The sequence below is a fragment of the Haliotis rubra genome, unplaced genomic scaffold (assembly GCF_003918875.1).
Source record: "Haliotis rubra isolate DU_JTF1 unplaced genomic scaffold, ASM391887v1 Scf1, whole genome shotgun sequence".
NCBI classification, from domain to species: Eukaryota; Metazoa; Mollusca; class Gastropoda; order Lepetellida; family Haliotidae; genus Haliotis; species Haliotis rubra.
The window spans coordinates 4457383-4521443 of NW_025764891.1; the positions used below are offsets into that span (position 1 = coordinate 4457383).

The 64061-nt window shown below is 41.4% G+C and overlaps 2 protein-coding genes across 2 annotated transcripts; one reads left to right on the forward strand and one right to left on the reverse strand.

Annotated features, from left to right (window-relative positions):
• Positions 1-4740: 4740 nt before the first annotated feature.
• Positions 4741-49897, reverse strand: LOC124273221 (kinase D-interacting substrate of 220 kDa B-like). Its single transcript, XM_046708466.1, has 24 exons — positions 49831-49897; positions 46083-46355; positions 45513-45611; positions 45171-45269; positions 42314-42412; positions 41288-41386; positions 39513-39611; positions 38798-38896; positions 33499-33597; positions 30275-30373; positions 29808-29906; positions 29288-29386; positions 24817-24994; positions 24245-24406; positions 18370-18549; positions 17745-17913; positions 16963-17111; positions 16282-16538; positions 14830-15267; positions 13844-14054; positions 9323-9485; positions 8725-8912; positions 7340-7662; positions 4741-6717 (listed from the first exon to the last, which is right to left on the reverse strand). Exons 2-24 carry the CDS (start codon positions 46191-46193, stop codon positions 5374-5376), a joined length of 4863 nt encoding a protein of 1620 aa, XP_046564422.1. The 5' UTR covers positions 46194-46355; positions 49831-49897; the 3' UTR covers positions 4741-5373.
• A 59-nt stretch (positions 49898-49956) lies between these two features.
• LOC124273447 (protein POLR1D-like) lies at positions 49957-54413 on the forward strand. The gene is made up of 3 exons (XM_046708749.1): positions 49957-50293; positions 52071-52145; positions 52733-54413. The coding sequence occupies exons 1-3, from the start codon at positions 50271-50273 to the stop codon at positions 53118-53120; spliced, it is 486 nt and encodes a 161-aa protein (XP_046564705.1). The 5' UTR covers positions 49957-50270; the 3' UTR covers positions 53121-54413.
• The last annotated feature ends 9648 nt before the right edge of the window (positions 54414-64061 follow it).

Below are 64061 nucleotides of genomic sequence, written 5' to 3' on the forward strand. Positions count from 1 at the left end.
GAAACAAAATTGAAAGTAGAACGTTCAGTTTTCAGTATGGCCAAAGTACAAAGGTTTAACTTGTATATCCCCCCCAAATATGGAACAAATGTTGATGCTTACTACCAACAACACATGAAGTGGGTCTAGGCCAAATCCCCGTCCCATCCTTTTCCCTCCAACATATTCCCCCCTGCCAAATGCCCCTGATGTTTATTGGTTAAATGGTTTCTGAGAGATGATGTTCACAGTTTACAGTGCAAAGAAATACATTGCTTCGTGAATGTCATCACATCCAACTTGCACAGGTAGATGATGTCAATCACTGGATAATCGGGTCCATACCTGAGTGTACATAGGACCATGCCATACCGGTAGCTGGAATATTACTCAATGCAGCATAAACAACTATTTCTGCTACCAGTAAAGACCATCCCCCACTTTCACAAAATGGCCTCCGCACTACAATGACCATAACTCCCATACTTGATCACTGGCTTCAAATAGTCATTACGCTAAATAAGATGGCTTTGTGCAAGTGGACCCATGTCCTGATCAATCTCGGGAGCTTTCAATCAAATTGGCAATGTCACAATACCTTATCTTATAATACTCACAAATCATAGAGCAATTGTAAGATGTTTTAGATTTGGTCTTACTACTAGAATTATTGTAAGCTACTTGCACACAATGATTGTAAGAAAAGGTCATTGTAATCAGTTAAGTTTACAATGAGTGTGGATCAATCTCAAGTCCTTACCGACTATTAAGATGGCATCAAGTGTGCTTTTGTGGCAGGTCTATTAGGAGATAATGTTATCTCCACCCCTGAAGTTTTCGATCATAGCGTAAGACCTTGTTTAGGGCAAGTGGGCCGATTACATCGCTAATAGCTGATAAAAATGGTAACATTAATGAATGACCAAGCAGATAGAGCAAACTGCACATCAATACTTTTTCAATGTCTCAATTGTACGTAACAACTCCAGATGAGAGAGTGAGTTTAGTTTTACGCCGCACTCCGCAATATTCCAGCTATATGGCGGCGGTCTGTAAATAATCGAGTCTGGACCAGTTGTGATCAACAGCATGAGCATCGATCTGTGCAAGTGGGAACCGATGACATGTCAACCAAGTCAGCGAGCCTGACCACCCGATCCCGTTAGTTGCCTCTTACGACAAGCATGGGTTACTTTCTAACCCAGACCTTCACAGGTTCCAGATGAGAGAAAAGTCCACAAATAGATGGTAGTAAAACCAACCAATACCTTTGCAATTAATATAGTACAGCTAGTCTTTACCGTAATGTACCAAATCCAAATCAAACAACAAAATACAAGGGAATGTTTTCACTTCTGTTTATTCATACATAGACAGTGACGGTTTTCTTGGTTAGCTCATGGATACTTCACATGGTCTAAAATAATGACCATTTCATCTGATTTGCTGTTTAAGTAGAGCAGCAATACTAACACTAAACACTGCAACTGGATACCAAGGATTAACTACTGTGGAATAACTATTCCGGAACAACCCATGGTGATTCTGGGTAGGAATCGGTCCCCAGCAACCTGTGCTGGTCAGTGAGGAGACTGAAGGCTTGGTGATTTTGTTCATGGCATGTCAGTTAACATGTGATTGTGTAACTTGGATATTGGTGCAGAAATACTGGAATGTCTTGACAAACGCATCAACAAAAATCATCATCAACAAATAAATTACCTCTCTTCACACTGTGCATCAGGAAGCTTCCTGGGGTTTCAAACATTTAGAAATACATTTGAGAAATATAGACCGTGAATCTGAGGCTGAAAATATCAAACAATATATTTGGGAGTTTGTCAGATCTCATTCCTTCAATGAACAGTTAAGAGCTATGCATGTGTTAGAATACTGTTCTGACTCAAAACAAATGCTAAGGGACCGTTCATAATATTTATTTATGGTGGGGGGGAGAAAGAGAAGGAAAGGAGAGATGTTCACCCATTTTGTTCTGGGGAGGTAGGGGGTCATCAATTTTGTACACTTGTTCTAGGGGTCATCAATTTTGTACATAATAAAAATATTTAAAAATTAGGCTTACAAAATATGGGAAGAGGGAGGGGTCATTGATTTTGTACATGACATGCAGAGGGGGTCATTGATTTTGTACATGACATGCAGAGGGGGTCACTTACTTTGTACATAAATTTTAGGGGGGGTCAGTCACATTGTACATGCTTCTCCATAAAAATCATCGTCACCCCCCCTAACCATATATTATGAATGGTCCCTAAGGGCGTGTTGACAAAGATGTCTCAGCAATCACATTGTCTTCAAGCTTCAGGGAGACAATTCTTACCTCAGTCTATTCCAGATGTCTTCATACAAAGATGCTTAAATTAACCACAGAGCAGGACCTGTCATAGAAATGTAGTTAAAGTGTAGTTAAAATGTACTGTCCCTGTTTTCAAAGTATACTATTCACACTTTGCTAAGGATCAAATCATGGATTCAACAGAAAACTATTATGTGGGGACAAATTTGGTTTAAATATCTAAGCTTATTGTAAGCATGGATCCTAGGTTTCAGTATGTCATTGCATCTTGTGGATCCCATACCTGCTATTGACAGGTGTTGTTTATTTGTCATTGTAAACCAAAAGTCACTGTGTTCTTTAATCTGATTGGTTGAAAATCATGACTGAATGGTATTCGATTCCTGGAAATTGCAAGACCATTCGCTGCATATTAATACGCATACAAACATCGCACACACCAGTGTATTGTTACGTCGTCAGTAGTGGTGCAGCATTCAAATCATATTGTGACGTTAAGTCCGAATGACGTCACAAATGAGCAGTTCCAGATGCTACCATGGGAGACAGCCGAAATGGCCGGCTGATGACATTAAAGTGGCTGTTTGCCTAAAGAGGGGTTACCATATTATTATTTATCCAGTTTTAAATGGAAACAATTTCAAATTATAAATTTACGTTAAGTAAAGTTGTGAATTCTTTTGATCCTTATTGAAGTGTGAGTAGTATATATTTAGTTGTAAAAGAGCTCTTAGCTTGGTGCTCTTAGCTTGGTTATAAAATGTAAAAACAAATTAAAGAATAGCTCTGATGATAGTCAAAATTATTTACGTAAAAACATTTGTGTTTTCGAAAGACAACTTTGTGAAGTCTTGTACGTCTAGAATGTGAGTACTGGCATAATTCCATGTTGAATTGTCCTATATTCCAGTGTACATCAGTCTTTCACATCCTGCATATATCCATGTCTGTATTTAACGAAGCTGGAGAACTAACGATACACAGTACCTGCCATAAGTTACAATTTCTGCATAAATAGAACTCTTGATCTGTAATTATGTACAATTAGCATAATTACTAAACTTGGTATACACATTTCCGTGATGTTGTAAAGTAGTACATTTGTACACACAAAAAAAGAGAAAGGAGATCAGAACAAAAAGTCAAGGATGACTTCCTACAAATATACATAATTTACCTTGAAATAAAAGTTCATGAATGAATAGAACAAAAGGTCATGCACATTCTTATACCAAAGAGCAATAACAACTTTATAAAATCATATTAGATGTACTTTACAAAATAGAAGGAAGGTCCATCTATAACTGGTTTGGACTCAAAAAGATCTTCAGTTATTTGATAGCATAAAAGGTAGTCTTCTACAGGTAGAATCATTTTAAGACAATGTTTTTTCTTTGTAAAGTTCCCTGGATATTTACTAAATGCTGAACACAGAGCAATCTATTGTTAAAAGGAAACAATGGACAACAAAGGGTAGAAAAACAACCATTTCAACAGCTCAATATGGATAAGTATAGGATAAAAAATCTAATTAAAATGGAATTCAAATGAAAAAGCACGAACAAAATGTATAAACATATAATAATGCTTGATGCAAATAAAACTGATGTCAATATATTACTAGGCATGATAGAGATAACAAGTGACTAACAAACAAAATCTCTTGAATTTTGACCGCCTCCGTGGTGTAGTGGTTAGAGCATCCGCCCGGAGAGCGGAAGGTCGCGGGTTCGATCCCCGACCGCGTAATACCAAAAGACGTTAAAATATGGTACTTGTTGGTCCCTGCCTGGCGCTCGGCATTAATGGGTACAACAAGGACTGGTCGGCTTGGAGTCAGTATAATGTGTCTGAGTGGGGTATTCATGCTTCACTGCGGCATGGTATCTCAGTGAGCTAGCACTATAAAACCAGCTTCAGTCTGGGCTAGTACAAGCAGCCGCACATACACATAAACACGCATGCCCGTCGTCATATGAGCAAAATATTCTCAAGCATGACATTAAACCCAATTTCACCTCACCTCACCTCTTTGAATTTTGAAACACAAAAACATTATGCAATAAAAATTTAAAACAATTTCATACAGTAACACAACTATTTAAACAAATGTTAAGAGAACTGAAATATGTTGAGATTGTATCAACTTTGACAGAAAAAAACGAACACATTTCATATGTTATTACCAGTAGTATACTGATACTTCATGTGTACCACTAACACTTTGTGTGTTCTCATTTTTATGGTTTGTGGGCAGAATAATATTAGAATAGACATAAAAACACTTTTGGGGTTGAGAATATAACTGATAAATTGTCTTTAGTGTAAGTTGGCCTAAAAAAAAGGCTAAAACTGTGAGCATTATTGTGTTATATTTGTAGTACAGCTGTTGCTGTAGTAGTGTTGATAGCTCTTAAGATTAAATAACAGAGGGATTTAGATGGTAAACACAGCAAGTAATTTTATGAAAAAACAAATTTGAAAAATATATTTTACAGCAGAATATTTCAGACTTCCACAGGAGACATTATATTGATGAGATCAAGCAATACAATGAAATTGCATCACAATCATTTGCAGACTGTTAGGACATCATCAGCATAATCAGTTACCATGACATTACAATGAAAGAATTTTCACTGAATGACATACTGGACCTGGTTAGAGGTACTGTTTATACTATAGACACTGTTCATTGCTGTTTACAAACTGAAATGTCGGAAGAAAGATTTTAGATGATCTTAGAATCTCATCCATGTGTCTTCCAAGCTTAAATACATAAAGACTTGTTGATAAATGTATACTCAAGATATTTGCAATTTGTAACAATTTAACTAAATTTCAAGCAAATCCTGTGTAAGGCAAAAACACTGAGACTTGAACTCAAAAGAATTGTAAGCACTAACATAATAAGATCTAGGATAGAAGTAAACATCTGGTTAATGTTCAAACAGAATACACAATACAGATCCTACAGAACCATGAAGGCACTGAATCCATTAAAGATACACAAGTCATGTTTCAGGAGATAATCATGATATTGGAAGTTGCCATAGGAACCTTTCCTACAGCTGTTCTCACACAAAGGATTCTTTGTCCTCGTCAGGCTTAATTCTGTCAGGATGAGAGACACTTTTAACAATACAAGATCCAGGAGACATCTCCACAGGTACTTCAGATGGGAGGGACTCCAAACTCTTCTTTGTTTTGACTTGTTCTGATGCTGGTGGTGAAGTACGGAAATACTGAATAACACTGTCCTCAAACGACCGTTTCCTGTGTTCTGGGCGACGGGATGGGGCTGTCGGACTTCCCATGGTGTTGTCTGAGGAATCCTCAGATTCGATGCAGAAAGTGGCAACGCGGGGCTCTGACAGGGTAGATTCTTCATGATCAGAATCAGACTTTGATTTGTGCTTTGAGGTATCACTTTGTAAGAGATGGCTCTCGAGTGGAGGACCTCCTTCAACCGACGATGACCAAGCTGTTGCTCCTTCAATATCATTATCTGTAGGTATGGGTATGAGAGGGACCCTGTCAGTTTCGGTACTGTAGCCCATAGGATGTTCCAAAACTTGAATGAATGGTTTTGCAAGCTTCTCCAAGCTGGAAGACAGTGTATGTACATGTTCGTGCTCATGGTTAGGTTGGTGGACATCATCTTTTTTGTCAGTCACTGGATACAACCTCTCACCACCCATGGCTCCCTCTACAGATCTGTCAATGGAAGATGGAGTCTCTATTGTAGCAGTGAAAGTCTGGGAGGTGTCTCTCCTGGAGTTGTCTATACTGTAACCAGCAGATTCCTCAGACATGGATCTGTTGTACTGAATTGGACAATCTTCCCCCTCATTTCTCTGGTCCATCTCTTCAACATCTGATGTCTCCTCTGTAAATTCTTCCAAAGCTTCTCTCAACATGGCTGTCTCATAGCTCAGTTGCTGTACAATACTGTCTGTACGTTTGAAGCGTCCCCTACGCATGATTTCTGCCTCTGAGTGAGCGTTACGATCTGGCATTGATGTGGAGCTATCTCTGCTTCTACTAGATGCTGCAAACTTTTTACTGGAATCCCCAAGGTTTGGTGCTGACTCTCTCCTGCCCGTGTACTTGCTGTTTAAAGAACTGCTGTCTACTCCACGGACATCGTTGCTGGTGTTGCTAGAAGCTACTGATGCTTCTGAATCTATCAAAGACAAGATGGCCACTTTGAAAAGCTGCCAGTCTCCAAACTTCATGCCCATGACTTTGCCCAACTCATCCATATCACAGTTGGCAAGAACTAGACCACTGATGTTGTTGTCGCGGATACTGTCGATGTATATCGGAAGCATCTGCTGGTTGACCCCTTGCAGCTTATGGAGCAGGTTGCACACAGAGTCTACGTCAAGGTGACTCAAACAAACATCTTTTGGAAGGTCCTGAAATACAATTGGTTTAATGTTGAGTTAACGCAGCTTTGAACAATATTTCAGTTACATCATGGCATTGACAGAATGATATCAGACAAAACTCTAAAGCTTGGTATTGTAAAGGCAAACTTAGAAAGTTTATCTGGGATTCAAACCCACAACCTTAGGTTTCATTCAAGGGATGCAACAGTTTGAGGGTCGGGGGGGTAATGGTACCACTTGGGCCACTTGCTGTTGCAATACTATTATACAGTTGAATGCAAGTGATGCAATATTATTGCAGTTTTGTCGTTAACCATATACCAGGGAACAAGATTTTTGGTTTACATATTCTTTAGTGAAGATACCTAGTCAGAAGGTTGGAAAAAGGATAAGAAGAGACATTTTTCTCTCCAAAATGTTGCAAAACAACTAAGCTTGTCTCAATAAACATGTTTTCTTGCAGTTGGCTTTGGCAGTGCTTATCATCAGTTTCTTTTATCTTCATATTTTGTTGGTTTTGCTGAATCTGTAAACCAATACAGAAAAGGTCCCCCTTCCCTGACTTGACAGTCCATCATCCTCAACTACGACCCCCTACCCCCTCATCACAATAACCAGTCCCGCTGCTGATGCACAGCACAATACTTACATGAAAGAAGACCTGTGGCTGTGATCTTGAGTTCTGCGCTGGAGGGTTCACCATGCCTTGATTCATCTGACTTGGATGGGCCATATACTGCATCGGCATCATACCCTGCATCCCCATTGGTCCATACTGCATCATGTGACCAGGCATCATACCAGTGAAGGAGGTAGCAGACGGAACTCTCTGCTGTAGACCAAGAAAGCTCCCTCTGGTGGGCAGAGTGGAGTCGCTATCTCGCACTCCCAGCAAGGGAGCAGATGAAGCAGGGGGATACACAGGACCCAGACCGAACTCTGTCCTCTGCATGTCGGCATTGTGTTGCATCTCTAAAGAGAAGGAGGTTTTTAGTATTAGTTCTATTGCTTGTTTGACTTTTTACAGTTTAACCCTGCTCTCAGGCAGATTTCAACTATATGATGGCAGCCTGTAAATAATTGAATCTGGACAAGTGAGTGAGTGAGTGAGTGAGTGAGTGAGTGAGTGAGTGAGTGAGTGAGTGAGTGAGTGAGTGAGTGAGTGAGTGAGTGAGTGAGTGAGTGAGTGAGTGAGTGAGTGAGTGAGTGAGTGAGTGAGTGAGTGAGTGAGTGAGTGAGTGAGTGAGTTTGGTTTTACACCGCTTTAAGCAATAATCCAGCAATATCACTGCGGGGGACACCAGAAATGAGCTTCACATATTGTACCCATGTGGGGAATCAAACCCAGGTCTTCGGCGTGACGAGCGGACACTTTAACCATCAGGCTACCCCACCGCCCCGAATCTGGGCGAGACCTGTGGTTGATATTGTGAGCAATGGTCCATGCCACTGGGGTACGTTAAGAAGCAATACAGAAGTCACCTTGCCTGACCACTTTATCCATTTAGGCACCTCTTAAGACAAGCATACGTTGTAGAGAATCAGTTCTAATCAGAAATCACCATGGGGTTCAATTTCATAATATATAGAATTCATAAATCATTAGCCCCTTTTCACTGGTAAATGAATTGAACCATTCTGACATGTGGTTCCCCAAACAGCATCAAACAGTATTGTTTATATAATTGTATTATATCATACCACTCACAACACTATGTAGGGCGGAATGACACAAAGCAACCCAGTTATCAAACCTGACCACACAGCTTATCGAGTCTTGCGAGAAGCATAGATTGTAAATGTGAAACCAATGGCCAAAATATAATTCACACTGTCATCTGTTATTAAACCCTCTGCACCACCTTATCAGACATCACCCGGGCTTCCTGTATACATATACATGTAGAGCACTGGTTGACTTGTTTCAAGTACTGGTAGCTTCAAAACAGTGTGAATAAGAAAGACGTAAGTTCAAACCCATATGTCTTGTGTTTCAACGAATCACTAACTTCCTAATGCCTATCAAAGACCTACCTCTAATGAGTTTTCGAAGGTAAGGGTCAAGGTTGATTGTACAGGGGAGAAACTTCCTCAGGTCACCAACGTTAAGAAGGGGTGTGTTTCCCGACTTGCTGGCTAAAAACGCTTCCAGCTTGCGAACATTTCTGTCTATCTCTACGAGAGGATCAATATCCTTTGAAGCAGGAACTCTTGGTGCAATTCTAAAAAATAAAATACGCTTGATACATGTGATGCACAGGAATCCCCAAAGTAATACAAATAACAGAATGGGGCTCTAGGAGCCTAGTCTACCTAATGAATCCCTCAAAGAGAAAAGCCTTGAGTGCTGAGTAACTATTCTGAAACAGAAAGTCTACAGATACAACAACTTGATACTGGGGACTTGTTCTGACCAAAATCTTAGGACTTGCAAGAGGTACTGCCAGTTTATTTTGTCCTGAATTCTCAACAAGGAGACAAGTACAGTGTATTCATGACACCTTAAGAGGAGACTAGCAATGTACATGGGATCTATATTGCATGGAAATATCCCTATGGGAGACAAGCAAATGGTACTCTGGACCTCTAACGGGCATGGACAAGAACTAGATGAAGGCTAGAGGACACTGACTTCTGGTAGACAGAGTGCAGGGACTGGGATCTGTCGAGACAGTCGCTCTCCTCGAAGTAGTAGATGATCCAGGAGACACGGTATGGCCACTGTTCAATGATGTTGATCCATGCCATCAGACGATGCCAGTTGAAGTCGATGTTGTATGCCCGCAGGAGTCGCGCTGGAGACAGAATGTAATTTTTATGATAAAATTATTATTTTTATACTTATCCTGACTCATGATTATTGCTTATCTCCCTTCTCCTTCGACGGTCAAGTGGAAACCTTGAATCCTATTCAAATTCACTGAAGCGTCCGTACAATCACTCACCCTGAGTTACCTCCCTTATTCCCGCCAAAACCGGTCCCACGTGACCTGAGACTAGCTCTTATCACTCACTCCGTAATATGCCCGCATTACAACTTACTATGATGCTGAGAATGGGGACGGTCGGGAGGGTGGTGGGTCAGCCACCTAACAGGATTCACTGTGGCTGTCTATATATAGTCCGAACGCTTGCCCCCTGTAAAATCCTGTTGTTGCCTTCCCTTGTGAATTCGTCATATAGGGGGACCACCTACTCTTAATTGATTAAGAGAAGTAAATCTTATAGATTTCCGTGGTTTTAGATAATCTAGTATTTTAGATATTCCAAACGATCCATATGTTAAGGTAAGGACTATTACCGAAACTGGTATCGCAACCAATAAGTTAAGTAAGGACTATTACTTAACAAGGTTTATATCACTCATGTTCTGACTTCTCAAGTAAGTCAGGTGGGCATGGACTCTCTGCTGGTGGCAATGGGACAGTTGCCTAGCGTCTACAAGTCAGCGTGATTTGGGTGAGTTCTCAATGTCTGGTTGGATTTGTGAGTTGTTGAGCCACTACTAGTGGTCCGAACTGGTGAATGCCTGATACATCCTCTGTCGCAATATCTCATTGATAGTGATTAGCAAACACCGTGTCAGACCTCCAAAAACAGCCTTCCATGATTGATGATAACGAGCAATTCCCATGTAGTGCGAGTGTTGATGCTAATGCTTTTATTTCGTGTGGATTGCATGCTGTAGGCAGCGGTAATCCTGCTGTTTTGTAGGCTCTCAAAATAACTGCTCTAATCCAAAAGGATATTGTGGTTCATGAGACCTCAATCGATGTAGCAGGTGATAATGGGATGAAGAGACGTTTAAACTTTCTCCTTCTTATCGTAGTTCGTTGTAAGTAGATTCTTAAAGCTCTTACTGGACATAAGGATAAATCCTCTCTGTCTTGATGTCCAAGGACTGACATCAGTGCTGGTACATGAAATTGACGATCTGGTTGACGAGGAAGTTGATTTTTTGCTATGAAATCCCATCTCAGTCCTAAATGGACTGCTGCATGCTCTCCTGTGTCGAACCTCGTTCGTGCGAAGTCAAGAGCATGTATTTCCAACATTCTAGCTGCTGTAGCTAAGGCAAGGAGAAATATCGTTTTTTGAGTGAATAACTCAAAAGTTGCGTCTTGTAAAGGCTCATAATCCTCACTTGTGAGATGTTGTAGCACTATATTGAGGTCCCATGCTGGAGCTCTAAATTTCCGTTGTTGATCCTCTAGTTTAAACGATCTCAATAATGCTACTAGTTCAGGAACTTTGGCGAGTTTAACTCCCGAGTTCATGGTAATCACAGAACTGATTGCTGCTAAGTATGTTGAAAGTGTTGATCCTTTCAAATGTTTGGTTGATCTGAGATGGCAGAGATATTCTGCAACTTGCGGATGTGTTGCTTCTGCTGCCGTGGATCGTTTGCTTGTAGCAAATTGATCAAAATTCCTCCATTTATCATCATACAGATTACGGGTTGAACGTCTTAAGGCCAGTGTAACTGCCTTAGCAGCTCTCGTGGAATAACCTCTTTTCTTCAAACAGTGCGTGATACGCTCCATATGTGTAGTCTGAGATTTGCAGGATTGCCATGCAGTTGTTTTGTGTGATGATGAATCAGTAGGTTTGGCCAATCTGGAAGTTTTGTATTCGCTCCCCTAATAAGCTTATTAGGTCTGGAAACCATGTTCTCGCTGGCCAGTAAGACGCGACCAAAATCAGTTGTAGGATTTTGGTCTGAGCAATCTTGTGTAGAACCTGTGGTAGTAGTATCGGTGGAGAAAATGCGTACGCATTTAGACCTTCCCATGATATGGTGAGGGCGTCTGTCGCCCATGCTTGTGGATCTGGTACGAGACAAACGTTACAATCTGATGATTGAATCGTGTTGCAAAGAGGTCTATGAGAGGGCAACCGTGTTCTCTCGTTATCAGTAGAAATGCTTCCGGGTGTAATTTCCATTCTGTAGGTGATGGTCTCATCGGTCTGGATAAGGCGTCTGCTAGGACGTTTTTCACTCCTGGAATGTGACAAGCTCTTATCCACAGATTGAAGTTGTCTACTACATTGAATAGTTGAAATGTTAGTCTTAGTAGAGGAGCTGACTTTGTTGATCCTTGTAGGTTTAAATAAAACGCTACTGTTAAGTTGTCTGTGTGTATCATGAGATAACTGCCTTGCATTCTAGTTGATTTATGTGTAATTTCTTTTCGATTGGTGACCAAACTCCTGAGGCTACTCTGTCGTTGAAGTGCGCACCCCATCCTTGTAGGGATGCATCTACATACAGATGTAGTCTGTATACCGGCTCTTTCAAATAAGTTCCGTTGCAAACGTTCAACTTGTTAATCCACCACATTAGGTATTCCTTCAAGTGTTGAGGAATGCTTATGGGTTGTAGATTTTCCAGATGTGGTGTTAAGAACCGCTGAATTGGACGTAGTTGTAACCTTCCTCTGTGAGTTAGGGATTGAGCTGACGTTAGGAGGCCCAATAATTTCTGCCACTCTCTTATCAAGGCGGTGTGTAGACATTTCTGTATATTCTCCCATCGTTCCTGTGGGAGTACAAAACTACAAAATCCAGATCTACCGGTGTATTCGTTGAACCAGTCAGGTTCGCGAAAGGTTGATTTATATCTCTCTGCTGATGCATTGAAACTCTCTGTTGTTGAGTGTTCGCGAACCCTCCACCCGACTGAGGGTTTGCGAACCCTACATTTTGATGTTGAGGGTTCGTGAACCCTCCATTTTGATGAGGATTCGCGTCAGATGAAAAATCTCTTTCTGTCTGTACTGCAACAGTTGTCTGATTTGATACACTTTTCGTAGTTCTCTTAGAAGTTAAATGATCAGTAGACGTAGTCTGTGATGTTTGAGACGATCTATTCTGATTGTCTGTAGAAGGGTTCATGAACCCTGATGTCGTAGAAGGGTTTATAACCCCTGACGATGTGCTGGGAGGGTAGTATTCGATGATCTACGCTGGGATGAATGTTTCTTCCTCGACAACAATGATGATTTTGACGTATGTTGTTGCGAACCTGAGTTCGCTAACTCTCTCGGAGTACTAGTAGATGTAGTCTGAGATGAAGTCAAGATGATCTGCGGTTCTAAAACCGGTGGTGATCTGTTGAGTCGAGATATGGCATTTTCAAATGTCATAGGTGTATCTGATGATCTAGTAGATATAGACCATGTAGATCTCGTATTTTTTGAGTTTGCAGACAATCTAGACGATCGTTTCTTCCTCGCTAGGCATTGTAGTTCAGTCTCCTCTGTCGTAGGTGATTTTTTCTTGGAAGTAGACTGCGTAGCTGTTGCTGAAAGCGTGACAGAAACGGGAGAAATCCCTGGGAAATTCTCCTTATTGTGTTGGGACATTTTAGTACCAGTTGTAAGAGAACTACCCCTTACCGCTGACTTGTTTACAAGATGTTGTTTATCTATAGTCCTGCGTAAGCAGGCTGATAAATATTTAGTAAATAATTGTGTTGATAAATTAATGCAATATTGGCACCGTGAATCAAAAGAACAAGTATGAAGGCAACAAGAGGAGCAAACAGGATGTGGATCGAACGCAGATAGTCTCAATCTGCATTGCTGACATGCCACCATTGAACAACACCTCACCTGCAACGAAGTGAAATACGTCACTTTAGTAGAATTTTACATAATAATATACATATGGATACAACTAATATGGATCTAAATACAATCTGCGGCCACAATTTATTATATAAGGCCGAAATGAAAGGATATCTGCCGCAAATAGGATCCGTAAGGACCGCCCGACCGTCGGCGAGGGCGATGAAGGAGAGAGTGATAAGAGCTAGTCTCAGGTCACGTGGGATGGGTTTTGGCGGAATAAGGGAGGTAACTCAGGGTGAGTGATTGTATGGACGCTTCAGTGAATTTGAATAGGATTCAAGGTTTCCACTTGACAGTCAAAGGAGAAGGGAGATAAGCAATAATCATGAGTCAGGATAAGGAAAAATAATTATTACTGTTACTGAATAACATCTCTACACTCAGCACATGTTACCATGGTTACCAGAGGAAATCATAATGCTGAGATAACTGAGAGCATTCACATAAAGCCCCAGTATTTCAATTCATGAACACTTTAAGTTTGTTCAGATGCTGTTCTTCCAATGCTAATACTTCCATACCTGTGACAGCAACTATGTTCATCAGTCTCCTCATACTTCGAGGATTGATGTCGCTGAAGTAGTCATTCTTCACCACCTGAGAGGAAAGGTCGAAGGATGACGTGTTGACCCCTCCTTGGGACCCGGTCAGACTCCCGAACTTGGCAGATTTGCTTCTCTTCCTGGGATACTTGGAAGACTCACTTGATGTGGACAAAATGGACTCCTGGTGCTGAAACAGACCCAACATTATGCAGCATGTGTTCACACCATGTCTGCTGAAAGGAGGCATAAGATTTACAATTAATGCACTTAAACAATAATGTGCCTGTAGATATGTGTGTTGCTGCCTCTGCTTGTCTGGACTCGATTTGATAGAGTTGGCCCCCTGAGATACCAAGCCAAAGTTAAACACAGATACCTACTCAGACACTAGCTACTCCTGCTAATGCAAGCTAACAACAAGTACCATCTTTGAACATAAGTATCACGTGGCCATGTGATCGTACCACTGACCTCTCACTCTCTAGGCACCATGGGGCTGGATTAGTGAGCCAAGAAAGTACATTGGATGATGTGCCCTGGATTGTGTCTTAGTTCAACAAAAAGTCATTACCATGGACTTACTTTGACCTACCAAGAACCTGGCTAGCTATTCTGGAAACGTTAATAGCGCTACAAACTTCTTAAGTCCATTCTTAACACACACACTGACTGACTGACTGACTGAGTTTGGTTTTACGCCGCTTTTAGCAATATTCCAGCAACATCACGGCGGGGGACACCAGAAATGGGCTTCACACATTGTACGAATGTGGGGATTCGAACCCGGGTCTATGGCGTGACGAGCCAACGCTTTAACCACTAGGCTACCCCGCTTTAACCACTGACTACAATCAAAGTTAAGAATTCTTAGGACTACGAACATTTCGAGAGAGGGCCCTGACACTTAGCCCTAAGTTTTCAGTAAGAATTCTAGGCTACCACTGTAGTCAAACGCTACCCACCTTGTACAGTTTGCCTGGTGACTCTGCTTGATTCTCTTGAGAAGAACTACTTGGCCCAACTGATTCCTGTCTCTGAACTCTCACACCCTGACTCTGAAGGTAAAACGGCAGGTGTACCACATTCCGCAGGTAATCAAACCCATTGACGTTGGTGTCCAGGAACGTTGACCTCAGATTCTGCTCAATGCCCTTGATGATGATATGTGGATCCACAGCCAGGATGGTGATGAACGGAGCATTGTCATCAGAGAACAGCGCTTTGACAATGTCGAGGACCTGTAGAACCTTATCCTGCTCACAGCTGTCCAGACCATCAACAATGACCACCAGACGGGTCTGCCGCTTGGTAAAGTTGTCCATGCAGTTGACCATGCGAGACATCAGGTCCACCTCCAGCTTCAGCTGCTGCATGAAGCCGTCCATCTTCAGTATCTCCAGCTACACAGAGAAAGTTATCATTTCTGATCCTAGAATTGAGTTTAAAGTTCTTGTCCTCGCATACCAGTGCCTTAGTGATGTTGCGCCATCCTATTTGTGTGAACTTGTGAGCCAGTATAATCCAACCAGAACTCTCAGATCCCAGTCCCAAATTCTGTGCACAGTGCCCAGATACAGACTAAAATGATTTGGATTCAGATCATTTGCCTACCAATCAGCTGTTCTATGGAATTCTCTGCCTGAAGATCTCAAAACAGCCCCAAGCCTGCACTCCTTCAAAACTCTCCTCAAAACGTTTTTATTTAAGAAGTACTTTGTCTAGACTCTCACCCAAATAACTTTACTTGTAGCGCCATGAGCATACCAGCTGGCGTGGAGATTGGCGCATTACAAATTCACTCATTATTATTATTATTATTATCCAGTAGTTGTTTGACTAGCATTCTAGGTGTTGGTAACTCAATAAGGTATGTATGCTTTCATTGTATTTGACAGATATATTCATCCATCTGTATCTGATTATGGTTATTGTGGTCATTTGTGCAATAAATCTTGTGAACACTATTGATATCTTACAATATAACTGATAATACTTAATTTTAAGTTGTTCTAACGTTATAGTTCAGTGAACACTGTTTTATGCTGCAGTCAGCAACATGCACAAAATGGCTGAGAGCATGGGCAATAATCAGAAACATCCAATTCAACAGCTGATCACATGAGACACACAATCAGCCATGCATTGTAATAACTTGCATGTTGGACCAGTACCAAATGATAACATTATATGGATGACCAGCTTCTTTATTACAGTGAGAGCAATGTTTCGGTGTAGCTTGATTAATGTGTTAGAACCTACACCGAAATGTCACTCTCAATTTCATAAAGAAGCTGTTTATCCATATATTGTTACTCTTCCTAAGTTATGACCAGCAGGAGTTGCTGAGGACCTATTCTGACCTGAAATTCCAACAGGGGCAACAAAAACAGAAGATCACAACGAAACATCCTTACATTATCAGCTGCTTTGAGGACCCGCTTCTTCTGGGAGATGAGCAGGGCCATCGTAGCCTGGGCAATGGTGTAGATGTTGCTGATGAGGGTGAGCCCAATGATTGACACAATCGAAATGAGAACAGCATTGACAGCTGTGTTGTTGGAGATCTTGTAGACAACAATCATTGCTATACCCACTGCCACCACCAGCAGGAAGATGATGACAAAGATGAAGTTTGGGATACAACAGATGGACTTGAACCTGCCCTTGGAAGCTGCACAGGACAGAGTTTGTGTGAACTTTAGAAATAAAAATGTCTGTTATGTGTTATTCGATTAATGACCCCATCTGCAACTAGTCATAACGACACAATGATCAGATGCTACATTTTTGCATAAAATCAAAACAATGGAAAATGGCTTGAAATAGCCTAGCACTCAGCATAACCAGGAATCTTAGATGTATTAGATCTGAGAAATACTTTTAACAATGGCATGTATTGATAGTCAAAAGTACTTTTGGAAAGATGTCAGTCCATCTTCTCAGGTTCACTCTTTGATTAATGCAATGTTTCCACAACTCGCATTTGCAGTGAGTAATTATGTAATTATTATGACAATCAAAAAATCAAATCCATATAACCATCACGTGCAAGTAACTAAAGACTCAGAATGGGTGACTATGAGTAATTCACTTACGATCAGTCCGAGGTTTGAAGACACGGAAAAGTCGGGCCACCAGGATACCATACTCGTTCTCTACAGCCTCACACAGAGTTGCTATCATGGCCGCCAGGGACTTCTCTCCTCCCACACTTGTCAGTCGGGTGCATTCCGAAAACAGAAACCTGTGTGATGGAAGAAAATTGATCATTTAGCAAAGAGTTCCCCATACAGTGCTTACATTAACCCACAAGGTACAGACACATAAAGATCTAGGTTAGAATTGGTCTTCAGCACCCCATGCTTGTCTAAAGAGGCAACTTACAAGATTAGGTGGTCAGACTCACTAACTTGGTTGATGCACGTCATTGTATCATAAGGGACCATTCATTAGTTATGGTAAGGGGGTTGTGATTTTTATGGAGAAGCATGCACAATGTGAATGACTCCCCCTAAAATTTATGTACAAAGTAAGTGACCCCCACCCCATGCATGTCATGTACAAAATCAATGACCCTCCCCCTCCCATAATTATTAAGCATAATTTTTAAAGTACAAAATTACTGACACCCCCCTTGTACACTTGTACAAAATTTATGACATCACACCCCCCAGAACAAAATGGGTGCTCACCCCTAAAATCCTCATCACTCCCCCTGGTCATAAATTATGAATGGTCCCTCATTATGTCGTTTTCTGCTCATGATGTCAATCACTGAATTGCCTGGTCCAGACTTGATTATTTACAGACTGTCATCATATAGCTGCAGCATTAAACAAACAAACAAACAAATAAAAGGTAAAGCCATCAATTTAACCTGACAGAGTAGACAGAGGCAGCCATCTTGTCCGTGGAGGAGCGTCTCTTTTGGTTACAGAACAGCATCTTAATCAGCAGCGTGATGAGGTGCTGCTTCTCCCCCAGGGCCTGACTCAGACTTACAGCAAGGTTCATGTCGTACCTCTGGGCACAGATGTTCAAGATACCTGAGGGACAAAATACACACTTTTCATGACTATCATACTCTGAAGGGTTAGGGAAACTGTGCTTCTTATATGTCCTCCACCATCACAGGCTTTACAGTAGGTAATTATAATGTGGCTGCAGTGGTCCTTAGAAATACAAGGCTGGAAAAAATATAAACAAGAAGACAGTGTCATGGCCCACCTGAATATGCAGGTAGCAGTTTAAATTGTCAGACATTGAACAAAGCTTTCAGAGAAGTTTGTAGAGGCAAATATGCATTTTGAGAGAACTGAAAGGTCAAAGCAAGGCCAAAATTTAAAAAAAAAGTAAAGGGTCCAACATAACTTATGTGCTGAGACCCATTAGCTACTACAGAGATCAGGTTTAGATAAGTGCAGGTGCATCTTTCCGCAGCACATTTTGAGATTTCACAGACAACAGAGACCATGCTGATGAAGATATTCAGCAGCACTCACCCAGAAATCCATACTCCAGTGGGAAGAGTCCAAGCCCCACTCCAAGGCCAACCTCGAACCTCACTGCCAGACCTAACACTTCCCCAATGGTGGCGTTGATCAGGAACAGTATGATGAATAAAACCCAGTTGAATGTGAAAGGCTCCTGGACATTCTGCATCGTGAATGACTTCATCTCACCTAAAAATAGTTAAATCATGTGGAGAACTGTTTTCATTCTGAAAATTCTGGAAGGTTAGTGATAAACATGACAAAAGTGATGGTTAAAAACAAAGAAAATTAAAAAACAAAACAACGTAAGATAACAAACTGACCAAATACTTAGAAAATATCTCCTGGTGCTTTGTTTCAATGCTACCTAAAACAAGATTTTGATCAGCACACCATTTTGAATTGCAATCAAATACTGCACAAAAATTTGAAAATTTTAACTATAAATTGTATATTTATATACTTATCCTATCTCATGGTATGCACTTCTCTCTCTTGATTCGACACTGAGTGGAACGATGTAACTTTTTTTTTCCCTAGGCCTCTCTTGTCCATCCGCCCAAGCACTCCATGCTACCCTCATTATAAGACAGCTTCCTAGCTCTCATGCAAGGCATGCGGCATGTTACACTAGCTGCCCACATGACTATCTCTGAATCATCATTCTCATTCTTGGAGCCACTGGATAATATCCCACTTGGAGAATCTGCATAGCGGGGAGGATGGGCAGGAATCCGTCGCGGGCGATACGATAAGTATATAAATATACAATTTATATTTAAAATTTCCAAATTTTTAAACTTATCCTATCTCACAGTATGCACTTATCCCAAGATCGGACGGCAGGACGCAGATACCCTATGTCTTGACAGTGCGAACAGTAGAACTGTGTACACTGGAAACAACCGTAGATAGCAATGCACAAGGGAGGCCTGTTACGACTAGTGCAACTCCTATGCTTGTGACGAGTTCCCCTGAACTCCTTGGCTTACTAAGCACAACGGCTCCCAGGGAGATGGGTGCTCCGAGCGATGTGGTGTTCGGCCGCAACCTCTGAAGAAGGACGCAGCTCAGCGAGAAAGTATGTCACTTTGCCACAATTTTCAAGGTACCCCCATAAATTAAAGTCATAGACAATAATCGGGCCAGCCCCTGCTTTGAGAAGACCCCCACAGACACCGACCAGAGGCGGGTGAAAGAGAAGCACAACTCGGAAAACTCGCAGTTTGAACGTTCAGTTCCAGTCAACATCAAATTGACCCTCACTCCTTTACATAAGCTTAGTCAAAGGATGAGCCTGGCAACTTCGGAGTTTCCACGGGAATTCGGGAGTGACACATTTCACTGACGTAATTGCTTCGAAAAGTAGAGGTCAGGAAATGTGAAATGTCAAACCATTCCACATCGTGATACAGAATCGTGCTCCAGATTCGTCCAACCACGGTAGTATCTCCGTGTCTTAGTATAAAATCAGACAATCAGTTCAGACTTATATTCCGGAAAATACAGGGAAGCAGCAACCGCATGGGACTGTCTCCTATCTGCGTCGTTAGGCCGTAGACAGCTGTTGTGCGAGAACAAGGGGTCCAAACTGGCACAGGCCGTGGACGTCCTTGACTGAGAGGTCCCGAAGGTAGTGGGAGGAGAAGACAGAGTCAGATCGCCAAAAGCATACTTCCATAATGGCATGGAGAGAACAGTTACTATGCAGAGCCATAGTAGACGCTAACGCCCGTGTCTCATGTGGATTGGAAGCTGTCGGGGGCAAAGGTGTAAGCCCGTAGGATGGTGGCCCTCATCCAGAAAGACAATGTGGTGCGAGACACTTCCGTCCTGGATGTTGAGGACAACAGTATGAAGAGACGATTGCGGAGATGGCGGCGATCATTAGCAGCAGCAAGGAAAATCTTCAAAGCTCTAACAGGGCAAAGCTGCAGGTCTTCATTGTCATGCGGCCCAAGGATCGTGGACAACGGTGGGATGGTAAAGGTACGATCAGGTTGTCTGATTCTTCGCTACGAAATCCCAACGGAGTCCGAGGAAGACTTTGCCATGCTTCTTCTGTTCGAACTGGACTCTGTTAACATCCAAAGCATGGAGTTCAGAAATCCGAGCAGCTGTAGCCAAAGCCACAAGGAAGAAAGTCTTCAAGGAGATCTTCTCAAAGTCCTTGTGAGCTAGGGGTTCATAGTCCGTCAAGGCCAAATGACGCAGCACCACACATAAATCCCATGCAGGTCTAAATTTCGTCAATTTCGTAGACTGATCAGCCAACTTGAAGGACCGGAGCAAATACTGAAGCTCAGGAACCGTAGAAACTTTAGAGCCTGTGGTGGTAGCCAGGACCGAGTTGATTGCAGCAAGGTTAGTGACTGAAGTGGAACCTTAAGCTTCTTAAATGACCATAAATACTGCAGGAATTCAGCGACGATTTGAGGTGACGTAGAAATTGGAGATGTAATGCCTCTGGACTTGCAATATCCCACAAAAAACTTCCACTTCTCATCATAAAATGAGCGGGTGGAAGTCCGGTGAGCAGAAGTGATGGCCATAGCCACTCTCCGTGAATACCCCTTGGCGATTAAGGACTTCTGCAGATGCGCCAAATGTGCAGAGACATGGTGCGAAGAGATACATGCCGTCAATCCGAGTGAGGTTGTAACAGAAGGGTCGTCACGAATGGGAAGAAGAACTGGGTTTAGGTCTGTGAGCTCTGCGAGATCGACACACCAACTCCTGACTGGCCAGTAAGGCGCGACTAAAAGGAAGAACCGAAACGCCAGCTGAAGAAGGTTCGCCGAACCCGTCCACCCGAGATGGTTGATATACCAGACGACGGTTGATGTACCAATGCCGAAAGGCGAGAAGAACCACCAAGAACTCGAGTTTGTTGATGTGCAATCCCTGTTCTGCGGACGACCACAGCCCGGACGTCTGATGATGAAGAAAGTGAGCCCCCCCAACTTTGAGCGACGCGTCGACGAACAAGTGGTGTGTTGGAATGAACGGCAATCAAACAAACTCCGGCGCAAACTTTCTGTTCTACAAGCCACCACTGAAGAAGAGGATGTAAGGGTTCGAGAAGACGAATCAACTCCTTGGGATTCTCTGAGACGAGATATGGCCGTAGGAAGCGTTGCAACGGACGTAGTTGCAATTGTCCCTGTTGTGTCAATGCCTGTGCCGATGTCAAGAGGCCCAAAAGTTCCTGCCACTGCCATAAGGTCCTGGCCTGCGACAGTGCTAACAGAACTAGATGTTGAATTTTCAGCCATCTGTCTTAGGGAATGAAAATCAGGCCCTGATGTGTGTCGAAAGTTGCCCCGATGAATTGAAGGGACTGGGTCGGTGTTAGTTTAACAGCCAACCTGGCTGCTTGAGAAGTTTCATACTGAACTCCAACTGATGTAGAAGAACGACTGGGTCTCTCTGTGCCTGAATGCAGTCGTGCCTTTTGAACACGACCCCGAGGAAATGAAGAAACATGGTGATCGGCTTGGTGATCCTTGTAAGTAGCCACGGGGACGTAGAAATTCCAAAAGGCAGGACGGTCCATTGATAATGGATCCCTCGGAACACGAACTGGAGGAATTTCCGAGAAGCTGGATGAATGGGTGCATGAAGATATGCAGGTCTAGGCTGACAAGAAAATCCCCTTTCTTCAGGATGCTGCGAAGGAAGATGATCAATACCCTCCTGAAGTGAGGCGGCCGCTGGAGACTGGACTGCACATTTTGCTATGAGCGTACCTATGGTGGAGCGAAGAAACTGGATCTGGTCCACCGGGTAACTGTTATGTACCGGATGCACTGTCAGAGGCGGATGTCCGATGACTGGAAGTTGATAGCCTTTGGAGAGGAGGTCGGTCACAAAGGGATCGTCAAGGATGGTCCAATTATAGAAGAATAATAGGAGACTGGTCCAAATGACTCGGTGAAAGCGGCGTCCGTGCTGAGGAGACATGGCTTTAGTTCCAACAAAGTTCGGGGAAGTACTCAAAGACAGATGATCCGGAGAAGGGCGTTCCGCAGTAAAACTGGTTCGAGGAAAGCCGTTGTGGTGAAAGTCGATTCACCACATGCCGTTTTGGTGAAGTCTGATGCAAAGTATGCTGTTTCGGCGAACATTGTTTCAACGAAATCCATTTCGGTAAAACCTGTTTGGAAGACGACCGGTGAATTTTGAGTAGACTGCCGTTTTGATGAAGACCGGTTCAGCGAGAGCTGTTTCATAGAGAGCCGGTCGGGCGAAAACTGTTTCGACGAAAGCTGTTTCGGCGAAGGTAGATGTTCTGGTAAAAGTCGAGGTGGTGGGGTGCGGACAGGCGAAGCGTGATCCGGTGAACTGTGATTCAACGAACTGGCAGGCTTTGGCGAAGTGGAAGACCGAGGTAGCTGGCCGCAGGAGACAACACTTCTATTCACCGAAAGGGAAGTAGACGGCGAAGCAACCACTAGCAACCGTTTAGGCAAGGTAGACCAATTCCTGTCACTGCTGGACGAACGACGAGAGCGAGAACGGCTACGGCGAATGCGATCTGGACAGTAAGGCGTAGAACCAACTGATTCTTGTCCGAAACAGATAATACAGGCTGCCTTGATAACTGGTCCAGGGAGTGAGACACAGATAGCGTAGTACGAAGATTCCGCTGTACAGAAGTATCCTGGGGGTGGTAGTGGTAGCTTCGACAACCACTACCCGGTGGTTGGTCAAAAACTCGGCTGAAGAGCCAAGCAGTTTCCGAAGGTCTTCCGATAAATAAAAGTCTGACGACGCTCTCATAAAATCTTCTTAATTCGAGGGAGGGGACTGTGACCGACGAGCAGATAAAGTAGGACGCCTAAACTTGCCTTTCTTGGTGGGACTAGGTCCGTCTAGCGAAGCTGCATAACGGGCTCTGTCAGCAACACGTCGAGCGCAAGCCCTAGTGTAATCACCAAAAGCATAGAAGGTAAGATCCTTGCATTTCTCGCAACAAGTTTCCCATTTACATTGTCCCACACAATCAACACATAACGCATGTGGATCACACGCAGAGAACACCTTATTACCCTGTGAACATTTCTTCCTCTTTTTAGGCTGGTCAGCCTTCCCCATGTTGTAGACTAAAGTTGAAAACGTTGAGTAAAGCAAAACACGTTCACACTCATGTGTGATGATTCAGAGATAGTCACGTGGGTAGCTTGTGGAGCATGCCACATGTTTTGCATGACAACTAGGAAGCTGTCTTATAATGAGGGTAGCATGGAGTGCTTGGGCGGATGGACAAGAGAGGCCTAGCGAGAAAAAAAGTTACATCATTCCACTCAGTGTTGAATCAAGAGAGAGAAGTGCATACCGTGAGATAGGATAAGTTTAAAATTTTTGTTTCTTTTATTGTATTCAAAGAAGGCATATTCAAAACAAAAGCTTTCGCATCTGTCCAACACAAGGTAATTTCCTATCCTCTCATCAGTGTCATATACTCTTATCGATAATGTATCACAACACTAACAAGTCTATACAGTATCGTAACATCAGTACTCAGAGTTTGAAATAGCCACTGGCCCGCTAGCCCGTGGCTAGTAAAAATCCACTCGGGCCAGTAAATCTCCACACTCACTGGCCCGAATGGCTAGTGAATTTTCAAGGGGTCATTTTGTAAATACATGTATATCACTCTCTCTGACTTATTAAGTTATAATACACTTTCAAATCATGAAAGATTATGGCCCGATAAAAATGTTCATCATATTAGCAGCCTAATGATAAACCCGAGTATACATTCAAATTTCGGGCCAGTTAATAATTTTGTGGGCTAGTAACTTTCAGGCATAGCTAGCCCGTCTGGCTAGCAAAATTTGGAAACTATTTCGCACACTGACAGTACTGCCACTATGGTTACCTCTCAGCCTGCCAAGAAGGAAGGACTTGCCGCTGCCCCACTTGGCGTACAGGCCGGCGGTGATGGGGGTGACAAGCCCTGGCTCACTGAGGATGTCGGCCAGGGCGCTGCTGTAGATCTCATAACCCAACAGATTCTCAGCATCAGTGGCATTCAGATTCCCTGAAACAAGCAGATTCACACTGAAACGTTAACCTTCTGTTGGAGTAATCTATAATCATTTCTGAATACTGATGTAATTCCAATTAATGCATATCAATCACTGAAGAACAATCTGTTTTAAAATCTAGGGAAGCCTTTTCAAAATATTGTGAAAGAAATTACGAAATTCCCACAATCAAACAAAAGTCAGATAGCTCTGATACATTATCTCTGTGCATGAAGGTCTCCTCAATCCCCGAGATCAGGTAGTGCCGAGTGAAGCCTGAACACATCTACAGTTGCATCTACTCTTTTGCAAGTGGATCCCACATCCAAATCTACAGTGTAGTGTATATGCTTCAGCAAAATCACTGTGTTGGCAAGGAAAGGTATATTCGTTTTTTGAATTGCATGAGTAATGTTTGTCTTACTCTGTCCCAAGATCTGGGTAAGGATGCCTCGTTGGTGGTAGGTGTCCATGTTGTATGGTGTCTCCCCGGACTTGTTGGCCCGGTACAGGAGGCGGCCATTACGGGGATTCCGCAGAAGGAGCTCAGTGATACGCTTGCTCCTTGCACGGATGGCAATGTGCAGAGCTGTGTCACCTCTCTGAGAAACATACAAATGTATTAGTGTCAACAAGTGATTCTCACATACATATATAGAGTTACCAAGTTAAAATTTACTGTCACATTGCAGTGTATAAAATAGTTTTGAAATGTGGCCTGTCCAAGGACTGGCTGTCCAAAAAAGTGACCAATCCTGAACAAACACAGCCAGTACCCAAAACTAAAACAATAAAAAATCCACAAATGTTGTTTTCATCACGATATTTAAGACAAAATTCAAACCAAGTTAAGTTTACTTTTTCAAATATTTCCCCCGACCAAAGGACAGCCTTACTTATCTAATAGATAGTCCTTCACAAAATTGGAAATATATTTATATACTTATCCTATCTCACGGTATGCACTTCTCTCTTTTGATTCGACACTGAGTAGAACGATGTAAACATTTTTCCCTAGGCCTCTCTTGTCCATCCGCCCAAGCACTCCATGCTACCCTCATTATAAGACAGCTTCCTAGTTGTCATGCAAAGCATGCGGCATGCACCACTAGCTGCCCACGTGACTATCTCCGAATCATCATTCTCATTCTTGGAGCCACTGGAATATCAATGTTGGAGAATCTGCATAGAACCAGAAAGATGGGGGAATAGAATCCCACAGTGCTGGGTGCCGGATCGAGAGACTGGACTGCACATTTCTCTACGAGCTTACCTATGGTGGAGTGAAGAACCTGGACCTGGTCCGCCGGGTAGCTGCAGTGTACCGGATGAACTGTCAGCATCGGGCGTCCCATGACTGGAAGTTGATAGCCTGTGGCAAGGAGGTCGGTCACGAAAGGATCGTCTAGTATGGTCCAGTTGGGAGCGAACCTCCCTAGTCTCCCGCCCACTGGAGAGTTGTAAATGGGGGCGGCTGGAAGCGGGAGTTCCCAGTCGTGCCCTTGTTTCGACGAGTCACTACTTGGGGGCCCCGCTCCCAACCCTGGGGTCGGACTTGGGAGGACGTCAGGAAGAAGTGCCACGGGAGGATCTGCTACCTCTAGCTTGGGACGAATGGCCACGAAAACCCTGATGCAGTTCCTGATGAGACGGCACAAACCGTGTAGGCCTTCCCTGTATCATGGAAACTTGCAGATGAGATTTCTGGAGTTTCAATAATTCCACAGAAACTTGAAATTGAGTGTCCCGATCCACCTTCGCCGAAACTTCCCCAATCATCCCATTAAACAAGGATTCAACAGACCACGGTTGACGGAAGAGTTCAGCCTTAAACCTATCATCCCATGAAGACAAATTGAGTGGCCAGGAGACATTGAACTGCCAGGAGATAGCCAAGGAAATGAGACTGCTGGTCAAGTACAATCTGAAATTGGTCCCGTATAAGGGACATGCAGCCTCTGATGTAAGTATCCTAATCGGTGAAAGAGTGCTCCTCTGATGCCCGCAACCGCTTCCACCGCCAGATGATGCAATTGATCGAGGGTAAGTAGCTAGGAATAGCTGTGTCCATGTGAGACAGTTTTCTGTCATCAACTAGAAAGGCTGAACAAGTCCTCTTCCCGCAAAGGGGCAGTAGCCAAGGACTGGAAACCATGGGAGTGAGCCGCTGGTAGCGAAAATCTAGGCGAAGACAGGCCCTCTTGGGAATCCACAACCGAATGTGCTGGAGACGTAGGATCAGATGGAACACCAGGACTAGGCGCAGTAACAGATGGTCTGAGGGGAGGAGCATTCCCCGTAGAGTGAGCAGCCTGTTGTTGATTCCAAGCAGTAGTAAGATCACTTAACATCGCAGCCAGATCTGGGGGGAGGGAGTAGTTTCCTGCGCAGGAGTCAAGGAATCTGGTACAATCCGAGTAGAGAGACGCGAGGAGGCAGGAGTCCCGTCAGAAGTCATAGCACGCTGAGATTGAAGCTTGGAAACCCATTGATTAGATCGACGATCCGTAGAACCATATCTATGTCTGGAGGGGGACGAACTGGGAGAGGATGCACAAATGGAGAGCCGCTGAGGAGAACGGGAGCGAGGAGGGGAGATATCGCAACGATAACGGCGATCCCTGGATCTTGAATGATAGGCAGCAGTCAACCGTGTAGGAGATCTAGGTTGACGGGTCGAGTGCACAGAACAGGAAGTCCCATGATGACGAGAAGACAAAGTCCGTGGAGGTGACTTGGAACGAAGAACCGATCTCAACGAAGCAGAGGGAGGCTTGAGCTTAGTTGAATGCGGGTTCTGTGACAGAGGGAGACGGAGTTTCTCCACTATCCAGACTAAGACTTGGAATCCACATCCGAATGTGCCGGAGACGGAGGATCAGGTGGAAAAACAGGACTGGGCGCCGCAACAGGTGGTCTAAGGGGAGGAGCACTTCTCGTCGATTGAGCAGACTATCGCTGATTCCATCGCAGACAGATCTGGGGGAGGAGTAGTTTCCTGTGCAGGGGTCCAGGAATCAGGTACAATCTGAGTAGAGAGATGCAAGGAGGCAGGAGCCCCGTCAGAAGTCGTAGTACCCTAAGATCTATAATCGGAGCCCCGTTGAGATGATCTCCTATGTGTAGAACCATATCTATGTCTGGAGGGGGACGAACCGGGAGAGGACGCACATATGGAGACCCACCGAGGAGATCAGGAGCGAGGAGGGGAGGTATCCTAACGAGAACGATGATCCCTGGATCTTGAACGATAGGCAGAAGTCGATCATGTAGGAGATCTAGGTTGACGGGTCGAGTGCGCAGAACTGGAAGTCCCATGACGAGAAGACGAAGCGGAGAACTGATCTCAACGAAGTAGTTGAAGGCGTGTGTTCAGTTGAATGCGAATGAGTCGAAGAGTGACATCTCGGTGGTGAACTAGACCTACCAGGTCTATTCGGTGAACAAATCCGAAGAATAATAGGAGACTGGTCCAAATGACTCGGTGAAAGCCGCGTCCGTGCTGAGGAGACGTGACTGTAGGATCCAACAGAGTTCGGTGAAGTACTCAGATGATCCGGAGAGATGCATTCCGCTGAATACCGCTTGGAAGAAGGTCGTTTCGGCGAAGGTCGATTCACCACATGCCGTCTTGGTAAAGTATTCCGTTTCACCAAACGTTGTTTCGATGAAGTACTATTAGGTGAAGTCTGTTTCGTATAGAGCCGGTCTAATTCTGGGGAAGGTGGACAGTCCGGCAAAAGTCGAGGTGGAGGGGAGCGGACAGGCGAAGCGTGATCCGGCGAACTGTGATTCGGCAGGCTTCGGCGAAGCAGAAGATCGAGGTAGTTGGACGCAAGAAACACTTCTTTTCGCCGAATGGGAAGGAAATGTGTAAGTAACCACTGACAGGCGTTGAGGCGAGGTAGACTGGTTCCTCTCACTACTGGATGAACGACGAGAGCGAGAACTGCTTCTGCGCAGTCAGACGTAGAGATCAGCTGATTCTTGTCCGAAACAGATAAGCCAGGTTGCCGAGATAACTGGTCCGGAGAACGAGAGACAGAGAGTGTAGTTCGAAGGTCTCGCTGTGTAGAGGTATCCTGAGGGGTGGTAGCAGTCTCAACAACCACCACCCGGGACGTGGTTCGAAGACGAAGAACTCGGGCTAGAATGTTGAGAGCCCAACAAATTCCGAATGTCTTCCGATAAGTAAGAATCTGACGACGCTCTCATGAAATCCTCTTCATTCAAGGGAGGGGACTGTGACTGCCGAGCAAACGCTTAAACTTTCCTTTCTTGGAGGGACTGGGTCTATTAAGTGAAGCAGCATAAAGAGCCCTGTCAGCAACACGATGAGCACATGCCCGAGTGTAGTCACCAAATGCCTCGAAGGTAAGATCCTTGCATTTATCACAACGAGAGTCCCATTTACACTGTCTCCTACAGTCAACACAAGATGCATGTGGATCACTCGCGGAGAACACTTTATTACATCGGGAGCATTTTTTCCTCTTTTTTTGGCTGGTCAACTTTCCCCATGTTGTAGACTAAGCTGAAAATGTTCACACTAAAGTGCGACAAGAAAGAGAATGATGATTCGGAGATAGTCACGTGGGTAGCTAGTGGTGCATGCCGCATGCTTTGCATGACAACTAGGAAGCTGTCTCATAATGAGGGTAGCATGGGGTGCTTGGGTGGATGGACAAGAGAGGCCAAGGGAAAAATGTTTACATCGTTCCACTCAGTGTCAAATCAAAAGAGAGAAGTGCACACCGTTTAAAAATATAGACAGTCAAGGACAGTGGAATGGGCTATATTTTTTACACTGCACATAGCCAGTAATTAAGCCATATCGTGACCATATTAATATAGAACACCAATCATTACCAACAATATGATAACATCTACTGTACCTTGTCAGTGGCCGACACCTTAGATCCCTTATTCAGAAGTAGCTTGACAATCTCTTCATTCCGGTTACGGACAGCTCTCAATAGTGGGGTATCTCCATCCTGAAACAATTCAAGCTCTCCAGTACTATCATTATATTCTCATATCTGTACAACAGTTATGTCACTTGTACTGCCACAAATATGGCCCCCAGTTTCATTTTCAGGAGAATTAATAGTAATTATATGGACAATTGTTTGCGAAGTTTACGCGACCGAACAGAGTAAACTACAGACTACACTATCTCTACATAATATTAACATTTAGAACTAATACTGTCATATAATATTTATTTCTGACTATATGACACTTCTTACAATTCTTTTAAATCAGATTTTCAAACATGTAATGAACAGATGTTCATGAAACAGGAGCGATTCTCTTAGGGAATTATTGATTTGAATTGAACATTTTTCTTGCAAAATATAAAAGATTGTAGTGACAATAACAACAGTAAGGCATATCTCCTTGTATGACCCTGACCTTTGTGCTGATCTCCAGGTCAGGCTGACTCTCCAGGAGCTGATTGACAATGTCAGTGTGACCTTTCTCCACTGACCAGTACAGTGCTGTCTTCCCCTCCTGTCACACACACAGATGAATGCATGAACACACACTGAAAAGGCTAATGTACTAATCATAATCCAGTGTTGTAATTTATGAATTCCAGCCATCAGAAACAAAACGAATACAGATCACAAATACTGGTAGTTCTCTGATGTTTAAATGGTTCAAGTTCACAAGAAAGTGTGGTTATATTTCAAGTGTTCACAATGTATCTAAGAACTGGACATCAAGTTGGACAAGTTAAAGTTAATTACTTTATAGTTGATGGAAGTGGCAGTAGATCTGATTTATAATGAAATTATCAAAATCTTGTGTTTTATGCCTAATTGGGCTAATAGATAACCTAGCTCTGCCTAAACGGTGAGTGACAGTGTTCAACTTACCGATCCTTCGACATCAACGTCAGCATACTTCTGCAGCAGAATGCGCACCACCTCCGAGTGACCCCCCTTGACAGCGTGGATGAGCACCGTGTCTCCAGCCTACACACACAGATCACACTAACACTGGCAGCACACACACACACACAGAGTTAAAACAGTACCACTTGTAGCACACACAAATGCACACACACTTCACATTGTAACCTTGGCAGCACACACACACAGAGAGTTAAAACAGTACCACTCGTAGCACACACAAATGCACACACAGATCACACTGTAACACTGGCAGCACACTCACACACACACACAGAGTTAAAACAGTACCACTTGTAGCACACACAAATGCACACACACTTCACATTGTAACCTTGGCAGCACACACACACACACAGAGAGTTAAAACAGTACCACTCGTAGCACACACAAATGCACACACAGATCACACTGTAACATTGGCAGCACACACACACATACACAGTTAAAACAGTACGACTTGTAGCACACACAGATCATACTGTAACATTGGCAGCACACACACAGAGTTAAAACAGTACCACTTGTAGCACACACAAATGCACAGACAGATCACACTGTAACATTGGCAGCACACACACAGAGTTAAAACAGTACCACTGTAGCAGCACACACAAATGCAGACAGATCACACTGTAACACTGGCAGCACACACTCACACATACACAGTTAAAACAGTACCACTTGTAGCACACACAAATGCACAGACAGATCACACTGTAACACTGGCAGCACACTCACACATACACAGTTAAAACAGTACCACTTGTAGCACACACAAATGCACAGACAGATCACACTGTAACACTGGCAGCACACTCACACATACACAGTTAAAACAGTACCACTTGTAGCACACACAAATGCACAGACAGATCACACTGTAACATTGGCAGCACACACACAGAGTTAAAACAGTACCACTTGTAGCACACACAAATGCACACACAGATCACACTGTAACATTGGCAGCACACACACAAAGTTAAAACAGTACCACTTGTAGCACACACAAATGCACAGACAGATCACACTGTAACATTGGCAGAGCACACATACACAGTTAAAACAGTACCACTTGTAGCACACACAAATGCACAGACAGATCACACTGTAACATTGGCAGCACACACACACAGAGAGTTAAAACAGTACCACTTGTAGCACACACAAATGCACAGACAGATCACACTGTAACACTGGCAGCACACTCACACATACACAGTTAAAACAGTACCACTTGTAGCACACACAAATGCACAGACAGATCACACTGTAACACTGGCAGCACACTCACACATACACAGTTAAAACAGTACCACTTGTAGCACACACAAATGCACACACAGTTCACACTGTAACATTGGCAGCATCGACACACACAGTATAAAACAGTACCACTTGTAGCACACACAGTTCACATTGTAACATTGGCAGCACACACATACAGAGTTAAAACAGTACCACTTGTAGCACACACAAATGCACACACAGATCACACTGTTACATTGGCAGCACACACATACACACAGAGTTAAAACAGTACCACTTGTAGCACACACAAATCACACTGTAACACTGGCAGCATGCACACGCGGGCACACACACAGAGCTAAAACAGTACCACTTGTAGCACACACAAATGCACACACAGATCACACTGTTACATTGGCAGCACACACATACACACAGAGTTAAAACAGAACACTTGTAGCACACACAGATCACACTGTAACACTGGCAGCATGCACACGCGAGCACACACACAGAGCTAAAACAGTACGACTTGTAGCACACACAAATGCACACACAGTTCATATTGTAACATTGGCAGAAGACACACAGTCCCCACTGTAACATTGGCAGCATGCACTCGCACACACTCTCACGCATGCACACACACACACACAGTTAAAACAGTACCACTTGTAGCACATGTACAAATGCAAACACAGTTCACATTGTAACACTGGCAGCATACACACACGCATGCACACAGTTCACACTGTAGCACGGGCACAACATGTATACACGCAGTTCACACTATAACATTTGCAACACACACAGTTGGTATCACAGGGGCTTGTAACGCTAAAAACTGCCATCAAGGTATGTACTGTCACTGACGGGGTCTTAGCACTATATAAAAGGAAAGGGATGTAACGAGGTCAACACACCAAGTTCGTTTCAGGGCGAGTTCAACAATGCTCACTGTATCTGTCCCATATAAAGTATGCACACATTTCAAGCTAATAGATTTACCTACAATATAAGACATAGAGCACAAAAATCGAAGCAGTAATTTGGGAGCTAGGGTCTTCGGAAGCTCAGTGTGGGGCAGGTTAGGGTCAAGGTCGTCAATGGCGAACAGGCACGACTAAATTCTGTTTGCGATGAATAAATGTACGTAAAACTCATTATGACAGTGAGGTGTAAGTGTCTCTGAAAAAATGGCGACTAGCGCGCTGACAGGTGCCATCAGTTCAACATGTTTTGATGCATGTCGTTTGCGTATGCTGTGAAATAAACAAGAAAATGGGTGAGTTACTGCTAAGAATTCTGAGCAGGGATTTTGGCTCGAATCGAGAAATCACAATATTTCGAGCTTCAGAAGACCCTAGCTCCCAAATTACTGCTTTGATTTTTGTGCTCTATGTCTATTTTGTAGGTAAATCTATTAGCTTGAAATGTGTGCATACTTTAAATGGGATAAATACAGTGAGCATTGTTGAATTCGCCCTGAAACGAACTTGGTGTGTTGACCTCGTTACATCCCTTTCCTTTTATATAGTGCTAAGACCCCGTTAGTGACAGTACATACCTTGATGGCAGTTTTTAGCGTTGGAATAATACACTAAATTAACATAGATCTGTCGCGACACACGACACAATTATAAGATCAGTAAACACCCTAGAAATGTGCAATGTTTAGTAATAGGCTAGAAATAAACAATGCTTAATAACACCCTAGAAATGTGCAATGTTAGGAGAAGAGAAAAACAAGTGTGACATTGTTTGGCTTGTATGGGAAATTACAATTTTATTTGTTTCAATTTCCATGTTTTCACAATTGTATTTGGTATCAGATACAAAAAGGTTCTAATCAATATTTATCAGATTCAGTAAACTAATATATGGCATAAAGCATGTAATAGTATGTATCAATTATACAACAAGACAATAATTACCCGATCTGCTACATTCACATAGGCTCCCTTCGTCATGAGATCATGTACGATATCCACAAACCCCTCCTTGGCAGCAATAGCCAGAGCTGTGAGAGCATCCTGAAATCATGTCGGTATGGTAGTTACCTCCCTTTATGTGTCACAACCGCTCAATAAGTTATGTCACTTTGGTAAGTCATGGTAATTTCTTGTCATTACATGACAAAGTGGTCCCCAAATTGGCCCTTCACCCTAAACTTTAGCTAAACCTGTAGAGGTTTCCAGTTCTTTGAAGAGAATCTTCCTTGGGGTACATATATGCATTTTCTGCAACTGAAAATGTCACGTGACAGTTGTAACAATGTTTTAAAAAAAGATTGTACAATAAATACATGTAAAAAAGCCTTTTTATTTACTTTAATTTGCTCCCCACCACGTGGAGTTACCTTCCCACCACGCATGCGTGGTCAACCAGGTAAGCAGCCTAGCCCGAATCATCATTCCTTCTGCTGACAAACCGTCAGTGAACAGAATTGCGGGGAGGTGGACGGCCCTACCCCAAGGAAGATTCTCTTCAAAGAATTGGAAACCTCTACAGGTTTAGCTAATTCTTTTTCATAGAGATCTTCCTTGGGGTACATATATGCATAAACACAGACTCCCAAAGACCGAAGGCTAGGGAGGTAGGAATTGTGTTACCGTACAATAAAATAGCAATATCGTAAACAAACATGCTACGTACGCCAAAACACTCACCTGGTCACATGACCCACAACTTGGCGAGAGGCATGATGGGAGGTGACCCGTAAGGGAGGAATGTACGCAGATTCCAATACATAGTGTTAAATACATGAGAACACAGTAATGTTCAGTAGTGCCCACAAAGTGATACATAATCAAAAGAGCACCGAAAGGAAGAACCCATAACAATATAGTCAAATCCTACAGGGGATAAATTGTGTTGAGTAATAAAAGCCTTCAGTGGATAGTCGTTAAAAGCAATTCGAACACAGAACCAAACTAATGATCCGAGACTCACTCGGTCAGGGTGGCAGGACACTGTCCACTGCAAAGATCAGACCTACCGAACCGAGCACGCTTTCGCGAGTGCGTGTCGAGTTGGTATTGCCGAATAAAAGTACTCGGCTTGCTCCAAATAGTGTCAGACCAAATCTCTTCAATTGGCAGTGCCGCTGCGAAAGCTTTCGAAGCAGCCACTGCCCTAACCGAGTGAGCCTTCAACCCCTCATGGGGAGGCTTACCCTGAGCCTGATAAGCTGCACATATAACAGAAACAAGCCAGCGAGATATGGTCTGTTTACTGGCAGGAACCCCAGCCTTCCCGCCACCATAACAGCAGAACAGCTGGGTACCCGTACGGATACCCTGCGTTTGTTTGATATAGACCCATAAGGTCTTGCGGACATCCAATGGGTGAGTACGGGTAGGAGTGGTCCCCGATGTAGAAGGCTGGGTAAGAGTGGGAAAACAATAGGAGCTGTCACATGGAAAGCGTGATCGATCTTCAGACAGTAACTATCTGGGAGGCGAATACTGACACGGTCTGGATGGAAAACCGTCAGTGCCGGATCAGACGACATTACATGAATATCACCAGCCCGTCTACCGGATGATACCGCCACCAGAAAGGCTGTTTTCCACGTTAACAACTGAAGGGAAATAGCTGATAGATGTGAGAAAATGGAACCGGACAGCCAATCTAGGACGATTGACAAATCCCAAGGTGGGCTGGTTCGCCGGAGAGCAGATCGAGCCCGATCCACGCCAGCTAAAAAGCGCTGCACAAGAGGGTGAGGCCCCAGAAGAGCACCATTGACAGGGTGTGAAAGCTGGAAATAGTAGTGGAGTAGCCACCAATGGTCGAGGTCGCCAAACCCTCTTCCATACGAGACTGAAGGAACGAGGACGTACGTGGAGTATAGACCCGACATTTCCTCTCCCGGTGGAACACGCTCTATGGCGGACTTGGTCAGCAAAGCAGAATTCCCGCCTTGACCGGACAGAATGGCACGGGAGTTCGCCTTATGCTGGTAAACTCTGGCGGGCCTCGCTTCCATAGTGGTAAGTGGCCTACAGAAATGGTTGACAGCAACCCTGCAAAACAACCTGCAGGGATGGACCCGACGTAGGAACCTGCTAACCTACCCCGACTGCGAAAAGGCTGCTGTGAACCACTGTGTGCTGTGCCGACGCCAGCCAGCAGAGTCGGGTGTAGGCTGCGCCCCAGAGGAAGCAACGGGAGGGCGGGGGCGAGAAACCCGCGGTTGCTCCAGCAAGGCCTTAGAGTCCTTGAAGGAGGTTGCTGCAGCTGCAGCCTCCCGAATGACCTGCTGTGCCCCCGGAAACAACGTCGCGCCCAGCCCCCGAATACCGTGAAGTAGACAGCCACAGCCTGCGAATACCCATTACTGCGCACATAACCTGTGACGCCGCCGATCGTAGTGAATTGCGGGTCAGGTGTGCCTGTACCTCGGTAAACTGCCAGAGCAGAACCCTATTCGGCGAAACGTCGCCAGTGTGTGTATGCGGTTCCAGGAAGGATCTCTGAAGTGAGGACAGATACGCCCCATGGGTCACTACCCTGATCTGCTGACTTGAGTTACGGAAGACTTCCTCTTAGCTCTATGCTGCATGCAGAGGGGCCCCCGAGTGGGGAAACGGTGGAACCAGCTGACCCTGCTTAGCTGCGAGTGGAACCAGCTGACCCTGCTTAGCTGCGAGAGCAGCAAGCGAGGAAGCCGAGCCTCCCCAAGGGGTCACCGAGGTATATACGCATTCATCCACCGCCGGTATGTGGAAAAGTGCATCATCCCCTAACTGGTAGCACTTCATAAGCTCTGGTAAATCAAAGCAAAGCCTAGACCCAGCGAGCAAGGGGTCGACAACATCCTGCACTACTGATGGGAGAACACGGAGCCGAGTCTGGGTAGGCTGCCTAGGGGCAAACGCCTAACTAGGAAGGTGGAACTCAGCTGAATTCTGATGCTCTAGTGGGACTGCAGCCTGAGGGAGAAACTGCGCTATGTGCTAGTGAACCTCCCATAAGGCCAAAGAAAAACCAAAAGTTCCCTCAGATTCCTCTGCGTCCCTGATCTCCATGGCTCGGCCTCCGAACCCGAGCCAGAGTCGCGATCCCCTCCGGTCTCCACGCATGAAACAGAGTTCCGGTCCTGAGACTCCTGAGAGTCCACTGACAGAACAGTGGCTCCCATGCTCAAGGGTAGTGCTCGAGTGGTCGGAGGTACCGGTAACCCGGGAATACTCAACGGTCCACGAACCAAGACGGACAGAGGGACTGGGCGCGAACCATCCCTCGCCGTCGGAGCTGAGACAGCCGGACCCGAAGCCAGAGGCAAGGGATCAACGGTAGACTCAAGGGACTCAAGGCTACCCCACACAAGAACTCTCCACCACACCCCCAGAGTTAGCCAGGAACTCTTGGCGGAGCCCATCAACAAACTCATGGAGGAGCGACTTCATAAAGTCCATGTGCTGTTGGAAGAGAGAATTGATTAGCGACATATCAAAGGAAGGCTGTGTACTACCGGAAGGCTGATTGGTAACAGTAGAAACAGACACACGCTTATCCTGCACACATTTAGACCTATTTAGACCTATGTTTGGCCATTTGTGCCTTTGAGGGAGGGATTTCCGCCTCCCTGAGCTCCTTGAAAAAGAGAAAGTCGGCATCCCGACAAAAAGCATAAAATACAACATAAGTCAGATAAAACAAGACACAAACAACTGCAAAGTCAATAAAATGTTCTGGTCTATTCCTAAGAACGAATAAAGACAATATACATACAGTATTTGAAGTCTCAGACATGTTACAATCCAGTCAAATCAGCACATGTGAACACGGTCCGTGACAGCAGAAAGAATGATGATTCGGGCTAGGTGGGAAGGTAACTCCATGTGGTGGGTGGCCGTATAGTAAATAAAAAGGCTTTCTTATTTGTTGTACAATCTTTTATTAAAACATTGTAACAACTATCGCAGAAAATGCATATATGTACCCCAAGGAAGATCTCTATGAAAAAGAATATATATTTTCAGTGCAGCCAAATACTTCATATACAAACATTATTGTATTTTTGCTCCAGATATAGAGTTTTTGCCGCACCATGCCTTTAATAGTGTGTCAGTGAGTGTGTGTGGTTATACGTCACCTTTAGCCATATTCTTAACAATATCATGGTAGGGGACAACAGAAATGGCTTTCACATATTGTAACCATGTGGGTTTCAAAGCTGGGTCATTGGCATGTAAAGTGAATGCTTTAACCACTAGGCTATCTCACTGCCCTTGTAGTGTGTCAGTCAGACATGGAACCTACTTCAGGCTTGATTCTTTGACCCAGAGAGAGAGCGAGATAGAGTGTGTGTGTGAGTGTGTGTGAGAGTGAGTGAGTGAGTGAGTGAGTGAGTGAGTGAGTGAGTGAGTGAGTGAGTGAGTGAGTGAGAAAGAGAGAGTCAGTGAGTGAGAAAGAGAGAGTGAGTGAGTGAGTGTCAGTGAGCGAGAGAGAGTGAGTGAGTGAGAGAGTGAGTGAGTGAGAGAGTAAGTGAGAGAAAGAGAGAGTGAGTGAGTGAGTGAGAGAGAGAGAGAGTGAGAGAGAGAGAGAGAGAAAATGAGTGAGTGGGTGTGAGTGTGAGTGAGTGTGAGTGTGAGTGTGAGTGTGAGTGTGTGTTTGTTTGTTTGTTTTAAATATGTCCAAATGAGGTCACATAACAGTGTGTTGGTTTGACCATCATTCCAGTCCTATCAAGACCTGACAGCTTAATGTCAGATGAAAACCTAAGTTTACCACTTTGTTGAAAACACACAACCCACAACCATAGATTGCTGGCATGCCCAAGGGACACAACTCTGCTCAGCTAATTGTGGGGCCTTACACTTGGACACACATGTCCCCTGATGCATAAAAATCAAGTTTGCTTTTACAGATTTGTAACTTCAAAGAGAAATAAAACTAAAGATACAATCTTATCATGAAAGACAAAAAAAACCATTAACTGACATCCCATTATCAGGCTATTGTTAATATGGAATTAAATTACTCCACAATTGATTAAAATATTCATCTTACTAAGGTTCCATATATTCTGCATACATATTCCCAACAGTTTATGATCTAATTCAATGCAAAGCAAACAAAACAAAAATCAATCCACACAGTAATGAACATGATGAATGAATGAGAGGTGTGTGAAACACTGTTACCATGGTGACACACTGCTTTAGAAATACTGTTATATTTTGCCATCAGGTGCGATGGCAGATAGTGAAATGCAACACTCACCTTGTCCACTGCATTCACATTGGGGTCGTGTTCCAGAATAGCACGCACAACGTCCAGGAAGCCACCTTGAGTAGCTACAAGCAGTGGTGTCCATGAGTTCTGAATAAAGTATATTATATTGTACCATCATGTTGAAATTAAGAAATATACATTTTATATTATTAGGGAGTGAGTGAGTTTAGTTTTACGCCACACTCAGCAATATTCCAGCTATATGGCAGTGGTCTGTAATTAATCAAGTCTAGACCAGACAATCCAGTGATCAACAGCACGAGCATCGATCTGTGCAATTGGGAACCGATGACAATGGACATGTGTCAATCAAGTCAGCGAGCCTTACCACCCAATCCCGTTAGTAGACATTACTATGATTACCACAGGCATAAACAATAGTATTCTTTTACTTCATCTACTTAAATCCAGCAGGTACTGTTACCATGATGACATAATTACGATGTTTCTGGGAGTAAATAAAGAGAGGAATCAGTAGGTGTAAATTTGAAGTTATACTTTAGCATTACCAAGCATCAATAGTGTCTCTTAGATCAGTATGACATGGAATTGTTTTGCCTTTTTTTCAATAATGGCTTTAATTTGACACATATTTTCTTGTTAAATAGGCATTTTCGAAGGTAAACTGGTGACCATATTTAGTCATTAGAAAATGTACATTGATACAAAGTTCTGTTTGTTTTGTTTTGTTATCTGTGCTTACCATTCCTGATGAATCCACATTGGCACCTTCTGCTAGCAGACATTCTGTTATCTCAAGATATCCCTTCCTGGAAGCCCAGATGAGTGGCGTTGTTCCATACTGTGGCAAAATTACAGTAGGCATTAGCCTGACCTACATTCATTAAGAACTAGTGCTGTAAACGATGCATCCAACTATCGATGGACTGCAATTGTTGAGTTTCTGATAGCAATTAATCGATGGTAGAAACGAAAAACTATCAATGCATCGATAGCATGTGTGACTATCGATAGTTTAGTAATTGACTTTCATTGATAAATGCACAGGAAAATATTTTTATTAAGTATTTATGTTGTTTTGTATTTTTTATTGTTTGGGTGCAGACTTGCAGCTTCACTGAGTTTATGTTTTAACTGTTTTCTTGATCTGGCAGAGGTACAGATAAGCTGCGTATCTGTGTAAATTACACAAATATTTATGTGGAAACTCAATTCCTATTAAGTCTATTGCGTACAAGTACGCTTGAATTTTTGAAAATACTCAATAAATTTGATCTTACATGCGTACACACAAAAATGTCAAATCTTAGCTTGTGTACCGGTGGATAGATAAAATAACTGAGGTATACTGATAGCTTCTATTTCAGCACATGAACTTGGCAACTTGCAGTCTTTCTTATTGTTTCTCATTTTACAGATCAATATAAATAACAAATACGTAAACCAACATTTAAATTTTATTATATTTTTACAATTAATGGCAAAATACCCAATTGAGTTTGAGTAAGGTGGGTACAATTTGTTTGGTTACTCAAAGGAAAATTAGGATACCCAATTGAGATTACATAACTCAATGACCCAAAAAGTTATCTGTAGCTCTGATCTGGGTTTCAAGTTTCTTGTCAGTTATTAAAAGAGACTGAAACTATATTAGCTTCATTCTATTTCAAATAAACTATACATTCATTTGGGAAATGACTTCACATGAGACAATTCAAGGAGAACAAAACTATTGCAATAGTATTGCAATAGTTGGTCACAATAGACTATCGCAATAGTAGGTTGCAATAGACTATCGCTATCGCAATAGTTGTTTCCCCCTCAATTGTCACCCCTATTAAGAACTCACTTCATTAACTGTTGTGTTTATGGAGGTATAAACTTAAAAACCTGAGTCCACATTGTGTAACTACGAGCAGTGGACATACACAAAATGTCCACACCATTTTTGGTGTTCAAAACTCTAAAACAACTAAATGATATTGAAGTCAATTCTTACAAATGTTTCAAAAATACAACTTCAAACCATTACTTAATCACTAACAGAAAAACAAGTACATGACTTTGAAATGAAATCTTGGACACTTTTCAGCACAAACAACAATACACAGCAAGCCCTGTACATGTTGTTATCAGCCAATCAACAGAGAAGCAGCTGTCCCTTTGCATGCATGGCCTGGTTAATTTAATTTCTTGATAAGTCAATCAAATATCACAGAATCATATGCTTCATTTGCTTTTATCTTCACAGCTTAGTAAGAGCTTAGCATGAGCTTCTCTATTACGAGAGTGTGAATTACGAATTTGTCGCACTCTCTTAATAAAGAAGTTGTTATCCATAAAGTTTGTCAATTTTGTACTTCCCAGCTTCTAAAATGCCACTCAAAGAAGTTATGAGCTTCTCTCTTCTCCCAATCTTTTGTCTGACTTACAATCTATGTTCACCCCTGATGATCAAGGTAAAAACCATAATTGAATGATTTGTCCAAGATAACCTACATCTAGGTATTACAGTACCTTGTCAGTGGCATTGACCTTGGCACCACATTCTAGCAGTTTCTTGACGACCTCAGTATGACCTCTGCCGCTGGCCCAGGCCAGACATGTCATGTTGTGCTGCAACAAACACTCTCACGTAAAGAGTTCCGCCCATAACCCCCTGTTTTTTTATTTATCAATGCCTAAGAATAGATGAATCTTATAGAAAGCTTATTTAAACCCTGACCCTAAACCTAACCATAAACCTAACATAATGCTAAATCTAAACCCTAAACCTAAACCCTAACCCCCAGAAATAATCATAATAAATAGATTACATTTCAAGCGGGGGTTACAGGCGGAACTCTTACCTACACCTCAACTGACATAGTCTGGACATTGAATGTTTGGATTCAAGTGTCTCTTTTTGTTATTTTGGGCAGACTGTCACTGCTCTCTCCAAACCAAGTCTTGGCATACCTTTTGGAATTCAGTACGACAAACGTTTAAAAACATCTTACAATACAAATATACAGTGGATCATTCTGGCTTAAGGAAACTTTTATTGTTGTTCAATTTATGGATTTATTTGGATTTTTCCACTTAATAAAACAAAAAGTGAACCTGTTGATCATGTTGATCATGTTGATAACATTAGCAACACTCAGATGACACACAGTTAGCAGGATTACATACTGTAATCTTCTGTCGTCATCTACACTAACAAACATAGGGTACAACGGACCCATTTTCCCCTAGAATCCCACAAGGAAGGTAGTCGATATCATCAGTTGCCATGGAATATCAGTTTATTTGTTGTTTAACACCACTCCCAGCAATATCCCAGCTGTATGATGGTGGTTGTAAATAACAAAGACTGGACTACACAATCCAGTGATTGATATTATGAGCAACAGTCCAAGCTTCCAAGTTACAATAACATGCAATTAACTAAAAGACAAAGCCTGATCACCAATACATTTAATCACCCCTTACAATACATGTCAGTTGCTGAGATCAATTCTAACCGGGACGCTCCACTCGGCTATCCCATATAAGACTTACCTCTGCCTTCACATTAGCATTAGACCCCCTGTCTAGGAGTTCCTGTACCACCATGGAGTGTCCCTTGTAGCTGGCCCACATCAGGGCTGTCCACCCACACTGTAGTGAAAATAGCATGGTTAGTTATACCATGGGCATCGGGCTGTTATGGAATATATATTGCTGCAATGTACACACTAATCATGCTAAGAGCATCATTTTTCATCAAGTTCTATGCACCTGTGCAAACTCCACTAAGCATGTTACGAGCATCCTTTTTCATAATGTCTTAGGCAACTGTGCAAACTCACAATGTGTTAATTCAGATGTTGGTTAATAGCAGAATTTGTCATTATTAGTTTTAATATATATTTATAGATGTTTAATATGTTGAATTTTTCAAAACTGTCTCTACCATGGCATTTTAATTACATGCAATAACATGAGAGGTTAAATTGTTTTTAAAAATCTTAAACGAAAACAGAACCAAAGTAAAATATAAGTAACAATGTTCAAAATGTTTAATCTGATATGAAAGAGATACACCATTGTGGCACCATGAGATATCTTGAACACTGGATGTTTTGGTGTTTTTTTTACAATAATCAAAAGACACTAAAAATTGTTTAGAAAGGGTGAAAACAGACATAAAGATGGAGTGATGTGCTACAAGCAGGTACTGACCATGTCTCGGTGTTCTATGGAAGCCTTCTTCTCCAGGAGGACTATGACAATCTCCAGGTGGCCCTCCTTGGCAGAACACAGCAACGCACTCCAGTTATCCTGGGGAATTCACACATATACTGTCACTTCCTTAACATGGTAAACATATGCAGTCTACTGCATAGAATGTGGAGCAATATAGATTCCTTTTCTAGGTGACACATACCATGTAAAACACTTTAAAGAACACCCTAATTAAAAGACTGTGTGCAATGCCCACCAGCAGTTACGGATTAACTATCTTATTATAAATAGATAAGTAGTTCTTTAACTTCTTTCAAGTATAATATCATATATACTCACATTATCAACAGCATTAGGGTCTACTCCTGCATCCAGTAGTTCTCGCACAATGTGTAGTTCCCCCTTCTCACTAGCCAGCATCAGGTATGTCTGACCATTCTGGGAACAGGATCAAACAGAAATGTAGCGCAAACTCACTTCTCTTACGTTTTTGCAAACTTGTTAGTAAGAGCTGAAATATGTCAGAGCATCAGTTTCACTAAATGATGTTGATGTTTGTGTGCCTTGTTCAAGAAACTGATTTAAAAAGATCTAATCCCTACTGTTGATAAATATGAAGTTTATTTTTATAATATTATTCAAATAATACAACTACAACTTAAATAAAATTATTTTGAATGAAAATGCAAGCTTACATTTATAACGCCCAGATAAAAAACCAAACAAGCAAAAAACTAAGGCATTTTTTCCATTTGTGACATGTCATAACATGCCAGTGCCTTTTCTTTTATATTTTCACTTTTACGTAATCAGAAAATTATTATAAAAAGATTTCTTTAAATAATATGTATGGTTGCCTATTTCCCGATATCTGTGGCTTTCTCTCGGTAACATGACATAACAACGGAAAATACCTCCTTTTAAGCTTCAGATGAATAACATGGGAGGCTTAATCGTTTGATGCCGGGTATCGCTCTCAAAGCTCTGAACATCAACAACATCACTGAACCCCTTGCGAGAGTATTTTCACAGTTGTAAGAGCGATTTTATTGGATAAAATTGGTTTCCAATGATCTTTTCGCTACAGTCTTGCTATAAGGGTCGGATTGGTCAAAATCCACACGTGACCTAAGGCAGCCAATCATATTAATGGCAATGGATACCGCCCTTTCGTGAAACAAAAACTTTTCGATTTAGGACGAAAGTTTTGGGTAAAATAATACTATTCTGAACATATTAAGCAAGAAATCGCTACATATAATGTGAAATTATGGGACTTATTGGACGTATCGTGCTAGGTTATGACCTGTGACAAAAATGCTTCATGCATATATTTTCGCATCAAACATCGTGTCCGAGCGTGAAGATTGAGGCGGCGAGAGCAGAGATGTCACTTGTCAGTGATTTGACTTCCATTACATGATCGCACAAAAAGATGGAAAAAGTAATTTTATATGTATGTTTGACAACTTTTATGAATGCTGTTGTTGATTTTATTCATTAGTTTATTCTATTTATTTAATCATTTCCTCGAAACATCGTTACTTTGCTCTTTGAGAAATGTTATTGTAGACCCGCTCCCAAAGCATGTGTCCGAGAATCGTTGTTTTCAATTACATTGCGAAAAATAGTTTATAATTTTAATTCTGACGATAATATATGATCAATTGAAATTTAATAAGTGTTTCCAGACATTGTGAAATGTGATGGATTTAATATATGAATCATAAGTCAGGTAAGTTCCTAAAATTATGTCTCATTTTGACGTGACCACTGCCTGGCCGCTTAAGCGGCCTCCGGTGTCTGGGGACTCTTAACGTTGTGGCCGCTTAAGCGGCCTGCGGTGTTGAAAGGGTTAATTCAGATGTTGGTTAATAGCAGAATTTGTCATTATTAGTTTTAGTATATATTTATAGATGTTTAATATGTTGAAGTTTTCAAAACTGTCTCTACCATGGCATTTTAATTACATGCAATAACATGAGAGGTTAAATTGTTTTTAAAAATCTTAAATGAAAACAGAACCAAAGTAAAATATAAGTAACAAATTTGGAACAGTTTGGTGAATAATGTTCAAAATGTTTAATCTGATATGAAATAGATACACCATTGTCAAAAGACACTAAAAATTGTTTAGAAAGGATGAAAACAGACATAAAGATGGAGTGATGTGCTACAAGCAGGTACTGACCATGTCTCGGTGTTCTATGGAAGCCTTCTTCTCCAGAAGAACTATGACAATCTCCAGGTGCCCCTCTTTGGCAGCACACAGCAACGCACTCCAGTTGTCCTGGGGGATTCACACATATACTGTCACTTCCCTAACATGGTTTACATATGAAGTCTACTGCATAGAATGTGGAGCAATGTAGATTCCTTTTCTAGATGACACATACCATGTAAAACACTTTAAAGAACACCCTAATTAAAAGACTGTGTGCAATGCCCGCCAGCAGTTACGGATTAACTATATTATTATAAATAGATAAGTAGTTCTTTAACTTCTTTCAAGTATAATGTTATATATACTCACATTATCAACAGCATTAGGGTCTACTCCTGCATCCAGTAGTTCTCGCACAATGTGTAGTTCCCCCTTCTCACTAGCCAGCATCAGGTATGTCTGACCATTCTGGGAACAGGATCAAACAGAAATGTAGCGCAAACTCACTTCTCTTACGTTTTTGCAAACTTGTTAGTAAGAGCTGAAATATGTCAGAGCATCAGTTTCACTAAATGATGTTGATGTTTGTGGCCTTGTTCAAGAAAGTGATCTTAGCACAAAGATGATCATAACTCATACACTAAAAACTGGGCTTATGACAACAATCAACGGGCTAATATCTCTTTGATGAACGGGACCCTGGTGATACAGATATCCTCCATCATTCACTACAGGTTCACCAGGTGACACACGGTCCTGTGCATAGTACACAGACTAACATCATCACAATTAGAATGCACTTGAGTATAGTTTAAGAAATGGCCCCCTTTGTCAATTTTCTAAGGGCCTGAGACATGTATTACTATTAAAGCGAATATGGTAGCTGTAATGAAAGTAGGAATGCAATGTTCTCTGTGTGAAACATGCTGTGGACTATACCTCATCCCTCTCCTCCAGGTTGATGTTTCCACTCTCCAGCAGTCCGTGTACAGCAGACAGGTCCCCCTTCTCAATGTTGTCCCATAGCATCTGAGCCTTGAACTTGGCCATGGTGCACTCAGACTAGCCACTGTTACCACAGATGGATACTTTAACTAACAAATGGGCAGCAGTGGAGTCTGACTGAATCCTAAATGCCCTTTATCACACTGGTATTGTGGTAATATCCTTAATTTGTTATGATTGTCCAAGGTAGGAATATGTCAGCTGAGTCTGGAAGTAAGAGAAAAATAAGTTAGCTGCTTGTGAATGAGGACAGAATGATTGAGTGAATTTAGTTTTACGACGCTTTTAGCAATATTCCAGCATATATCATGGTGGGGGACACCAGAAATGGGCTTCACACATTTTACCCATGTGGGGAATTGAACCCAGGTCTTCGGCAAGATAAGCAAACGATTTAACCACTAGGCTACTCCAACCGCCCAAATGTGAAAAGTAGTGAGTTAAGTTTTATGCCACTTTAGCAATATTCCAGCAATATCACGGCGGGGACACCAGAAATGGGCTTCACACATTGTGCCCATGTGGAGAATCATACCCGAGTCTTTGCTGAGACAAGTGAACACTTTAACCACTAGGCTACCCCACTGGCCTGAATGTGAAAAGTAACCATAGGAACAAGTACATGATGAATATGATGACGATAACTGTTTAATTTCAGGAATGTCATGATTCATAATCATGACAACAGCAAATACCAAGTGAGTATTCCAACTATATGATGGCACCATTATTTCATGTCAGAATCATGCTATAACAAAAACCCTAATTATAACCTCTAACCTTAATGGTTAGTGAGTGAGTTGGGTGTTACATAGTTTTTAGCAATATTCAAGCTATATCACATCGGGAATAGACTTCATGCTGTACACACTATGTTGTCAACTGACACCAGACTTTCTACTCGTTGAGCCACTAGGCCATCCCACTGGCCAAGATAATCATTATTCATGGTTAACATAAACCATGTACCACACAAAAACTGTGGTCATGCAAACAATATTTGCAAAATGGCAACAACAACATTTTCAGTTGGAATTGTTTTTGCTATGAATTACAGGTAGATAAATATATAGAAACAGGCATCTAAATTATGTCCTACATCCTGCATTCAGGAGGGGTGGGGTAGCCTAGTGGTTAAAGCGTTTGCTCATCACGCCGAAGGCCCGGGTTCGATTCCCCACATGGGTACAATGTGTTAAGCCCATTTCTGGGGTCCCCTGTCTTGATATTGCTGGAATATTGCTAAAAGCAGCGTAAAACCAAACTCACTCACCCCTGCATACATGGGTGAATATTAGAAATATTACTACATTCATATAAAATCTACACTGAAAAAAACATCATAAATGTTTAGCTTAAATTCCAAATCCAAAAGATTACATTTCATTTCATGGTGGGATTCATCACCTTTTCGGCCATGCTGATTGACAATTCACTGGCTGATCTCAACAGTTTATACCAAGTGTCATGATGTACTGAAGTGTGTATAGTTAATAGAAGAATGGATTTAGATAATAGAATAGGATTAGATTAGCCATGATAGCATATTATCCATGATAACATGATACACTGAAACAACAATGGACTAGTACTGGTAGTATCACCAACAAAATAGGTTTAGACGTATTGTCCCAGGGTATTTCGTCAGGGTAAACAGTATAAACATTAGAGATAAAGTTAATCTTATTAGGTCAAACTACTACAAGTCTAGGGCATGTTGGAGGCCTGTGTAAACACAGTAAACATATGAGTGATAACAGACTTAATATTTGTAACGTCAGGTCACACATCTTCATTGCATGAGTATGAATGCCAGTATTTACTTCTGTGAAGTTCTCCACATGCTGAATCCAAACAGTCAAATTGTCACCTAGCAATGGGAAAATCCATGTTAAGGATGATGAACATGTTAAACTAAAGAGTTCATTACATTCTATGTGTCATCATGACCTTTGAGAGCTGTTCCTAAAACTACACAGGTACATTTACTTGACACACTTTGTGTCCACATCACCATGGTATAAGCACTGAGAGGTACAAAATGTCATACTTTGATTGACTATATGCAGAGATTTATTTGAACAAACTGATAAGGCCGATAATCGGCAACTATTTTTACAAAAGACAGAGCATGAATTTGAACTTGCATACTTAGGTTGTAGGAAACTGTTATTGAAATGAGTAAAACTTGGGAATGTTTGTCACAGACATTGTTTTGGAGGCAGCTACATGAGCACAATTGAAAATGAAGAGTTACATCCACTTACCAATGACTTATCTATCACACAGTATTCCTTCTTGGCATAATAATTGGTGAAACATATCACTTAAATAGTATTATTGTTATTAATATGTTTTCTGGAAATGTTAGGAAATGTACCACTTGGCATGGATATTTCAGTTTTGAAGTTTAACATAATTAATCCTAAAACAAGTACTAAGATAAGGGAACATATCATGATATCAAGTGTGGTCAAACAAAATAAGATAGAACAGTTTACAATATGATTATTATAAATAATTACGCAAGATTAGGTTTACAAATCCAAATTTTGGTGTGTGCCATGGCACTTTCAACGAATTCAAAATGCAAATGTCTAAACAATTGGGAATGCCACATTGATTATCTTTGCCACTGATCACAGTGTGTGCATGCCTGATGCATCATTAATTATCATCCTCATAAAGCAGCAGGTCAGGGGATGAATGATCAGCATCAGTAAAGTATCATCTAAAGAAAACTTGAGTTCCTTCAAATGACTGGTAACTTGTATGAAGCAATTTAGTAGGGATGTCACGATACATAAGTTTCATGAATCGATACGTATCACGATACCCATGTCACGATTCGATACGTATCACAATACCTATTTTTGCGGCATTACTGCATAAATTTAGTTACATTTTGAACATTAATATTTCATATTTTATAATTGTCCATGAAAAGATCAACATTTTTTCATTTATAACTTTCATAACATCAAAAACATGATACAATTGCAAAATGTAAACGATACATAAACATATTTAAACCGATACTTTCAAAACTAAACATCAATACAGTTTTGAATGTATTGATAATTGTATCATCTTAGAAAATGTATCAATGTATTGTGGCATCCTTACTGAATTTAGCATGTATAATGCTGCAAACTATTGGACTTGAATGTCTTTGTCCTTCAAATGTTATGCAATTAAAATAATTATAAACGATTTTTTGAGAATATCTTTGAAGATGTGTACAATACTGCAGCTCTACTGTCAACTGATCTAAACAAAGAAAAGTCAATGAAATTATTTGGCCAATTATTCTTTGACAGAAAACAAGTCCACTTCATCAAGCTTATCACATTTTCAGCATAATATTCTCCTCTGCATCAAATAATGTTTGATGTACTCATTTGGCATTGGTGAACAACTGAATCGCCTATAAATGGCCTAAATGGTGCGATGATTACTGCATATATCAGATAGTGACAGACATTATTACTGAGAGGATACGAGGATCAACAATCCCCTCATCTTATAACTTGCATTTATCATGATAAGTTTGAAAGTCATGCTGTCACATCCATACTTAGGAAAACAAAAACCACAACCATACAAAATATCAGAATAACAATTCGTCAAGAAAAACAGACATGTTCCACGGATCATAAAGTACACAATGATGAATCGTTACCATTTCTTCCAACGTTGTTTACCATCATCATCAGCGCTCAGCTGACATCTTCTCGTAATAGTGCGCGAGATTTAGCGAGAGGTTGTGAAGCCGGTGTAAAGGAAGGTTATACCCGTGAAATAAATTTCTGTTGTTTACTTCTATAATTACACGGTGCGGCAGTGAAATATATCGATCAATACTTTGTCGAGTATGTAGACTGTGAGATGGAAATGACCATACATATACCAGCGAAACGTAAATTTACGAATAGCTTGGTAAACTATTCACAAATATAACGGGTAACAAACCAAGTAATCACCGATGGCAGCGAGCAAGACCATTGACAAGCACTTGTTTACAGTTGTGTTCTTTTCGACCTTACTGTTGAATGCTTTTAGATTAAATAAATACGCACTGGAGCTGAGCTGACCTAGAAAGGTGTTTCATTGGCATGCAAAATGGATGACGAAGAATTGGAAAAGTATGATGATATTCAAAGTTTCATTATGCAAACCAGGTTTGATTTCAAGACTGAATTTCTGATCAGTGATGAGTGATTGTAAATCAATAATCATCATATTTTGTATTACCTGCTATGATCATAGTTTAGCTGTTTGTCTCAGTTGCAATACCGCATACCGCTGAAGTATATACATATGTGAGGTGCACTATTCGTTTTCCTTTTGGAGTGGTAGGTTTTTTTATGATTTTAATTTTATGTTGGCAGATTGCTTGGATTTATCTAAGTTTATACATGATACTGACGAAATTGATGTATGGTATATCAATATAACACCTGTATCCAGTATATGGTATATTTCATAAATCATTGAAGCTTCATATCAATCACATGAACATTTCAAATTCAATACCCTAGATCACTCTCACAGTTGTCAATGCACTCTAGCATGGAAACAAGAGAGCCAAGAATGGAATAAGGATGAATCTATTTGCATAAAACTTGTTTCAGTTCTGTTATCTCACAAACACATGTGAAAAAGGTCCTTAGCTAAATCTGCCCCCTAAATGTGATCTTGGCTTCGGTTTTATGACTCCAGAACTTCGATGCTAATGAGCCCAATCTGTCAGTGTGGTCAGTAGAGCTGACACCTCTTTCATGGAATATACACTGAGCAGATTAGAGTAAGTTCAGGGTTGATCGGCTATTGTTTGCATACAATGCTTCACAGTCCTGAAACAGGACTGTAAGCATGGTTAAGAATGGTGTTATTGTAATTTTTAAAAGAGTATTGCTGGGTGTGGGGCCGATTGCCAGACTAGGTTGATGCAGTTAGCTTGTACATGAAACTGAGAAAGACTATCTATTTACTCATGCTGAGTTACTTGTCAATGAATATGAAGAGAAAAATATATGAAATATTTATAATTATTATCATTAAAATTGTCATTTAGATGTTCCACAGGTTTTCATAAGCAATGATACAACCATGCAGGGGTGGAAATAACTTTAAAATTGCTAATGTACTCCGGTACAGTGGCACATGTAAAATCACTTGCCCTGATAATTTTTCCACTATACTGGCCGATTTCCTTGTTGATTTTTTAAATAAACAACATAATTAGCATTGGAAAGTCAACTGGACACCGGTACAGCGTGACATACAAATTTGCTTGCCCGACAGAAACAAACACTGGACTGGGGCGTCGGGCAATGGGTTATTTCCACCCCTGCCATGTTGAATTACATACCTTGGCCTGGTTCCACAAACATAGAGTCTGAAGGCCTGGATCTGAACAACTGTGACTCCCATACTTCAACACATATTTACTATAGTCATAGTGTAAAGGCATTTTTGTAAATGTTGTAGGAACCTTTTAGGGAACATTATGTACATTTTATATTGAAAACAGATTCACACACTAGTATTTAATGCCTACATTAAACAGCCAAATAAGGTAGAACCAGCATCCCCTTGCATTGATATTTTGTTGCACTGCGAGAAAGACAATAGTAAGTCATAGTGTTTCAATAATATTCTTGTGTGTAGATTTTGTGCTTTGGGCCTGTTATTTTTCAATCTATATTTCTTTCAATGTTGTTATAATTGGGTGGTAAATGAAACATTAAAGGTCCTGAAGGGTAGGCTTAGGATTAGATAACTTACAACAAACATACCACTGCATCTTCATGTTAATCCTGCCTGAGGCCAATTTTGGTGAGATGGTAACACTTAACCGTCATGCTTATACCTAATTATTTGTGACATTACAAGTAGCATTATTTAATTCTCCCTCAGGCTGGCCATGGAGGAAATCCTGAAGGAGACCAAGCGTGGCGCGGAACGAGCAAAAGAACATGGTGCTCTTGGATGGTGAGGCTATTCGTTAATCACCATTGTTGGAAAATACCTGTGATGATCCGGGTTAGAATTGATCTCCAGCAACCTTATGGTTGACGTAAGAGGCGACTAACGAGATCAGGTGGTCAGACTCACTTACTTGGTTGACACATGTCATCGGTTCCCAATTGCTCAGATCGATGCTCATGCTGTTGATCACTGGATTGTCTGGTCCAGACTCAATTATTTACAGACCGACGCCATATAGCTGGAATATTGCTGAGTGCGGCATAAAACTAGGATTGGGTGGTCAGACCAGTTGACTTGGTGGAAACATGTCATGGTATCGATGCTCATGATGTTGATCACTGGATTGTCTGGTCCAGACTTGATTATTTACAAATCACTGCCATAAAACTGGATTATTGCTGAGTGTGGCATTAAAATTAAATAACAAACAAATTGTTGGAAAGGGAAGAACCTGTGACCATATTAGTTCTATTTTGTCACAATTTAAGTCCAAAGAAAAGACCTTTTTTAAACTTCAAACTTTAGGATAACCCAAACAGTATTATTTCACTCTCTGAAAGCTCTGAAAGAGAAGTCTTTATACTTTGCAGGCAAAAGTGTCCGCTGCCTGCAACAAATAAAAGGTTCCTGAAAAATATGCTTGTTGGAACTCTTCGTAACCTTGATGACCGAAAGCGGAGACACAATGACTATGATCATGAATATGACAAACAGAGAGATCAATGGAAGGCAAGACGTAGAGATTCTGATTACGACTATGATCGTGAGGAAAGATCTGTGAGAAACCACAGAGACACTTCGGAATATCGCCGCAAGAAAAACCGACATCGCTCACATGGTGGCGAAACCAAAGAACACAAGAAGAATAAACATCATGGTAAACACAAGAAAGATGGAAGTAAAAAGGATAAACACAGAAGCAAGAAAAAGTCATCGAAAAAACATAAGAAAAAAGATGTAGATAAAGCAAAGTCTTGATTTGTAATATTTATGCATTCAGTTTTTAGTAGGATTTTTATCAATTTTGTTAACAAGCTATATTTTCTGTTTTATATTTGTGTTCCAACAATGTGTCAAACTGTAGATTCATTCAATTCAAATGAACGCTCATGTGTGTTGAAAACATGAAGAGATGGACCTACTTACGCCAGACGAGAAAGTACGGCTTATTAACATAATTATACGGACATTATTTTCTAACTGAAAAATCAAGTTTGAAAATATTACTGTGGCAATAACTGATTGCATACTCATTTAAGAAATGGCATAGATATATTTTGTTCATGAAAGGTTGAAGGATAAAATGGGGCTGTCACAGAAAATATGACCTTGACCAGGGGAAGGTCAGGACATATAGATGTTTGGTCAAAGTCATCATAAAATGGACACTTTATATTAAAGTGAGTCTTGAATCTAGTGCATCAAATACCTGTGACCAATCCACCTCTTTAGTTAATGTCAGTTAGGTCCGTTATTCATAGCTTTGAGTCCTCTCATTTGAATGCTAGTGAAAATCTAGAGGGATTTGTTGTTTTGTTCCAAAATTTATTTACTTTACTTTAACTGCTTATCCAAAATGAGCTCCAAACTAGTTGGACTTATTCAAAATTGTCTCCTGCATATGTGTAGGGTTTACTTACGGTGGTGTAGCCTAGTGGTTAAATTGTTCGCTCATCACGCCAAAGACTCGGGTTCAATTCCCCAAATGGGTACAACGTGTGAATCCCATTTCTGGTGTCCCCGCCTTGATATTGTTTGAATATTTCTAAAAGTGGAGTAAAACTAAACTCATTCGCTGTAGGACTTACTTTTTACCTGAGAGCAGTTTGCCCAATTTCTCGTGGCTTTTTTCAATTACCAGTATGCAATGTGAACAGGTGTCAGTGTCATCAATATGATCAATATTGACTGATAATGAAGTACTTAAGACAACTTAAGTGTTATGAGCACACATCTACATTGAGGCAACAGTTTCATATGAGATATAGAGATTATCAGCCTAGTGTGTTTCATTATCATTTTTAATGTCACATTTTAGGAATACGGATTGTATTTTCCTTAGGGCTGACTGTCAATCTACTTAATATCAATCATTTTTGATAACTAGAGACAAGAAGTAACTTTGAGAGAAAATGGCAAAAAGGTCCAAAAGAAATCAGGACATTTCACATCACCGGTGAATGGGGACATGCTTTATGCAGAGGTCACAAACAAAAGACAGCAATATGAACATAGTTTAGAAGCAACCCATGAATAAAAATGTGACTTTGTGTACTGTGTATGTATTTTAAAATACAATAGTGTACTTTAGATATTATCGATGATTTTCATATCAGTATTTGGTGATAGTTCTTCCCTTTGACAATATTTCTGATTAGCGGTCATTGAATAACAAGTCCCAGCTCGGTGACTTCATTTGCATATTTATTACATGATGGTACCAAGTCTCTGAGGCTGGTTTATTGCATCGATAATCCCGTCCTTTACACAGGAGAATATCTCTTTTTAAAAGAGACTAAACAAGCGCTAAGTGTTTGAGGATTTCAAGGCTGGAAGATACATAGAAAGTAGTTGTCGGTATGAAGTTTGAAAAGTTGATCATTTTCATTTTTTTTATCAAGTAGAGTATTCCTGCATTTGCCTTTATTTAACTTAAAGTCACTACTATGGTTTAATAATTATTGTTTTTCAATTATACATTGACATTGTTTTGTAGAAACTTTAGATTTTAGGATGAGAGATAATGAGAGATGGTTTTTGATTGGACAGAGCTGAAGATTGCCTTCAGCATGCATTGGGGTAGCCAAGTGGTGAAGACATTTGCTTGTCATCCGTAAAACTGAGGTTTCATTTCCCACTTGGGTACAATGCAAGCAACCCATTTCTGGTGTCGCCTGAGATAATATTGCCATAATATATCTAACAGTGGCATGAAACAATAAACACTCACTCACTCTGAGTGCAGTAGAGTGTTACTATGAAGGTCCACACACACTACAATGGAATCTTGTCCTTTTTGCCACAAGAGCCAAACTGATATCTTACAAATCCACCCATTAATTGAAAATCTAGTCACTAACCCATTATATAAAGTGTAATCCCAAATCTAACATTTGTTACATTTGAGGTGAGGTGAGGTGAAATTGGGTTTAACGTCGTGCTTGAGAATATTTCGCTCATATGACGACGTGCATGTGTATGTATGTGTATGTGCGGCTGCTTGTAATAGCCCAGACTGAAGCTGGTTTTATAGTGCTAGCTCACTGAGATACCATGCCGCAGTGAAGCATGAATACCCCACTCAGACACAGTATACTGACTCCGAGCCGACCAGTCCTTGTTGTACCCATTAATGCCGAGCGCCAGGCAGGGACCAACAAGTACCATATTTTAACGTCTTTTGGTATGCTGCTCTCCAGGCAGACGCTCTAACCACTACACCACGGAGGCGGTCTGTTACATTTGACCACTTTCTAAGTGGCATTGTGTGTTCATAGCTAGGCCATGGGAGCGTGCCAATTTACACTTATCAGAGGGGTACACAAAGTCTGTGGTCTGGACTACCAGTTGTCAGACTTCCGTTTTTGTGGAAGTTGCGGTGGCTGAGCGGGTTAGGTGGTTGACTTTTGTGTGTTGGTGGTTAGGTGCCTGACTCTGAGGGTATGGGTTCGAATCCTGGATGGGACTCAACCCAACAAAAGTACTAAAATCTGTACTTTACCGAGAAAGTGTAATCCCAAATATAACATTTGTTACATTTGACCACTTTCTAAATGGCATTGTGTATTCATAACCCATGACCCAGACCCATCATCTTAGTCTGTGTATATCAGCCACACTTTCATGAACCCACCTGACTTGGGTTTTGTCAACTGTCATTTACAAATCAATATTGAGATACTGATGGTGAACCGATCAAGGAATGGGACGTTTGAGGCATAATGGGAACTGATTGCACAACTTGGTCATCAACTGTTACATGATGGTAACTGACTTGCATTCACCTCCCACCTTTACAAATTTGCTTTTGACTGTAATTTCATAATATGGATGATATTTTTTTAAAAGGACATGCCTTTGTTGTGGAAGAAAACAGTTCATCATTCTACTTTTCCCTTAAGAGAAAAAATTGTATGTCTTGAAGTGCTTCTGTCTCAAACAAAACTCCCAGGCTCAGCCCGATAATTCCGTTGTTGGAAATCTTTATTAAGACGAGGCATGAGTGGCTCCATGGGTTAAGGCATTGCTGTTTGCTGTGGGGAGTTGTGTCCCTTGGACACACGAGAAGCCAACTGTGGGTTCTAGTCCCATCTTGATTATGTTTCCCAGCACCATACCCATGTTCATGGGTTTCACCAAAGTGGTGAATGTCTGAGACCTGCATAACTTCAGGCTTCCCTCCCACATCAAGTTGACACACTGCTGGCAAACAAGGATAAGTTTGACCATCACAGAGAACACGTTTACGAGAAGTAGGCAGTGCACGGCAGTGAGTAAACCCATTTGGTTTGTGAAAGGTAGAGCAGATGTAGGCTAATGCATGTGCATTGCATGACGATGAAATTGATTCTGCGCGTAGCTGCACACGCCTTGCTCATAAGACTCACGTCGGTGTAGCAAGTCGTACTACACTACCAGTGGGCAGCACTCATACATGCTAATACGGGTCAATTGTCAAGTCGGTTCTCAACTTAACCTTGTTTGCCAGTACATTATTACTGATGTCCGTCTTTATCATGTTTGTCAGGTTGAATGAAGGAGGAAGTTTGGACTTGCAGGCTTTAAGTGTTCACGTGTCTGCGATTAAGGAAGTGCATTTCTACTTCGCAAAAACATACTAATGGCATTCCATTTACAATAAGTAAAGCACAAAGAAAATACTCCCAACAATGCAGGCAACTCAGGGCTCATATTTGCAGAGTGGTGTCCCTTAGCTATGCTAGGATCAGGATCATGTGCTGGTCATGTGTTAAAAGTCTTGAATTTGCCTTGATTACTTTACTTAGTCTATCAGCAGGTGGTTTCTTGTGATATAACTGAAATAGTACTGTTTTTAAACTCATCTAGCTACTCACTCACTCTCTCACTCACTCACTCACTCACTTTCTCAGCACTTGTGGTGCTTAATACATTGACTAACATAACTGTGAAGCATATGTCATTGTCCCACCTTGCTCAATACATGACACATCATTTCAGACTCTTAAGTGTAGCAGTTCACTGTGCAGAGTTATTTCCCTTAGATGTTCAAGAACATGGGGTTTGGGGCTGTGACTTGTGCCACATTAAACTATACTACTCAAAAGATGTTAAGGACACCAGAACTTTTCATGAGCCATGACATAAATACCAGTGCTATGAAAATATTTGTTGAACTGTAACGTCTTTTGAGTAGTATATAACGTAAACTCTTTTAAAATCTGGAACAAGTTTTTAAATAAACAAATATGTATTGTGATGGTATTTCAGACAGGATAGTGTTTAAAATAGCTTTGTTCTGATCTGTGTAATCAGGAAGTAATAGGTTTGGCTTAACATGCAACAAATGTGTTTTGATAGTGTAAAACATTGTAAAACATTGTCTTGTCTAATAACAAGGTAATTTTGTTCAGCTATAGAGCCAAAGTCTAATGCCCAGTATGAACTCTGAATCTGAAATTTAAATTGTGTAATTTTCAAAACAAAATTCTGTGTACTGTCACAGTGGAAAATCCATCAAATTATGTAATGTTGTGTAATTGTAACGCATGATTCTGTCAATCGGAATATGAAGTTTGTTCTCACTTAGCATCCAATTGACACACCCCTGCCAAAGCTGGGTATGCAAAAGTAATCATGTGCAGTCTGATTTGTAAGCATTGCATCATATATTCATGTTACTTAGTGAGGAAAAAACTTTCGTCACATCTGATTTTTTTCAGCTGAGTCAGGAAAATCTGAGTCAAGTATAGATTCCATGGTGATTAGCTTACGGGGATTGCTCCATGTTGTAAGCAACACTCATTCAGTCAAGGGAGAACAGGATGTTGAGCCTAGTCCATGATAGCTGCCTTGTACTCTTCAGGTACATTGGTTGTTGCAAGGAACAGGGAATGAAGAATATGAAACTATGCAAGGTCTCACATTCATTTTCAGAGTTGGCTCCAGCACATATGATAACTCAAAATTTTAATTATTGAATTTAATTATATTGCAATATGTTATTCCCCTCACTTTGTGTTATAAATGCAAAATTTTAAAATTATGCTTATCATAATGCCTGTGATTAAAGGGAGGCAACTTTTGGTCACCAACCACATAAAATGACCAGTTACAATAATGTTCTAACACTTCCGCACAAAGGAAACTGAACGCACAATGGCTATGTAAATGGATCCTTAAATGCACAATGGCTTAATAGGCACACAGTGGTTATCAGCAGTGCTGAACATAAAATGGAGCTCTGATCTTTTTGGGAACAGATAATCCTCTGAGCAAAGCTTTGCTTAGTTTCAATTTCTTCCCTCAAAGTTTCTTTGTTGTTTAAATATTTAAAACTGTTATATTCCCTTTTGGGTATAGAGTACGGAGCGTTGAATGTTGTTGCTGGAGTTGTTGATGTTACCCTGGTTACCGTTCTTCATATTTCTCCTGTTACTACAGTTACCCGGTGATTGTACTACCGGTGATAGCGACACGCTGGGTTATAAAGTCTGCTATACTCATAGTCATCTTTAAAGGGATAATTGAATATTCATAAACAAATACATTTGTTAATGTCAATCTTTGAAGAGATTCATAATGAGTATATACATATATACTCTATATCCATCTGATAAAAGAAACGTGGATCTGAATGACATTATGTTCCGCGGATCTGCGGATTAGAACACTGGGGGCATTCTTGTGAATCGCCTAAACTTGCGGCCCCCAAGCCCCCGGCTCATTTTCCTCTTCTTTCACTCATACCCATTATCATCCCTGAAGAAATAATTGAGAATATATGCATATATTTACCAAAATGGCCCTCATGAGAGGATTAGTTAAGTATATGTTCATATATTATGATCCTTTATAAAGGGTTAATTAAGTATGTATGTATATTCATGACCCTCTTAAGATGGTTGATTGAGCAGACATATGCAAAACCGTCTTTATGGATATAGTTATTTATCCATATATATGGTTGTCTTCGGGTTTTATTGTTATATATGTCTTCGTAATTTTGTAGATTTGTTATACTCCTGGTGTTTAAAGGGACCCTCTCATAGTTCCCTAATCCTTGATGTATTATCTCACTGTTGTACATTTGGGACTGTATGCATGCTGTCATTGCTGTTAAAGGGGTATTCACGGATGCACTATAGTAAAAGGAGCACCTACATATCTTCAATATGTCCCACCTGTGTGGCTCATGTATGTCTGACCAGAAAAGTAGCACTTGGTTAAATGTCCATGTATCATTGTGCATGTTGTACAAGAGCATAAGAATGTACTGGTACTTGAATATTCATTGGAAAAGTGTTTTCATTTGATAACTTGAAACAGCCCTTTCTTATTTGATGTATGTGTGTATACTATCATTAAAGGGGCATTTTGTTAAGATTCTTTCTGTATGTGAGATAACTGTCAACATGGTGTCTATGTCCTTTTGAACCTTTGCCAAATTTGAATGTTATCGGAACATTGTGAATTTGTTGCTTATGAATGTAATTGTCGTCAGAAGTGAATCTGGTTTCTTTTCCATGCTTTTCTCCAGTTCTTATCTTACACAAACCCAAAATATATCATTGGAATGGTCCAAATGGTTGATGTGTTTAGGCATATGCAAATCTGTTAACAAACACATGATTTCAGGAGGTGTAGGTAAATCCTGTAATATGTGGTGAGCCCAAGTCTACAATGATGACAAGCGAAAATTTACATTAATGAACAAACCTATGGATATCAACTTCGTTTATTTCATGAGTGTGACGTTTCGATACAGATTCTTGGATACCCATTGAGCAAGACAATGGTACAAGAATCTGTATCAAAACGTCGCACTCACGAAATAAAAGAAGTTGTTATCCATAAGTTTGTTCAATATTGTATGTCCTAACTTTTAAATGTCACTAGTTAAAATGGACATTACTGCATATGTAGTATATTCTGCGAAGGAAATCGGCATTATCGAAAGAACATTGCCATGACCATCACTAACTTACACAAATGTGTATGAAAACAGGATAAAGTATTGATAACTTCACAGATCTGTTTAATTGGCTGGTACTGCAGATCGTTTAAGAGCTTCATCAGGCCAGATACCAAATGGACAAAGTCATTTTTGACGTAATCACACTCCATGGGGGCAAGTTAAACTTTTGAATATTTGGATATATGAATCATATATAAATCTCCTTTGCTTTGGACAATAGTTGTTTATTCATATAAAGTATATGAAATCGAAGTATAAAATTGTCTCTCCACATCACTGAAGTAATCCGAGCTTTCTTGTTCTATTATATTCACATTGAATAATAATTGTATTCATCTTTAAAATGACTGATATGTTTGTTTTATATATTAGCAGAAAATAACATGGCCACTAAATATTGATGTTTAAGTTTCACAGTGGGGTTCGTCACCCAAACACAACGATTATGTGTTTAATCAGAAAATTCTATAACAGATAACTTTGTCTCAAGATTGTAGACAGCAACAAGGGTCAACAATGAGCAGTGAAAAGCTCCTGAAAGGATCTTAGTCACTGATTTGCTCATGGGTTTTAATCTTTAATATTCATTTAGCCATTTACCTTGGACATGGTCATCTTGGATTAGTGGACCCAGTTTCAGACTCTCCCAGCAAGAAAAGCCCCTCTCAACCCGACAACACTCAACCCCACCCATCACCCATCAACATTTAACCCCACCCCTCTCCAACCACCTACTCTCAGCCACACCCCTCTCAACCCACCCATCAACATTTAACCCCACCCCTCTCCAACCACCTACTCTCACATCCATCACACACCCCTCTCTCAACCCACCCATCCCCTCTCAACATTTAACCCCACCCCTCTCCAACCACCTACTCTCAGCCACACCCCTCTCAACCCACCCATCAACATTTAACCCCACCCCTCTCCAACCACCTACTCTCAGCCACACCCACCTCTCAACCCACCCATCACCATCTTAACCCCACCCCTCTCCAACCACCCCACCCTCACTCAACCATTTCCAACTTCACCCAGCGACCTCTCAACATTTAACCCCACCCCTCTCCAACCACCTACTCTCAGCCACACCCTCTCTCATTTAACCCCACCCATCAACACACCCCTCTCAACCCACCCCACCCCTCTCCACCACCAGCCAACCCCCTCAACCCACACCATCTCAACCCCACCCATCACCATTTAACCCCACCCTCTCCAACCACCTCCTCAACCTCACCACTCTCTCTCAACCCAACACCCTCTCAACTCTCCCCACCCATCACCATTTAACCCCACCCCTCTCCAATCACCAACTCTCAGCCACACCACTCTCAACCCAACAACACTCAACCCCACCCATCACCCATCAACATTTAACCCCACTCCCCCTCTCCACCCACCAGCGTTCATCCCCACCCATAACCAATCAACAGTTTGCCCCATCCCTCTCTACCCACCAACCCTGAACCCTATTTCCAATCACCAACTCTCCACCACACCACTCTCAACCCAACAACACTCAACCCCACCCATCACCATTTAACCCCATCCCTCTCCAATCAATCACCAACTCTCAGCCACACCACTCTCAACCCAACAACACTCAACCCCACCCATCACCTATCAGCATTTATCCCCACCCCCTCTCCACCCACCAGCTGAACCCTCATCCCCACCCATAACCAATCAACACTCAGCCCACCCTTTGACCCACCCCACACCCACCAACACTCATTTTCACCTTACCATTCAGTCTAGTGAATTAACCATGTTGAATGTGTTTCATCTGTCTTGTAGCAAGCTCAGTGTGAGTGTATGTTACATCCACCATATATGTTCTATACATGCACATTGTCTGTAGACGTGAAGCTTAGCTCGACGAGGTCTGCAACTTATCAGCATTATGTTTGTGTATGCCACCTTATGGAAAAGCATTAAAATCATTTGTCTTTCCTAATCACCATGTATTGTTTGCATTGTATAAACACAGCACATGTAAAACATGTGCTGATGCTTTTCATTCAGTTTTAGTCATTTCCTGGTTGTGTGATTGAAATGTTTTATCATCATATCAGCAGTGTTGTCACTGAAATATTGGTTGCTAGGCAACTTTTCACAATCCATATTTTGCATTGTTGCATTGAATGGATTATTTTCTTAAATAATCATTATTGACTTGTTTGAGCAAATCAAGATGAGGTGTAGCTTTGCAATCCCTATACATGGTATGATGTCTGTTTGTTTGTTCAACTCTTTCGAGCTTTAATTTGGTCACATACTATGATCATTTGCTGAAAACAAATAAGGCCTTTTAGTTTTAATTTGTTGGTTACAATATTTATGGCCTAGAATTTACTTAATGTTGGTGGGCAGTTGAAATAAAACAGATTATTACTGCTATCAATGAATAAAGAAGTTTTTACATTACGAAAATATAACTAATTCATGCTTCTTGTTGGAATAACGATTTTTCATTTTATTTAATTAATGTACTATTCACCATTTTGGTTGTGATAAAGTCATTTTCACTTCACTAACAATTGTCCAAAACAATTTTTTATCAAAAGTTAAACTTTTTTTTCATAGTTTGTTCTGTCTCGTAAACCAACTCAAATTTTTTAAAAGGTTGCTTTTTTATAACAATATGTGTTCAGCAAGTGCTTCTTGGAGACACACAAGCTGCTATCTTCCTACAAATGTAGAGCAGAAGTTATGGCCAAAATAGAAGTCAGTTTCTCATCTTTTTTGAATGGATTCATTTTCCTGGTTCCAATTCAAAATGTTTTTATGACAGCTAAGGAAAATATGTTGACTCCAAGGCTCAGTTGACAGTCATGTGTTCACCCAGGTGAAATGGCAGGCAAGGAAAGTGATGGTCATTAGAATCAGTTCTTTACTCTGTTACAGTATGTCTCATGCTTATGCTGTGATGATGTGTATCAGTTAAAGATCTGGTTCTAATGAGATTTTGATTTGTGTATGTTTGTAGAGTGCTGCAATGCCTGATTCTGGTTATGTTTGTTAAGATGTAGGTAGGAACACATATAGCCCATTCATCTAAGACCCCTGGATGCTGTGCAGAGTTACCTCCCTTGGACACGTGGAAACCAGTGACCGGTTTGTCAGCACCATACCCTGTTAGTTGTATCGCCCTTGGGTTTTCCTCCCGCAGCCAGCTGACACCACCTGATATGGAATACTGTTCAAAAGAGTGTTAAATCCAACCCTCTAAGATGTAGAAGTAGGACATTTGTCAGCATCTTCATAAACATCATAAGGTTCCCGTTTAGCTTGATAACGATGTAAGAATCTACATGGAAACGTCGCTTAACCCAATAAACAAGAAGTTGTCATCCATAAAGTTGTGTTTCATATCATAAGGTTCCATAGTAGGGCTGGGTAACCCGGGTATGGATACCCGGGACGGGTGGGTAATGAGTTGGACCTGGGTACCCGTGTCAATACCCGGACCCGTTATGATCATGTGACTAATAGATTAAACAATGTAATATGTTATTCTTTCATGATTAAAAGGTTGTATTGTCTTTTTGAAGATTTAGACATAATTACAGTCACTTCTTTTGAATATAATACATGGGTTAAGATATTGAAAAACTCGAAATTGTAGCCTCTAAACTGAAGAATATATTGCCTTTTCTTACAAATTTGATGTCAGGAATTAACATAAGGGGTATCCGGGTAGGGTAGGGTAATAGGGGTTGGGGCACCCGGGTAGA

Excerpts from the sequence above, each read along its gene's own strand:
- LOC124273221 (XM_046708466.1), bottom strand. The coding sequence starts at position 46,193 with ATGGCCAAGTTCAAGGCTCAGATGCTATGGGACAACATTGAGAAGGGG. Across the intron at positions 33,598-38,797 it reads ATGTGAATGCAGTGGACAAG|GATGCTCTCACAGCTCTGGC; the intron begins GTGAGTGTTGCA and ends ACATGATTTCAG. Across the intron at positions 9,486-13,843 it reads GAACATAGTTGCTGTCACAG|CGCGACTCCTGCGGGCATAC; the intron begins GTATGGAAGTAT and ends TTCTGTCTCCAG.
- LOC124273447 (XM_046708749.1), top strand. The coding sequence starts at position 50,271 with ATGGATGACGAAGAATTGGAAAA. Across the intron at positions 50,294-52,070 it reads GATGACGAAGAATTGGAAAA|GCTGGCCATGGAGGAAATCC; the intron begins GTATGATGATAT and ends ATTCTCCCTCAG. Across the intron at positions 52,146-52,732 it reads GAACATGGTGCTCTTGGATG|GCAAAAGTGTCCGCTGCCTG; the intron begins GTGAGGCTATTC and ends TATACTTTGCAG.